We start from the raw sequence: 72089 nt of genomic DNA on the forward strand, positions 1-72089 counted from the left end.
AACAATTGTTTGTTCAGTATGGACAACCGGATCTTTGATGCTTCACCAGAATCGGATATCGAAGCTCAATCTCACGAATTGTCTACAAATTCACAATCAATTATACAAAACCTATTGAACGAAAGACATCAATATATCACATATACTGATGTCGTATCAGAATCATATATCACATATATGATTTTGTTCAATCAATTTTTAATTAATTCTTTATTATTAAATAATAAAATATTAACACTTAATATTCTTATCATTATTACCGGATTTGCATTAAAAATTAATCAAATAAAATTGATATTACGGCAACAATAAATAGGATCCAATCATATCAAATTAATTCCTAATGTAATTGAAACACTTTTCAAAATCAACTAATAACATCACTATCACATAGTAATCCGCAAGAGATGCATATTTGATTTTATATATAAAATTATAATCAAATACATATTGCCTTTTGAGTTAAAACAAAACCCTTTTGAATTAAGTCAAAAACAAAACATGCAATCGGTTGGTACAGTGAAACACATTCATGTGATTGGCTTTGAATCAAAACATAGTGGTTCAAAACAAATGCAAAGTATTTACGAAGGTGATGATAAACACAATTATATATCATATATATACAAATAAATTATCACGCGATCATGAAGAAACGGTGTAGTGCTCACAAACGAAAATACCTTGCTATACGTAAATTAGATTCGAATTAATGATTCAATCACAACCGTGCTCTGATACCACTGAAGGGATTTTAAGAGGGCTTTTCAAAAAAATTATTCCTCTTTGCGGAAGAAATCCCATTGAAACGGATCTTGATTAAATCATTAATCACAAATCAACAAGAACACATACTTAAACACTTTAAGGATTATGTGTTTACCTCTTGAAGCGCATAACCTTTGTAGCAGAATTATTTCTGATCACGAGCAAAGCAACGTAGCCATGCCTCTACTCAGTCCACACGAACAGTGCTCCTCCAAAACTCGGTGCTAGCCAAGGAATCAGAAGTGCAGAGAAAAAGGGTTGCTCCAAAACCTGTGTCCAAAAACTTCAGCACTAGAGTTCTATTTATAGAACTTCTAGTGTGCTCTGCAAGTCAGAAGTCACTATTGGGCTTCAGTAAGCCCAACAACGAGTTTAGTGATTTTGCTAACTAATTAGCGCTATTTACTAAACGCACCCCTTATATAAGTCATACTTATATATTTCTCTTTCGACTGTTCTTTGTGTGTGACCCTATAGGTTCTAGTCACGTTGGCAATAATATTAAATCTAATATTTAATATTATAAACAATGAGCGGTATCTAGCAACACATCATTGCTACCCAAGTGACAAGAATGTCAAGTGATCTGACGAAACCTTTCCATGATAATACTTATGTGTACAATTACTCCTTTGTCTCGATATCTTTATTGATCCCAAGGCATAGATATTGTCACCCTTGTATAGATCAATGTTTATATTTCTTGATTCCGAAATATACTGAATAACGAATAAGTCCAATATCTTATATTGACTTAGTTCGGCATGGCCATGCAGTTTTATAGTCATATTTCATCAAGAGGCCTAAAGATATATCTCCTGTTTATGAGGAGGGACAAATCCCATCTAGGACACTCATGTCCCTCAGCATGCTTCATCAAGTACCCATCAACCAACGTTATGGTTATCCTTTTACAGACAACGTTAGAATGGCAACAAAGCACTTGAGTCCACATCTAGGGATCATAGTGGTTTCAGGTCTAAGAGAGATATACATTATTATCATTGTGAGAATATCTTATGACAATTGCATAACTTACTATGTAGTATTCTCACGGCTGGTCAATCCAATATAAATATTACTCCTAATATTTATATCTATGTGAAGACTTGATAACTCTTTATCCATGATCTGTGAGATGTGATCATCAGTCTACCCACATAATAGTCTCTATGCTTTAATGATATCCCACTTCTCAATAAAGCTTGACTACGGATACTTTTAGAATAGTTTCCTTATGTTTAACGGGGTCTCACAATTAAGTTATACTTAATGTTCCATTAAACGGACTAACTATTCTAGGGACTTTATTATTTTGAAACAAAACAAAATCAATAAAGAAATGCCTTATTATTATATATTCACAATATATACTTATATCAATATCATGATACAAAGCCAAACCCAATCAACATAAATTGGCTATTAGGGCTTACTCCAACAGTAACCTGACTAAAATAATGTTCAAATCGAGTTATCATCATGGAAGACGAAAGGTCACATTCCAGGATAAAAACTCTATTTAAACAATATTTTAGTCAAGTTACTTGTTCATTGGTTATATATTCAAGTAACCTAACTAAAATAATGTTTAATCGAGTTATGATCCTGGAAGACAAAAGGTCACACCTTGTGACCTTTCGTCTTCCAGGATAAAAAATCTATTTAAACAATATTTTAGTCAAGTTACTTGTTCATTGGTTATATAATCAAGTAACCTGACTAAAATAATGTTCAAATCGAGTTATCATCCTGGAAGACGAAAGGTCACGCCTTGTGACCTTTTCTATTCCAGGATAAAATCTCTATTTAAACAATATTTTAGTCAGGTTATTTGTTCATTGGTTATATATTCAAGTAACCTGACTAAAATAATGTTCAAATCGAGTTATCATCATGGAAGACGAAAGGTCACATTCCAGGATAAAAACTCTATTTAAACAATATTTTAGTCAGGTTACTTGTTCATTGGTTATATATTCAAGTAACCTGACTAAAATAATGTTCAAATCGAGTTATCATCATGGAAGACGAAAGGTCACATTCCAGGATAAAAACTCTATTTAAACAATATTTTAGTCATGTTACTTGTTCATTGGTTATATATTCAAGTAACCTGACTAAATGTTCAAATCGAGTTATCATCATGGAAGACGAAAGGTCACATTCCAGGATAAAAACTCTATTTATACAATATTGTAGTCAAGTTACTTGTTCATTGGTTATATATTCAAGTAACCTGACTAAAATAATGTTCAAATCGAGTTATCATCATGGAAGACGAAAGGTCACATTCCAGGATAAAAACTCTATTTAAACAATATTTTAGTCAGGTTACTTGTTCATTGGTTATATATTCAAGTAACCTGACTAAAATAATGTTCAAATCGAGTTATCATCCTGGAAGACGAAAGGTCACGCCTTGTGACCTTTTCTCTTCCAGGATAAAATCTCTATTTAAACAATATTTTAGTCAAGTTATTACTTGTTCATTGGTTATATATTCAAGTAACCCGACTAAAATAATGTTTAAATCGAGTTATCATCCTAGAAGACGAAAGGTCACACCTTGTGACCTTTCCTCCTCTGGGTTAAAATTTCTATTTAAACAATATTTTAGTCACGTTACTTGTTCATTGGTTATATATTCAAGTAACCTGACTAAAATAATGTTTAAATCGAGTTATCATCCTGGAAGACGAAAGGTCACACCTTGTGACCTTTCGTCTTCCAGGATAAAAACTCTATTTAAACAATATTTTAGTCAAGTTACTTGTTCATTGGTTATATATTCAAGTAACCTAACTAAAATAATGTTTAAATCGAGTTATCATCCTGGAAGACGAAAGGTCACACCTTGTGACCTTTCGTCTTCCAGGATAAAAACACTATTTAAACAATATTTTAGTCAAGTTACTTGTTCATTGGTTATATATTCAAGTAACCTAACTAAAATAATGTTTAATCGAGTTATGATCCTGGAAGACAAAAGGTCACACCTTGTGACCTTTCGTCTTCCAGGATAAAAAATCTATTTAAACAATATTTTAGTTAAGTTACTTGTTCATTGGTTATATAATCAAGTAACCTGACTAAAATAATGTTCAAATCGAGTTATCATCCTGGAAGACGAAAGGTCACGCCTTGTGACCTTTTCTCTTCCAGGATAAAATCTCTATTTAAACAATATTTTAGTCAAGTTATTACTTGTTCATTGGTTATATATTCAAGTAACCCGACTAAAATAATGTTTAAATCGAGTTATCATCCTAGAAGACGAAAGGTCACACCTTGTGACCTTTCCTCCTCTGGGTTAAAATTTCTATTTAAACAATATTTTAGTCAAGTTACTTGTTCATTGGTTATATATTCAAGTAACCTGACTAAAATAATGTTTAAATCGAGTTATCATCCTGGAAGACGAAAGGTCACACCTTGTGACCTTTCGTCTTCCTGGATAAAAACTCTATTTAAACAATATTTTAGTCAGGTTACTTGTTCATTGGTTATATATTCAAGTAACCTGACTAAAATAATGTTCAAATCGAGTTATCATCATGGAAGACGAAAGGTCACATTCCAGGATAAAAACTCTATTTAAACAATATTTTAGTCAGGTTACTTGTTCATTGGTTATATATTCAAGTAACCTGACTAAAATAATGTTCAAATCGAGTTATCATCATGGAAGACGAAAGGTCACATTCCAGGATAAAAACTCTATTTAAACAATATTTTAGTCATGTTACTTGTTCATTGGTTATATATTCAAGTAACCTGACTAAAATAATGTTCAAATCGAGTTATCATCATGGAAGACGAAAGGTCACATTCCAGGATAAAAACTCTATTTAAACAATATTTTAGTCAAGTTACTTGTTCATTGGTTATATATTCAAGTAACCTGACTAAAATAATGTTTAAATCGAGTTATCATCCTGGAAGACGAAAGGTCACACCTTGTGACCTTTCGTCTTCCTGGATAAAAACTCTATTTAAACAATATTTTAGTCAGGTTACTTGTTCATTGGTTATATATTCAAGTAACCTGACTAAAATAATGTTCAAATCGAGTTATCATCATGGAAGACGAAAGGTCACATTCCAGGATAAAAACTCTATTTAAACAATATTTTAGTCAGGTTACTTGTTCATTGGTTATATATTCAAGTAACCTGACTAAAATAATGTTCAAATCGAGTTATCATCCTGGAAGACGAAAGGTCACGCCTTGTGACCTTTTCTCTTCCAGGATAAAATCTCTATTTAAACAATATTTTAGTCAAGTTATTACTTGTTCATTGGTTATATATTCAAGTAACCCGACTAAAATAATGTTTAAATCGAGTTATCATCCTAGAAGACGAAAGGTCACACCTTGTGACCTTTCCTCCTCTGGGTTAAAATTTCTATTTAAACAATATTTTAGTCACGTTACTTGTTCATTGGTTATATATTCAAGTAACCTGACTAAAATAATGTTTAAATCGAGTTATCATCCTGGAAGACGAAAGGTCACACCTTGTGACCTTTCGTCTTCCAGGATAAAAACTCTATTTAAACAATATTTTAGTCAAGTTACTTGTTCATTGGTTATATATTCAAGTAACCTAACTAAAATAATGTTTAAATCGAGTTATCATCCTGGAAGACGAAAGGTCACACCTTGTGACCTTTCGTCTTCCAGGATAAAAACTCTATTTAAACAATATTTTAGTCAAGTTACTTGTTCATTGGTTATATATTCAAGTAACCTAACTAAAATAATGTTTAAATCGAGTTATCATCCTGGAAGACGAAAGGTCACACCTTGTGACCTTTCGTCTTCCAGGATAAAAACACTATTTAAACAATATTTTAGTCAAGTTACTTGTTCATTGGTTATATATTCAAGTAACCTAACTAAAATAATGTTTAATCGAGTTATGATCCTGGAAGACAAAAGGTCACACCTTGTGACCTTTCGTCTTCCAGGATAAAAAATCTATTTAAACAATATTTTAGTTAAGTTACTTGTTCATTGGTTATATAATCAAGTAACCTGACTAAAATAATGTTCAAATCGAGTTATCATCCTGGAAGACGAAAGGTCACGCCTTGTGACCTTTTCTCTTCCAGGATAAAATCTCTATTTAAACAATATTTTAGTCAAGTTATTACTTGTTCATTGGTTATATATTCAAGTAACCCGACTAAAATAATGTTTAAATCGAGTTATCATCCTAGAAGACGAAAGGTCACACCTTGTGACCTTTCCTCCTCTGGGTTAAAATTTCTATTTAAACAATATTTTAGTCAAGTTACTTGTTCATTGGTTATATATTCAAGTAACCTGACTAAAATAATGTTTAAATCGAGTTATCATCCTGGAAGACGAAAGGTCACACCTTGTGACCTTTCGTCTTCCTGGATAAAAACTCTATTTAAACAATATTTTAGTCAGGTTACTTGTTCATTGGTTATATATTCAAGTAACCTGACTAAAATAATGTTCAAATCGAGTTATCATCATGGAAGACGAAAGGTCACATTCCAGGATAAAAACTCTATTTAAACAATATTTTAGTCAGGTTACTTGTTCATTGGTTATATATTCAAGTAACCTGACTAAAATAATGTTCAAATCGAGTTATCATCATGGAAGACGAAAGGTCACATTCCAGGATAAAAACTCTATTTAAACAATATTTTAGTCATGTTACTTGTTCATTGGTTATATATTCAAGTAACCTGACTAAAATAATGTTCAAATCGAGTTATCATCATGGAAGACGAAAGGTCACATTCCAGGATAAAAACTCTATTTAAACAATATTTTAGTCAAGTTACTTGTTCATTGGTTATATATTCAAGTAACCTGACTAAAATAATGTTTAAATCGAGTTATCATCCTGGAAGACGAAAGGTCACACCTTGTGACCTTTCGTCTTCCTGGATAAAAACTCTATTTAAACAATATTTTAGTCAGGTTACTTGTTCATTGGTTATATATTCAAGTAACCTGACTAAAATAATGTTCAAATCGAGTTATCATCATGGAAGACGAAAGGTCACATTCCAGGATAAAAACTCTATTTAAACAATATTTTAGTCAGGTTACTTGTTCATTGGTTATATATTCAAGTAACCTGACTAAAATAATGTTCAAATCGAGTTATCATCCTGGAAGACGAAAGGTCACGCCTTGTGACCTTTTCTCTTCCAGGATAAAATCTCTATTTAAACAATATTTTAGTCAAGTTATTACTTGTTCATTGGTTATATATTCAAGTAACCCGACTAAAATAATGTTTAAATCGAGTTATCATCCTAGAAGACGAAAGGTCACACCTTGTGACCTTTCCTCCTCTGGGTTAAAATTTCTATTTAAACAATATTTTAGTCACGTTACTTGTTCATTGGTTATATATTCAAGTAACCTGACTAAAATAATGTTTAAATCGAGTTATCATCCTGGAAGACGAAAGGTCACACCTTGTGACCTTTCGTCTTCCAGGATAAAAACTCTATTTAAACAATATTTTAGTCAAGTTACTTGTTCATTGGTTATATATTCAAGTAACCTAACTAAAATAATGTTTAAATCGAGTTATCATCCTGGAAGACGAAAGGTCACACCTTGTGACCTTTCGTCTTCCAGGATAAAAACTCTATTTAAACAATATTTTAGTCAAGTTACTTGTTCATTGGTTATATATTCAAGTAACCTAACTAAAATAATGTTTAAATCGAGTTATCATCCTGGAAGACGAAAGGTCACACCTTGTGACCTTTCGTCTTCCAGGATAAAAACTCTATTTAAACAATATTTTAGTCAAGTTACTTGTTCATTGGTTATATAATCAAGTAACCTGACTAAAATAATGTTCAAATCGAGTTATCATCCTGGAAGACGAAAGGTCACGCCTTGTGACCTTTCCTCTTCCAGGATAAAATCTCTATTTAAACAATATTTTAGTCAAGTTACTTGTTCATTAGTTATATATTCAAGTAACCCGACTAAAATAATGTTTAAATCGAGTTATCATCCTGGAAGACGAAAGGTCACGCCTTGTGACCTTTAGTCTTCCAGGATCAAATCTCTATTTAAACAATATTTTAGTCAAGTTACTTGTTCATTGGTTATTCAAGTAACCTGACTAAAATAATGATTAAATCGAGTTATCATCCTAGAAGACGAAAGGTCACATTCCAGGATAAAAACTCTATTTAAACAATGTTTTAGTCACGTTACTTGTTCATTGGTTATATATTCAAGTAACCTGACTAAAATAATGTTTAAATCGAGTTATCATCTTGGAAGACGAAAGGTCACACCTTGTGACCTTTCATCTTCCAGGATAAAATCTCTATGTAAACAATATTTTAGTCAAGTTACTTGTTCATTGGTTATATATTCAAGTAACCCAACTAAAATAATGTTTAAATCGAGTTATCATCCTGGAAGACGAAAGGTCACGCCTTGTGACCTTTAGTCTTCCAGGATCAAATCTCTATTTAAACAATATTTTAGTCAAGTTACTTGTTCATTGGTTATTCAAGTAACCTGACTAAAATAATGTTTAAATCGAGTTATCATCCTGGAAGACGAAAGCTCACATTCCAGGATAAAAACTCTATTTAAACAATGTTTTAGTCACGTTACTTGTTCATTGGTTATATAATCAAGTAACCTGACTAAAATAATGTTCAAATCGAGTTATCATCCTGGAAGACGAAAGGTCACGCCTTGTGACCTTTCCTCTTCCAGGATAAAATCTCTATTTAAACAATATTTTAGTCAATTTACTTGTTCATTGGATATATATTCAAGTAACCCGACTAAAATAATGTTTAAATCGAGTTATCATCCTGGAAGACGAAAGGTCACGCCTTGTGACCTTTAGTCTTCCAGGATCAAATCTCTATTTAAACAATATTTTAGTCAAGTTACTTGTTCATTGGTTATTCAAGTAACCTGACTAAAATAATGTTTAAATCGAGTTATCATCCTGGAAGATGAAAGATCACATTCCAGGATAAAAACTTTATTTAAACAATGTTTTAGTCACGTTACTTGTTCATTGGTTATATATTCAAGTAACCTGACTAAAATAATGTTTAAATCGAGTTATCATCCTGGAAGACGAAAGGTCACGCCTTGTGACCTTTAGTCTTCCAGGATCAAATCTCTATTTAAACAATATTTTAGTCAAGTTACTTGTTCATTGGTTATTCAAGTAAGCTGACTAAAATAATGTTTAAATCGAGTTATCATCCTGGAAGATGAAAGATCACATTCCAGGATAAAAACTTTATTTAAACAATGTTTTAGTCACGTTACTTGTTCATTGGTTATATATTCAAGTAACCTGACTAAAATAATGTTTAAATCGAGTTATCATCCTGGAAGACGAAAGGTCACGCCTTGTGACCTTTAGTCTTCCAGGATAAAATCTCTATTTAAACAATATTTTAGTCAAGTTACTTGTTCATTGGTTATATATTCAAGTAACCTGACTAAAATAATGTTTAAATCGAGTTATCATCCTGGAAGACGAAAGGTCACGCCTTGTGACCTTTAGTCTTCCAGGATCAAATCTCTATTTATACAATATTTTAGTCAATTTACTTGTTCATTGGTTATTCAAGTAACCTGACTAAAATAATGTTTAAATCGAGTTATCATCCTGGAAGACGAAAGGTCACATTCCAGGATAAAAACTATATTTAAACAATGTTTTAGTCACGTTACTTGTTCATTGGTTATATAATCAAGTAACCTGACTAAAATAATGTTTAAATCGAGTTATCATCCTGGAAGACGAAAGGTCACACCTTGTGACCTTTCGTCTTCCACGATAAAAACTCTATTTAAACAATATTTTAGTCAAGTTACTTGTTCATTGGTTATATATTCAAGTAACCTAACTAAAATAATGTTTAAATCGAGTTATCATCCTGGAAGACGAAAGGTCACACCTTGTGACCTTTCGTCTTCCAGGATAAAAACTCCATTTAAACAATATTTTAGTCAAGTTACTTGTTCATTGGTTATATAATCAAGTAACCTGACTAAAATAATGTTTAAATCGAGTTATCATCCTGGAAGACGAAAGGTCACGCCTTGTGACCTTTCCTCTTCCAGGATAAAATCTCTATTTAAACAATATTTTAGTCAAGTTACTTGTTCATTGGTTATATATTCAAGTAACCTGACTAAAATAATGTTTAAATCGAGTTATCATCCTGGAAGACGAAAGGTCACGCCTTGTGACCTTTAGTCTTCCAGGATCAAATCTCTATTTATACAATATTTTAGTCAAGTTACTTGTTCATTGGTTATTCAAGTAACCTGACTAAAATAATGTTTAAATCGAGTTATCATCCTGGAAGACGAAAGGTCACATTCCAGGATAAAAACTATATTTAAACAATGTTTTAGTCACGTTACTTGTTCATTGGTTATATAATCAAGTAACCTGACTAAAATAATGTTTAAATCGAGTTATCATCCTGGAAGACGAAAGGTCACACCTTGTGACCTTTCGTCTTCCAGGATAAAATCTCTATTTAAACAATATTTTAGTCAAGTTACTTGTTCATTGGTTATATATTCAAGTAACCTGACTAAAATAATGTTTAAATCGAGTTATCATCCTAGAAGACGAAAGGTCACGCCTTGTGACCTTTAGTCTTCCAGGATCAAATCTCTATTTATACAATATTTTAGTCAAGTTACTTGTTCATTGGTTATTCAAGTAACCTGACTAAAATAATGTTTAAATCGAGTTATCATCCTGGAAGACGAAAGGTCACATTCCAGGATAAAAACTATATTTAAACAATGTTTTAGTCACGTTACTTGTTCATTGGTTATATAATCAAGTAACCTGACTAAAATAATGTTTAAATCGAGTTATCATCCTGGAAGACGAAAGGTCACACCTTGTGACCTTTCGTCTTCCAGGATAAAAACTCTATTTAAACAATATTTTAGTCAAGTTACTTGTTCAATGGTTTTTTTTTTTTGAGAGAACTTGTTCATTGGTTATATATTCAAGTAACCTAACTAAAATAATGTTTAAATCGAGTTATCATCCTGGAAGACGAAAGGTCACACCTTGTGACCTTTCGTCTTCCAGGATAAAAACTCCATTTAAACAATATTTTAGTCAAGTTACTTGTTCATTGGTTATATAATCAAGTAACCTGACTAAAATAATGTTCAAATCGAGTTATCATCCTGGAAGACGAAAGGTCACGCCTTGTGACCTTTCCTCTTCCAGGATAAAATCTCTATTTAAACAATATTTTAGTCAAGTTACTTGTTCATTGGTTATATATTCAAGTAACCCGACTAAAAAAATGTTTAAATCGAGTTATCATCCTGGAAGACGAAAGGTCACGCCTTGTGACCTTTAGTCTTCCAGGATCAAATCTCTATTTAAACAATATTTTAGTCAAGTTACTTGTTCATTGGTTATTCAAGTAACCTGACTAAAATAATGATTAAATCGAGTTATCATCCTAGAAGACGAAAGGTCACATTCCAGGATAAAAACTCTATTTAAACAATGTTTTAGTCACGTTACTTGTTCATTGGTTATATATTCAAGTAACCTGACTAAAATAATGTTTAAATCGAGTTATCATCGTGGAAGACGAAAGGTCACACCTTGTGACCTTTCATCTTCCAGGATAAAATCTCTATTTAAACAATATTTTAGTCAAGTTACTTGTTCATTGGTTATATATTCAAGTAACCCAACTAAAATAATGTTTAAATCGAGTTATCATCCTGGAAGACGAAAGGTCACGCCTTGTGACCTTTAGTCTTCCAGGATCAAATCTCTATTTAAACAATATTTTAGTCAAGTTACTTGTTCATTGGTTATTCAAGTAACCTGACTAAAATAATGTTTAAATCGAGTTATCATCCTGGAAGACGAAAGATCACATTCCAGGATAAAAACTCTATTTAAACAATGTTTTAGTCACGTTACTTGTTCATTGGTTATATAATCAAGTAACCTGACTAAAATAATGTTCAAATCGAGTTATCATCCTGGAAGACGAAAGGTCACGCCTTGTGACCTTTCCTCTTCCAGGATAAAATCTCTATTTAAACAATATTTTAGTCAAGTTACTTGTTCATTGGTTATATATTCAAGTAACCCGACTAAAATAATGTTTAAATCGAGTTATCATCCTGGAAGACGAAAGGTCACGCCTTGTGACCTTTAGTCTTCCAGGATCAAATCTCTATTTATACAATATTTTAGTCAAGTTACTTGTTCATTGGTTATTCAAGTAACCTGACTAAAATAATGTTTAAATCGAGTTATCTTCCTGGAAGACGAAAGGTCACATTCCAGGATAAAAACTATATTTAAACAATGTTTTAGTCACGTTACTTGTTCATTGGTTATATAATCAAGTAACCTGACTAAAATAATGTTTAAATCGAGTTATCATCCTGGAAGACGAAAGGTCACACCTTGTGACCTTTCGTCTTCCAGGATAAAAACTCTATTTAAACAATATTTTAGTCAAGTTACTTGTTCATTGGTTATATATTCAAGTAACCTAACTAAAATAATGTTTAAATCGAGTTATCATCCTGGAAGACGAAAGGTCACACCTTGTGACCTTTCGTCTTCCAGGATAAAAACTCTATTTAAACAATATTTTAGTCAAGTTACTTGTTCATTGGTTATATAATCAAGTAACCTGACTAAAATAATGTTCAAATCGAGTTATCATCCTGGAAGACGAAAGGTCACGCCTTGTGACCTTTCCTCTTCCAGGATAAAATCTCTATTTAAACAATATTTTAGTCAAGTTACTTGTTCATTGGTTATATATTCAAGTAACCCGACCAAAATAATGTTTAAATCGAGTTATCATCCTGGAAGACGAAAGGTCACGCATTGTGACCTTTAGTCTTCTAGGATCAAATCTCTATTTAAACAATATTTTAGTCAAGTTACTTGTTCATTGGTTATTCAAGTAACCTGACTAAAATAATGATTAAATCGAGTTATCATCCTAGAAGACGAAAGGTCACATTCCAGGATAAAAACTCTATTTAAACAATGTTTTAGTCACGTTACTTGTTCATTGGTTATATATTCAAGTAACCTGACTAAAATAATGTTTAAATCTCGTTATCATCTTGGAAGACGAAAGGTCACACCTTGTGACCTTTCATCTTCCAGGATAAAATCTCTATTTAAACAATATTTTAGTCAAGTTACTTGTTCATTGGTTATATATTCAAGTAACCCAACTAAAATAATGTTTAAATCGAGTTATCATCCTGGAAGACGAAAGATCACATTCCAGGATAAAAACTCTATTTAAACAATGTTTTAGTCACGTTACTTGTTCATTGGTTATATAATCAAGTAACCTGACTAAAATAATGTTCAAATCGAGTTATCATCCTGGAAGACGAAAGGTCACGCCTTGTGACCTTTCCTCTTCTAGGATAAAATCTCTATTTAAACAATATTTTAGTCAAGTTACTTGTTCATTGGTTATATATTCAAGTAACCTGACTAAAATAATGTTTAAATCGAGTTATCATCCTGGAAGATGAAAGGTCACGCCTTGTGACCTTTAGTCTTCCAGGATCAAATCTCTATTTATACAATATTTTAGTCAAGTTACTTGTTCATTGGTTATTCAAGTAACCTGACTAAAATAATGTTTAAATCGAGTTATCATCCTGGAAGACGAAAGGTCACATTCCAGGATAAAAACTATATTTAAACAATGTTTTAGTCACGTTACTTGTTCATTGGTTATATAATCAAGTAACCTGACTAAAATAATGTTTAAATCGAGTTATCATCCTGGAAGACGAAAGGTCACACCTTGTGACCTTTCGTCTTCCAGGATAAAAACTCTATTTAAACAATATTTTAGTCACGTTACTTGTTCATTGGTTATATATTCAAGTAACCTAACTAAAATAATGTTTAAATCGAGTTATCATCCTGGAAGACGAAAGGTCACACCTTGTGACCTTTCGTCTTCCAGGATGAAAACTCTATTTAAACAATATTTTAGTCAAGTTACTTGTTCACTGGTTATATAATCAAGTAACCTGACTAAAATAATGTTCAAATCGAGTTATCATCCTGGAAGACGAAAGGTCACTCCTTGTGACCTTTCCTCTTCCAGGATAAAATCTCTATTTAAACAATATTTTAGTCAAGTTACTTGTTCATTGGTTATATATTCAAGTAACCCGACTAAAATAATGTTTAAATCGAGTTATCATTCTGGAAGACGAAAGGTCACGCCTTGTGACCTTTAGTCTTCCAGGATCAAATCTCTATTTAAACAATATTTTAGTCAAGTTACTTGTTCATTGGTTATTCAAGTAACCTGACTAAAATAATGATTAAATCGAGTTATCATCCTAGAAGACGAAAGGTCACATTCCAGGATAAAAACTCTATTTAAACAATGTTTTAGTCACGTTACTTGTTCATTGGTTATATATTCAAGTAACCTGACTAAAATAATGTTTAAATCGAGTTATCATCTTGGAAGACGAAAGGTCACACCTTGTGACCTTTCATCTTCCAGGATAAAATCTCTATGTAAACAATATTTTAGTCAAGTTACTTGTTCATTGGTTATATATTCAAGTAACCCAACTAAAATAATGTTTAAATCGAGTTATCATCCTGGAAGACGAAAGGTCACGCCTTGTGACCTTTAGTCTTCCAGGATCAAATCTCTATTTAAACAATATTTTAGTCAAGTTACTTGTTCATTGGTTATTCAAGTAACCTGACTAAAATAATGTTTAAATCGAGTTATCATCCTGGAAGACGAAAGATCACATTCCAGGATAAAAACTCTATTTAAACAATGTTTTAGTCACGTTACTTGTTCATTGGTTATATAATCAAGTAACCTGACTAAAATAATGTTTAAATCGAGTTATCATCCTGGAAGACGAAAGGTCACACCTTGTGACCTTTAGTCTTCCAGGATCAAATCTCTATTTAAACAATATTTTAGTCAAGTTACTTGTTCATTGGTTATTCAAGTAACCTGACTAAAATAATGATTAAATCGAGTTATCATCCTGGAAGACGAAAGGTCACGCCTTGTGACCTTTCCTCTTCCAGGATAAAATCTCTATTTAAACAATATTTTAGTCAAGTTACTTGTTCATTGGTTATATATTCAAGTAACCCGACTAAAATAATGTTTAAATCGAGTTATCATCCTGGAAGACGAAAGGTCACGCCTTGTGACCTTTAGTCTTCCAGGATCAAATCTCTATTTAAACAATATTTTAGTCAAGTTACTTGTTCATTGGTTATTCAAGTAACCTGACTAAAATAATGTTTAAATCGAGTTATCATCCTGGAAGACGAAAGATCACATTCCAGGATAAAAACTCTATTTAAACAATGTTTTAGTCACGTTACTTGTTCATTGGTTATATAATCAAGTAACCTGACTAAAATAATGTTCAAATCGAGTTATCATCCTGGAAGACGAAAGGTCACGCCTTGTGACCTTTCCTCTTCCAGGATAAAATCTCTATTTAAACAATATTTTAGTCAAGTTACTTGTTCATTGGTTATATATTCAAGTAACCTGACTAAAATAATGTTTAAATCGAGTTATCATCCTGGAAGACGAAAGGTCACGCCTTGTGACCTTTAGTCTTCCAGGATCAAATCTCTATTTATACAATATTTTAGTCAAGTTACTTGTTCATTGGTTATTCAAGTAACCTGACTAAAATAATGTTCAAATCGAGTTATCATCCTGGAAGACGAAAGGTCACTCCTTGTGACCTTTCCTCTTCCAGGATAAAATCTCTATTTAAACAATATTTTAGTCAAGTTACTTGTTCATTGGTTATATATTCAAGTAACCCGACTAAAATAATGTTTAAATCGAGTTATCATTCTGGAAGACGAAAGGTCACGCCTTGTGACCTTTAGTCTTCCAGGATCAAATCTCTATTTAAACAATATTTTAGTCAAGTTACTTGTTCATTGGTTATTCAAGTAACCTGACTAAAATAATGATTAAATCGAGTTATCATCCTAGAAGACGAAAGGTCACATTCCAGGATAAAAACTCTATTTAAACAATGTTTTAGTCACGTTACTTGTTCATTGGTTATATATTCAAGTAACCTGACTAAAATAATGTTTAAATCGAGTTATCATCTTGGAAGACGAAAGGTCACACCTTGTGACCTTTCATCTTCCAGGATAAAATCTCTATGTAAACAATATTTTAGTCAAGTTACTTGTTCATTGGTTATATATTCAAGTAACCCAACTAAAATAATGTTTAAATCGAGTTATCATCCTGGAAGACGAAAGGTCACGCCTTGTGACCTTTAGTCTTCCAGGATCAAATCTCTATTTAAACAATATTTTAGTCAAGTTACTTGTTCATTGGTTATTCAAGTAACCTGACTAAAATAATGTTTAAATCGAGTTATCATCCTGGAAGACGAAAGATCACATTCCAGGATAAAAACTCTATTTAAACAATGTTTTAGTCACGTTACTTGTTCATTGGTTATATAATCAAGTAACCTGACTAAAATAATGTTTAAATCGAGTTATCATCCTGGAAGACGAAAGGTCACACCTTGTGACCTTTAGTCTTCCAGGATCAAATCTCTATTTAAACAATATTTTAGTCAAGTTACTTGTTCATTGGTTATTCAAGTAACCTGACTAAAATAATGATTAAATCGAGTTATCATCCTGGAAGACGAAAGGTCACGCCTTGTGACCTTTCCTCTTCCAGGATAAAATCTCTATTTAAACAATATTTTAGTCAAGTTACTTGTTCATTGGTTATATATTCAAGTAACCCGACTAAAATAATGTTTAAATCGAGTTATCATCCTGGAAGACGAAAGGTCACGCCTTGTGACCTTTAGTCTTCCAGGATCAAATCTCTATTTAAACAATATTTTAGTCAAGTTACTTGTTCATTGGTTATTCAAGTAACCTGACTAAAATAATGTTTAAATCGAGTTATCATCCTGGAAGACGAAAGATCACATTCCAGGATAAAAACTCTATTTAAACAATGTTTTAGTCACGTTACTTGTTCATTGGTTATATAATCAAGTAACCTGACTAAAATAATGTTCAAATCGAGTTATCATCCTGGAAGACGAAAGGTCACGCCTTGTGACCTTTCCTCTTCCAGGATAAAATCTCTATTTAAACAATATTTTAGTCAAGTTACTTGTTCATTGGTTATATATTCAAGTAACCTGACTAAAATAATGTTTAAATCGAGTTATCATCCTGGAAGACGAAAGGTCACGCCTTGTGACCTTTAGTCTTCCAGGATCAAATCTCTATTTATACAATATTTTAGTCAAGTTACTTGTTCATTGGTTATTCAAGTAACCTGACTAAAATAATGTTCAAATCGAGTTATCATCCTGGAAGACGAAAGGTCACATTCCAGGATAAAAACTATATTTAAACAATGTTTTAGTCACGTTACTTGTTCATTGGTTATATGATCAAGTAACCTGACTAAAATAATGTTTAAATCGAGTTATCATCCTGGAAGACGAAAGGTCACACCTTGTGACCTTTAGTCTTCCAGGATCAAATCTCTATTTAAACAATATTTTAGTCAAGTTACTTGTTCATTGGTTATTCAAGTAACCTGACTAAAATAATGATTAAATCGAGTTATCATCCTAGAAGACGAAATGTCACATTCCAGGATAAAAACTCTATTTAAACAATGTTTTAGTCACGTTACTTGTTCATTGGTTATATATTCAAGTAACCTGACTAAAATAATGTTTAAATCGAGTTATCATCTTGGAAGACGAAAGGTCACACCTTGTGACCTTTCATCTTCCAGGATAAAATCTCTATTTAAACAATATTTTAGTCAAGTTACTTGTTCATTGGTTATATATTCAAGTAACCCAACTAAAATAATGTTTAAATCGAGTTATCATCCTGGAAGACGAAAGGTCACGCCTTGTGACCTTTAGTCTTCCAGGATCAAATCTCTATTTAAACAATATTTTAGTCAAGTTACTTGTTCATTGGTTATTCAAGTAACCTGACTAAAATAATGTTTAAATCGAGTTATCATCCTGGAAGACGAAAGATCACATTCCAGGATAAAAACTCTATTTAAACAATGTTTTAGTCACGTTACTTGTTCATTGGTTATATAATCAAGTAACCTGACTAAAATAATGTTTAAATCGAGTTATCATCTTGGAAGACGAAAGGTCACACCTTGTGACCTTTCATCTTCCAGGATAAAATCTTTATTTAAACAATATTTTAGTCAAGTTACTTGTTCATTGTTTATTCAAGTAACCTGACTAAAATAATGTTTAAATCGAGTTATCATCCTGGAAGACGAAAGGTCACGCCTTGTGACCTTTCCTCTTCCAGGATAAAATCTCTATTTAAACAATATTTTAGTCAAGTTACTTGTTCATTGGTTATATATTCAAGTAACCCGACTAAAATAATGTTTAAATCGAGTTATCATCTTGGAAGACGAAAGGTCACGCCTTGTGACCTTTAGTCTTCCAGGATCAAATCTCTACTTAAACAATATTTTAGTCAAGTTACTTGTTCATTGTTTATTCAAGTAACCTGACTAAAATAATGATTAAATCGAGTTATCATCCTAGAAGATGAAAGGTCACATTCCAGGATAAAAACTCTATTTAAACAATGTTTTAGTCACGTTACTTGTTCATTGGTTATATATTCAAGTAACCTGACTAAAATAATGTTTAAATCGAGTTATCATCTTGGAAGACGAAAGGTCACACCTTGTGACCTTTCATCTTCCAGGATAAAATCTCTATTTAAACAATATTTTAGTCAAGTTACTTGTTCATTGGTTATATATTCAAGTAACCCAACTAAAATAATGTTTAAATCGAGTTATCATCCTGGAAGACGAAAGGTCACGCCTTGTGACCTTTAGTCTTCCAGGATCAAATCTCTATTTAAACAATATTTTAGTCAAGTTACTTGTTCATTGGTTATTCAAGTAACCTGACTAAAATAATGTTTAAATCGAGTTATCATCCTGGAAGACGAAAGATCACATTCCAGGATAAAAACTCTATTTAAACAATGTTTTAGTCACGTTACTTGTTCATTGGTTATATAATCAAGTAACCTGACTAAAATAATGTTCAAATCGAGTTATCATCCTGGAAGACGAAAGGTCACGCCTTGTGACCTTTCCTCTTCCAGGATAAAATCTCTATTTAAACAATATTTTAGTCAAGTTACTTGTTCATTGGTTATATATTCAAGTAACCCGACTAAAATAATGTTTAAATCGAGTTATCATCCTGGAAGACGAAAGGTCACGCCTTGTGACCTTTAGTCTTCCAGGATCAAATCTCTATTTAAACAATATTTTAGTCAAGTTACTTGTTCATTGGTTATTCAAGTAACCTGACTAAAATAATGATTAAATCGAGTTATCATCCTAGAAGACGAAATGTCACATTCCAGGATAAAAACTCTATTTAAACAATGTTTTAGTCACGTTACTTGTTCATTGGTTATATATTCAAGTAACCTGACTAAAATAATGTTTAAATCGAGTTATCATCTTGGAAGACGAAAGGTCACACCTTGTGACCTTTCATCTTCCAGGATAAAATCTCTATTTAAACAATATTTTAGTCAAGTTACTTGTTCATTGGTTATATATTCAAGTAACCCAACTAAAATAATGTTTAAATCGAGTTATCATCCTGGAAGACGAAAGGTCACGCCTTGTGACCTTTAGTCTTCCAGGATCAAATCTCTATTTAAACAATATTTTAGTCAAGTTACTTGTTCATTGGTTATTCAAGTAACCTGACTAAAATAATGTTTAAATCGAGTTATCATCCTGGAAGACGAAAGATCACATTCCAGGATAAAAACTCTATTTAAACAATGTTTTAGTCACGTTACTTGTTCATTGGTTATATAATCAAGTAACCTGACTTAAATAATGTTTAAATCGAGTTATCATCTTGGAAGACGAAAGGTCACACCTTGTGACCTTTCATCTTCCAGGATAAAATCTCTATTTAAACAATATTTTAGTCAAGTTACTTGTTCATTGTTTATTCAAGTAACCTGACTAAAATAATGTTTAAATCGAGTTATCATCCTGGAAGACGAAAGGTCACACCTTGTGACCTTTAGTCTTCCAGGATCAAATCTCTATTTAAACAATATTTTAGTCAAGTTACTTGTTCATTGGTTATTCAAGTAACCTGACTAAAATAATGTTTAAATCGAGTTATCATCCTGGAAGACGAAAGGTCACGCCTTGTGACCTTTCCTCTTCCAGGATAAAATCTCTATTTAAACAATATTTTAGTCAAGTTACTTGTTCATTGGTTATATATTCAAGTAACCCGACTAAAATAATGTTTAAATCGAGTTATCATCCTGGAAGACGAAAGGTCACGCCTTGTGACCTTTAGTCTTCCAGGATCAAATCTCTATTTAAACAATATTTTAGTCAAGTTACTTGTTCATTGGTTATTCAAGTAACCTGACTAAAATAATGTTTAAATCGAGTTATCATCCTGGAAGACGAAAGATCACATTCCAGGATAAAAACTCTATTTAAACAATGTTTTAGTCACGTTACTTGTTCATTGGTTATATAATCAAGTAACCTGACTAAAATAATGTTCAAATCGAGTTATCATCCTGGAAGACGAAAGGTCACGCCTTGTGACCTTTCCTCTTCCAGGATAAAATCTCTATTTAAACAATATTTTAGTCAAGTTACTTGTTCATTGGTTATATATTCAAGTAACCTGACTAAAATAATGTTTAAATCGAGTTATCATCCTGGAAGACGAAAGGTCACGCCTTGTGACCTTTAGTCTTCCAGGATCAAATCTCTATTTATACAATATTTTAGTCAAGTTACTTGTTCATTGGTTATTCAAGTAACCTGACTAAAATAATATTTAAATCGAGTTATCATCCTGGAAGACGAAAGGTCACATTCCAGGATAAAAACTATATTTAAACAATGTTTTAGTCACGTTACTTGTTCATTGGTTATATGATCAAGTAACCTGACTAAAATAATGTTTAAATCGAGTTATCATCCTGGAAGACGAAAGGTCACACCTTGTGACCTTTCGTCTTCCAGGATAAAAACTCTATTTAAACAATATTTTAGTCAAGTTACTTGTTCATTGGTTATATATTCAAGTAACCTAACTAAAATAATGTTTAAATCGAGTTATCATCCTGGAAGACGAAAGGTCACACCTTGTGACCTTTCGTCTTCCAGGATAAAAACTCTATTTAAACAATATTTTAGTCAAGTTACTTGTTCATTGGTTATATAATCAAGTAACCTGACTAAAATAATGTTCAAATCGAGTTATCATCCTGGAAGACGAAAGGTCACGCCTTGTGACCTTTCCTCTTCCAGGATAAAATCTCTATTTAAACAATATTTTAGTCAAGTTACTTGTTCATTGGTTATATATTCAAGTAACCCGACTAAAATAATGTTTAAATCGAGTTATCATCCTGGAAGACGAAAGGTCACGCCTTGTGACCTTTAGTCTTCCAGGATCAAATCTCTATTTAAACAATATTTTAGTCAAGTTACTTGTTCATTGGTTATTCAAGTAACCTGACTAAAATAATGATTAAATCGAGTTATCATCCTAGAAGACGAAATGTCACATTCCAGGATAAAAACTCTATTTAAACAATGTTTTAGTCACGTTACTTGTTCATTGGTTATATATTCAAGTAACCTGACTAAAATAATGTTTAAATCGAGTTATCATCTTGGAAGACGAAAGGTCACACCTTGTGACCTTTCATCTTCCAGGATAAAATCTCTATTTAAACAATATTTTAGTCAAGTTACTTGTTCATTGGTTATATATTCAAGTAACCCAACTAAAATAATGTTTAAATCGAGTTATCATCCTGGAAGACGAAAGGTCACGCCTTGTGACCTTTAGTCTTCCAGGATCAAATCTCTATTTAAACAATATTTTAGTCAAGTTACTTGTTCATTGGTTATTCAAGTAACCTGACTAAAATAATGTTTAAATCGAGTTATCATCCTGGAAGACGAAAGATCACATTCCAGGATAAAAACTCTATTTAAACAATGTTTTAGTCACGTTACTTGTTCATTGGTTATATAATCAAGTAACCTGACTAAAATAATGTTTAAATCGAGTTATCATCTTGGAAGACGAAAGGTCACACCTTGTGACCTTTCATCTTCCAGGATAAAATCTCTATTTAAACAATATTTTAGTCAAGTTACTTGTTCATTGTTTATTCAAGTAACCTGACTAAAATAATGTTTAAATCGAGTTATCATCCTGGAAGACGAAAGGTCACGCCTTGTGACCTTTCCTCTTCCAGGATAAAATCTCTATTTAAACAATATTTTAGTCAAGTTACTTGTTCATTGGTTATATATTCAAGTAACCCGACTAAAATAATGTTTAAATCGAGTTATCATCTTGGAAGACGAAAGGTCACGCCTTGTGACCTTTAGTCTTCCAGGATCAAATCTCTATTTAAACAATATTTTAGTCAAGTTACTTGTTCATTGTTTATTCAAGTAACCTGACTAAAATAATGATTAAATCGAGTTATCATCCTAGAAGATGAAAGGTCACATTCCAGGATAAAAACTCTATTTAAACAATGTTTTAGTCACGTTACTTGTTCATTGGTTATATATTCAAGTAACCTGACTAAAATAATGTTTAAATCGAGTTATCATCTTGGAAGACGAAAGGTCACACCTTGTGACCTTTCATCTTCCAGGATAAAATCTCTATTTAAACAATATTTTAGTCAAGTTACTTGTTCATTGGTTATATATTCAAGTAACCCAACTAAAATAATGTTTAAATCGAGTTATCATCCTGGAAGACGAAAGGTCACGCCTTGTGACCTTTAGTCTTCCAGGATCAAATCTCTATTTAAACAATATTTTAGTCAAGTTACTTGTTCATTGGTTATTCAAGTAACCTGACTAAAATAATGTTTAAATCGAGTTATCATCCTGGAAGACGAAAGATCACATTCCAGGATAAAAACTCTATTTAAACAATGTTTTAGTCACGTTACTTGTTCATTGGTTATATAATCAAGTAACCTGACTAAAATAATGTTCAAATCGAGTTATCATCCTGGAAGACGAAAGGTCACGCCTTGTGACCTTTCCTCTTCCAGGATAAAATCTCTATTTAAACAATATTTTAGTCAAGTTACTTGTTCATTGGTTATATATTCAAGTAACCCGACTAAAATAATGTTTAAATCGAGTTATCATCCTGGAAGACGAAAGGTCACGCCTTGTGACCTTTAGTCTTCCAGGATCAAATCTCTATTTAAACAATATTTTAGTCAAGTTACTTGTTCATTGGTTATTCAAGTAACCTGACTAAAATAATGATTAAATCGTGTTATCATCCTAGAAGACGAAATGTCACATTCCAGGATAAAAACTCTATTTAAACAATGTTTTAGTCACGTTACTTGTTCATTGGTTATATATTCAAGTAACCTGACTAAAATAATGTTTAAATCGAGTTATCATCTTGGAAGACGAAAGGTCACACCTTGTGACCTTTCATCTTCCAGGATAAAATCTCTATTTAAACAATATTTTAGTCAAGTTACTTGTTCATTGGTTATATATTCAAGTAACCCAACTAAAATAATGTTTAAATCGAGTTATCATCCTGGAAGACGAAAGGTCACGCCTTGTGACCTTTAGTCTTCCAGGATCAAATCTCTATTTAAACAATATTTTAGTCAAGTTACTTGTTCATTGGTTATTCAAGTAACCTGACTAAAATAATGTTTAAATCGAGTTATCATCCTGGAAGACGAAAGATCACATTCCAGGATAAAAACTCTATTTAAACAATGTTTTAGTCACGTTACTTGTTCATTGGTTATATAATCAAGTAACCTGACTAAAATAATGTTTAAATCGAGTTATCATCTTGGAAGACGAAAGGTCACACCTTGTGACCTTTCATCTTCCAGGATAAAATCTCTATTTAAACAATATTTTAGTCAAGTTACTTGTTCATTGTTTATTCAAGTAACCTGACTAAAATAATGTTTAAATCGAGTTATCATCCTGGAAGACGAAAGGTCACGCCTTGTGACCTTTCCTCTTCCAGGATAAAATCTCTATTTAAACAATATTTTAGTCAAGTTACTTGTTCATTGGTTATATATTCAAGTAACCCGACTAAAATAATGTTTAAATCGAGTTATCATCTTGGAAGACGAAAGGTCACGCCTTGTGACCTTTAGTCTTCCAGGATCAAATCTCTATTTAAACAATATTTTAGTCAAGTTACTTGTTCATTGTTTATTCAAGTAACCTGACTAAAATAATGATTAAATCGAGTTATCATCCTAGAAGATGAAAGGTCACATTCCAGGATAAAAACTCTATTTAAACAATGTTTTAGTCACGTTACTTGTTCATTGGTTATATATTCAAGTAACCTGACTAAAATAATGTTTGAATCGAGTTATCATCTTGGAAGACGAAAGGTCACACCTTGTGACCTTTCATCTTCCAGGATAAAATCTCTATTTAAACAATATTTTAGTCAAGTTACTTGTTCATTGGTTATATATTCAAGTAACCCAACTAAAATAATGTTTAAATCGAGTTATCATCCTGGAAGACGAAAGGTCACGCCTTGTGACCTTTAGTCTTCCAGGATCAAATCTCTATTTAAACAATATTTTAGTCAAGTTACTTGTTCATTGGTTATTCAAGTAACCTGACTAAAATAATGTTTAAATCGAGTTATCATCCTGGAAGACGAAAGATCACATTCCAGGATAAAAACTCTATTTAAACAATGTTTTAGTCACGTTACTTGTTCATTGGTTATATAATCAAGTAACCTGACTAAAATAATGTTCAAATCGAGCTATCATCCTGGAAGACGAAAGGTCACGCCTTGTGACCTTTCCTCTTCCAGGATAAAATCTCTATTTAAACAATATTTTAGTCAAGTTACTTGTTCATTGGTTATATATTCAAGTAACCCGACTAAAATAATGTTTAAATCGAGTTATCATCCTGGAAGACGAAAGGTCACGCCTTGTGACCTTTAGTCTTCCAGGATCAAATCTCTATTTAAACAATATTTTAGTCAAGTTACTTGTTCATTGGTTATTCAAGTAACCTGACTAAAATAATGATTAAATCGAGTTATCATCCTAGAAGACGAAATGTCACATTCCAGGATAAAAACTCTATTTAAACAATGTTTTAGTCACGTTACTTGTTCATTGGTTATATATTCAAGTAACCTGACTAAAATAATGTTTAAATCGAGTTATCATCTTGGAAGACGAAAGGTCACACCTTGTGACCTTTCATCTTCCAGGATAAAATCTCTATTTAAACAATATTTTAGTCAAGTTACTTGTTCATTGGTTATATATTCAAGTAACCCAACTAAAATAATGTTTAAATCGAGTTATCATCCTGGAAGACGAAAGGTCACGCCTTGTGACCTTTAGTCTTCCAGGATCAAATCTCTATTTAAACAATATTTTAGTCAAGTTACTTGTTCATTGGTTATTCAAGTAACCTGACTAAAATAATGTTTAAATCGAGTTATCATCCTGGAAGACGAAAGATCACATTCCAGGATAAAAACTCTATTTAAACAATGTTTTAGTCACGTTACTTGTTCATTGGTTATATAATCAAGTAACCTGACTAAAATAATGTTTAAATCGAGTTATCATCTTGGAAGACGAAAGGTCACACCTTGTGACCTTTCATCTTCCAGGATAAAATCTCTATTTAAACAATATTTTAGTCAAGTTACTTGTTCATTGTTTATTCAAGTAACCTGACTAAAATAATGTTTAAATCGAGTTATCATCCTGGAAGACGAAAGGTCACGCCTTGTGACCTTTCCTCTTCCAGGATAAAATCTCTATTTAAACAATATTTTAGTCAAGTTACTTGTTCATTGGTTATATATTCAAGTAACCCGACTAAAATAATGTTTAAATCGAGTTATCATCTTGGAAGACGAAAGGTCACGCCTTGTGACCTTTAGTCTTCCAGGATCAAATCTCTACTTAAACAATATTTTAGTCAAGTTACTTGTTCATTGTTTATTCAAGTAACCTGACTAAAATAATGATTAAATCGAGTTATCATCCTAGAAGATGAAAGGTCACATTCCAGGATAAAAACTCTATTTAAACAATGTTTTAGTCACGTTACTTGTTCATTGGTTATATATTCAAGTAACCTGACTAAAATAATGTTTAAATCGAGTTATCATCTTGGAAGACGAAAGGTCACACCTTGTGACCTTTCATCTTCCAGGATAAAATCTCTATTTAAACAATATTTTAGTCAAGTTACTTGTTCATTGGTTATATATTCAAGTAACCCAACTAAAATAATGTTTAAATCGAGTTATCATCCTGGAAGACGAAAGGTCACGCCTTGTGACCTTTAGTCTTCCAGGATCAAATCTCTATTTAAACAATATTTTAGTCAAGTTACTTGTTCATTGGTTATTCAAGTAACCTGACTAAAATAATGTTTAAATCGAGTTATCATCCTGGAAGACGAAAGATCACATTCCAGGATAAAAACTCTATTTAAACAATGTTTTAGTCACGTTACTTGTTCATTGGTTATATAATCAAGTAACCTGACTAAAATAATGTTCAAATCGAGTTATCATCCTGGAAGACGAAAGGTCACGCCTTGTGACCTTTCCTCTTCCAGGATAAAATCTCTATTTAAACAATATTTTAGTCAAGTTACTTGTTCATTGGTTATATATTCAAGTAACCCGACTAAAATAATGTTTAAATCGAGTTATCATCCTGGAAGACGAAAGGTCACGCCTTGTGACCTTTAGTCTTCCAGGATCAAATCTCTATTTAAACAATATTTTAGTCAAGTTACTTGTTCATTGGTTATTCAAGTAACCTGACTAAAATAATGATTAAATCGAGTTATCATCCTAGAAGACGAAATGTCACATTCCAGGATAAAAACTCTATTTAAACAATGTTTTAGTCACGTTACTTGTTCATTGGTTATATATTCAAGTAACCTGACTAAAATAATGTTTAAATCGAGTTATCATCTTGGAAGACGAAAGGTCACACCTTGTGACCTTTCATCTTCCAGGATAAAATCTCTATTTAAACAATATTTTAGTCAAGTTACTTGTTCATTGGTTATATATTCAAGTAACCCAACTAAAATAATGTTTAAATCGAGTTATCATCCTGGAAGACGAAAGGTCACGCCTTGTGACCTTTAGTCTTCCAGGATCAAATCTCTATTTAAACAATATTTTAGTCAAGTTACTTGTTCATTGGTTATTCAAGTAACCTGACTAAAATAATGTTTAAATCGAGTTATCATCCTGGAAGACGAAAGATCACATTCCAGGATAAAAACTCTATTTAAACAATGTTTTAGTCACGTTACTTGTTCATTGGTTATATAATCAAGTAACCTGACTAAAATAATGTTTAAATCGAGTTATCATCTTGGAAGACGAAAGGTCACACCTTGTGACCTTTCATCTTCCAGGATAAAATCTCTATTTAAACAATATTTTCGTCAAGTTACTTGTTCATTGTTTATTCAAGTAACCTGACTAAAATAATGTTTAAATCGAGTTATCATCCTGGAAGACGAAAGGTCACACCTTGTGACCTTTAGTCTTCCAGGATCAAATCTCTATTTAAACAATATTTTAGTCAAGTTACTTGTTCATTGGTTATTCAAGTAACCTGACTAAAATAATGTTTAAATCGAGTTATCATCCTGGAAGACGAAAGGTCACGCCTTGTGACCTTTCCTCTTCCAGGATAAAATCTCTATTTAAACAATATTTTAGTCAAGTTACTTGTTCATTGGTTATATATTCAAGTAACCCGACTAAAATAATGTTTAAATCGAGTTATCATCCTGGAAGACGAAAGGTCACGCCTTGTGACCTTTAGTCTTCCAGGATCAAATCTCTATTTAAACAATATTTTAGTCAAGTTACTTGTTCATTGGTTATTCAAGTAACCTGACTAAAATAATGTTTAAATCGAGTTATCATCCTGGAAGATGAAAGATCACATTCCAGGATAAAAACTCTATTTAAACAATGTTTTAGTCACGTTACTTGTTCATTGGTTATATAATCAAGTAACCTGACTAAAATAATGTTCAAATCGAGTTATCATCCTGGAAGACGAAAGGTCACGCCTTGTGACCTTTCCTCTTCCAGGATAAAATCTCTATTTAAACAATATTTTAGTCAAGTTACTTGTTCATTGGTTATATATTCAAGTAACCTGACTAAAATAATGTTTAAATCGAGTTATCATCCTGGAAGACGAAAGGTCACGCCTTGTGACCTTTAGTCTTCCAGGATCAAATCTCTATTTATACAATATTTTAGTCAAGTTACTTGTTCATTGGTTATTCAAGTAACCTGACTAAAATAATATTTAAATCGAGTTATCATCCTGGAAGACGAAAGGTCACATTCCAGGATAAAAACTATATTTAAACAATGTTTTAGTCACGTTACTTGTTCATTGGTTATATGATCAAGTAACCTGACTAAAATAATGTTTAAATCGAGTTATCATCCTGGAAGACGAAAGGTCACACCTTGTGACCTTTCGTCTTCCAGGATAAAAACTCTATTTAAACAATATTTTAGTCAAGTTACTTGTTCATTGGTTATATATTCAAGTAACCTAACTAAAATAATGTTTAAATCGAGTTATCATCCTGGAAGACGAAAGGTCACACCTTGTGACCTTTCGTCTTCCAGGATAAAAACTCTATTTAAACAATATTTTAGTCAAGTTACTTGTTCATTGGTTATATAATCAAGTAACCTGACTAAAATAATGTTCAAATCGAGTTATCATCCTGGAAGACGAAAGGTCACGCCTTGTGACCTTTCCTCTTCCAGGATAAAATCTCTATTTAAACAATATTTTAGTCAAGTTACTTGTTCATTGGTTATATATTCAAGTAACCCGACTAAAATAATGTTTAAATCGAGTTATCATCCTGGAAGACGAAAGGTCACGCCTTGTGACCTTTAGTCTTCCAGGATCAAATCTCTATTTAAACAATATTTTAGTCAAGTTACTTGTTCATTGGTTATTCAAGTAACCTGACTAAAATAATGATTAAATCGAGTTATCATCCTAGAAGACGAAATGTCACATTCCAGGATAAAAACTCTATTTAAACAATGTTTTAGTCACGTTACTTGTTCATTGGTTATATATTCAAGTAACCTGACTAAAATAATGTTTAAATCGAGTTATCATCTTGGAAGACGAAAGGTCACACCTTGTGACCTTTCATCTTCCAGGATAAAATCTCTATTTAAACAATATTTTAGTCAAGTTACTTGTTCATTGGTTATATATTCAAGTAACCCAACTAAAATAATGTTTAAATCGAGTTATCATCCTGGAAGACGAAAGGTCACGCCTTGTGACCTTTAGTCTTCCAGGATCAAATCTCTATTTAAACAATATTTTAGTCAAGTTACTTGTTCATTGGTTATTCAAGTAACCTGACTAAAATAATGTTTAAATCGAGTTATCATCCTGGAAGACGAAAGATCACATTCCAGGATAAAAACTCTATTTAAACAATGTTTTAGTCACGTTACTTGTTCATTGGTTATATAATCAAGTAACCTGACTAAAATAATGTTTAAATCGAGTTATCATCTTGGAAGACGAAAGGTCACACCTTGTGACCTTTCATCTTCCAGGATAAAATCTCTATTTAAACAATATTTTAGTCAAGTTACTTGTTCATTGTTTATTCAAGTAACCTGAATAAAATAATGTTTAAATCGAGTTATCATCCTGGAAGACGAAAGGTCACGCCTTGTGACCTTTCCTCTTCCAGGATAAAATCTCTATTTAAACAATATTTTAGTCAAGTTACTTGTTCATTGGTTATATATTCAAGTAACCCGACTAAAATAATGTTTAAATCGAGTTATCATCTTGGAAGACGAAAGGTCACACCTTGTGACCTTTCATCTTCCAGGATAAAATCTCTATTTAAACAATATTTTAGTCAAGTTACTTGTTCATTGTTTATTCAAGTAACCTGACTAAAATAATGTTTAAATCGAGTTATCATCCTGGAAGACGAAAGGTCACGCCTTGTGACCTTTCCTCTTCCAGGATAAAATCTCTATTTAAACAATATTTTAGTCAAGTTACTTGTTCATTGGTTATATATTCAAGTAACCCGACTAAAATAATGTTTAAATCGAGTTATCATCTTGGAAGACGAAAGGTCACGCCTTGTGACCTTTAGTCTTCCAGGATCAAATCTCTATTTAAACAATATTTTAGTCAAGTTACTTGTTCATTGTTTATTCAAGTAACCTGACTAAAATAATGATTAAATCGAGTTATCATCCTAGAAGATGAAAGGTCACATTCCAGGATAAAAACTCTATTTAAACAATGTTTTAGTCACGTTACTTGTTCATTGGTTATATATTCAAGTAACCTGACTAAAATAATGTTTAAATCGAGTTATCATCTTGGAAGACGAAAGGTCACACCTTGTGACCTTTCATCTTCCAGGATAAAATCTCTATTTAAACAATATTTTAGTCAAGTTACTTGTTCATTGGTTATATATTCAAGTAACCCAACTAAAATAATGTTTAAATCGAGTTATCATCCTGGAAGACGAAAGGTCACGCCTTGTGACCTTTAGTCTTCCAGGATCAAATCTCTATTTAAACAATATTTTAGTCAAGTTACTTGTTCATTGGTTATTCAAGTAACCTGACTAAAATAATGTTTAAATCGAGTTATCATCCTGGAAGACGAAAGATCACATTCCAGGATAAAAACTCTATTTAAACAATGTTTTAGTCACGTTACTTGTTCATTGGTTATATAATCAAGTAACCTGACTAAAATAATGTTCAAATCGAGTTATCATCCTGGAAGACGAAAGGTCACGCCTTGTGACCTTTCCTCTTCCAGGATAAAATCTCTATTTAAACAATATTTTAGTCAAGTTACTTGTTCATTGGTTATGTAACATCCCGCTCATCAGCTTAAGGAACTTTATCTGTTAAATGTATCAGAGGACTTAGGTTCATGGAAAGTAAGTTAATGGAAATATTTATTATGCTATGTCAGCTTAATACGAGTTAAGTATCAGAGACGGATGTAGCATGTTTGAGGCAAGGGCAATTTGGTAATTGCGCGGGAAAAGGATATTTATTTGGAAAGGCACCAAAATATCTCACAATTTCTATCCTTTTATCTCTCTAAGTTTGGGAAAACAATTTTCTCTCCCTCCTCTCTCCATTCTCACGCTCTCTTCCTCTCTTTTCTTCACCAATCCATTCCAAAACTTCTTCCTCTTCATGATCAAGCTTATGTTATGGTACTTCCAAGATCAAGGAACAAATAGAAGCTCTATTTGAGCTTGTTCTTCCACTCTATCCTCATAAGGGAAGAAATCATGAGATTAGGGTTTTGGTTGAAGGAAGCTTGGGTTGGATTAGAGATAAGCTAGCAAGATCATGATGCTTTGGATTGCATGAAAACAGCAAGTTTGAGATGGGTTGAATAAAGGAAGCAAGTGAATCAAGGGCTAGAGTTTTGGATTGTTTGAGCTTGGGACATGATGATGCTTCAAGAATCTTGTTAGGTGAGTTCTTAGATAGTTTCTCCTACCTTTGGGTTGTGCAATTCTTGTGAGAAAACATGATTTGTATTAGTATGTAAGTTAGGGTTTTAGTACCCCTTTTGCCATTAATCATTGAAATTATGTTGTTGTTGTCATGTAAATGTTCTAAGCTGTTTTCTATGTATTCTGGGTGTCTTGTGTGCATTGGAAACTCAATTTTGAGGTTTAGAGGTCAAAATTACGAATTCTGCAGGTCTGGTACTGAAGAACCTCGCTTAAGCGAGATGAATCTCGCTCAAGCGAGATTTTGGCAGAACTAAATTAAAATCTCGCTTGGAATCTCGCGCAAGCAAGAAATCTCGCTTGCAATCTCGCTCAAGCGAGATGAATCTCGCTCAAGCGAGATTTGACAGCACAGCACTTTTTACAAGAAAATTCATGAAATGTAGTGGTTTTGACCCAGCTTTTCCCTGCAGTCTCTTATAACTTTAAAAACCCCTCAAAGTCAAGTTATCATTGCACAATACACCTAAGGATATTGGTAAAGAAATGCATGAACAACATCAAGAATTTCAATGACGAATAGCACATGAGATGTTATGATATGCAATATGTCCGGGTAGTGATGAACTAAGAAAGGGAATGAACGTAGAGCCTCGACATAGCTTGTCGAGAACTAGAAGTTAAGCACGAACCTTATGTAGGTTAAGACGCGAAGTGTAATCTCTTCGCACATGAGCTAGAATAACTTAGCTAGTACGTAAGTTGTGGATTGATAAGTTATTTCGCTCCACCATGTTAAGTATGAATAAGTATAGGTTACCGATAATCGGATCGATCAAGGTTCCGAGGTAAACATGTATGTATGATTATGTTTAACTTATATGCACGACAAGACCATGATTAATATGTGTAGGTGACATGTCTCTTGCTATCCACATCAGGGGGATACAAGGGGTTCTCATAATGAGAACGATTTAAGCCGTAAGGGACCCGCATGTCACTGAGTAAACAAGACGTAGGTGCTCGTGTCTCTTGTTATCCACGCCAGGGGGATACGGGAGGTTCTCGACCTAAGGGGAACGGTTTAAGCCGCAAGGGACCCGCACGACACCGAGGGAGTCCGATGTACGTACATCGGTCATGTATGGGATTGTACTCGGGGTTACTCCACCCGGGACTTTCTGTAAAATGAACTCAGATAATAATTGTTTGTTCAACGCTAACTTAATGAATGAACTTAGATACGTTTATGTACGATATGATTATGTTATGTTTATGCAAGAATGATTACATATGTGATCAAGTTAAGAGCATCAGATGCTAAGACAAGAGCAAGTTATGCATAGATTAAGTAAAGATCATGATACCGATGACGATCTTAGGTTCCCCTGACCGTCCAGTTTAGAATCGTGCCATGATTATGTTATGTTAGGGCCTCGATACGTAGAGCGTATTCTTGGCAATGCGGTCCTAGACTCCCCCTCAACCGCCATGACACGTATAGGAAGTGAAGCCTATAACAAGTTAAGATAAAACTATGACGGCTCTAGTATGCACTACCGTCTAAGTATGCAAGTCCCCACACACGTATAATCAACCGTCAGGTTGTAATGTAGACACGTGGTGACCGTAGGTTTCCCCTCGAGGTTGCCTATAGCCTAGGATTTAGGGGAACTCACTGAGACATTATGTCTCATCCCAATCCTTATTTGTTTCAGATAAGCAGGATGTTTATGCATGTTCGGAGCCGGATGGATACTACTTCAAGGGTTCGTTCGTGAAGCTGCAGGATGTTATGGACTTCAAGGATGTATTTTTACGTATGGATGAGTTGCATTGTACTATTATTTATACGAACGGAACTTGATGTAAATATTATTCATTCGAAGTTTTTAATTGTTGTATATTTTAATGTATCCAGTACTAATATTAACGCACGTGCCAGACTTTCTAGATACGTCTGGTATGGGTGTTACAATTGGTATCAGAGCAGGTCGATTCAGACTGTGCCTTGGGTCATTAAATTACAACAAAGGAAGTGGGACCATTGGGTTCCAGGTAAATGTTCTAGTTGTTGATGTTAGTTGAGCCTGATCAACTCAATTTAACATTCGATGATTGGAATGGATGCCTGAGAGCTGAATAGGACCCAGGAGGAACGAAGTATGTGATGAAGAAGTTTTATCGTGCCAAAAGGTGGCCGGTGAACTAATCAGGTACAAGTGTGAATCCTCTGGGAATGTAAGGCATGTTAAGAAGGGACGTTCCGACAATGTCGGGTAAGACATTGATTTCCGACGTGCCAAGAATTGTATCGAAAAAGGTTGATGCTGCCATGCATATGTTATAGAATATTTTACGACGATAGGAATGAATGATGTGCATTTTGTACTTGAGAATAAGAGTTTTATGCAACAAATGTTTTCTGAAAAATACTGTTGGAGAAGCTCACCAATAGTAAGCCTGGGACGAAATTTTTCCGTTTTTTGTGAAACCTACTAGTTCGATCCTATGGTTTGCAATGACTATTGGGGAGATGTCTTCACAATAAATTTCACGTGACGAAAATCTTTTAAGACATCAAGTAATGAATGCATATCACCTCCTGCAATTTCTAAGGAAAAGGACGTGGACAACCATCAACGAAAACGATACGGTTTAAGGTATTTTTGGAAGTTAATGTGTTGATGTGTCAAGAACAAGCCAAGATCAAGAGTATAGAAGTTCCTGCATTTAGAAGGAAAGTCACCAATGTTTATGCATGAGGTATGATGTAAGAATTAAAGCGGTGCAGAGTTATGAGAAAATCACAAGATTCATCGATTATGTGGAATTATGACGTATCGCTCGAACCTATGTTTTGCTTAATATACTTGCTAGGCTCGATATGATGTTGAAACATAAAGTAAATAATTTAGAAATATTTACGCGTATGGGTCGTTGAAGTTGATATTTTGAAAATTCACGAGATTTTCTAGGGACCGGTTTGCTATGATACTCGTAGAGCGAGCTGGACTTATTATAATCTAGAATTGATGACACGTATGTGCTATCAACTCGTTCTATGAATTTAGAGCAACGATCGGGGCCAAAACTCAATATATTTATAAAGTAGAAAATTATCAACGTCAATGACTTGTGCGCTAGTTTACGAAGTTTTCTTTAAAAAAAAAAATTAATGAGCAAGCATTGGTATGATTAAGCAAAATATAGTCCGCGAGAATGCGAAGGTACAAAGATTAAATGTTCAAGAAAGTTATGTTCAAGTGCTAGATGGGTTGTTAATGGAAATTGAGTTTGCCCGAAAATAAGTTCAGATATGATATGTATGGTAAGTGCAACCAGCAAGAAAGTAAGGTTACCCCCGAGTCAAGTATTATAAGAATAAGATAAACCATCATGAGTTTTGGATTCACAAGACAAGTGTAAGGTTGTGATGTTGGTTACAACATGGAAGATCTTGAGAACAGTTCAAGAAGTTAGTATTCAAGTGGTAATTAGGAATATGAAGTCTCAGTCTCTCTAACGGATTAGAGTAATGGTTTAAACCAACCGGTGGGAATCAGAGTAGCGCCATGGAAGCTAATCGTTAATTATGAAACATGGAAATTTTAGTATGTATGAATTTTAGTGAAGAATGTTCGGTTGGTAATGCAAGTTTAGCAGAAGCATCATAAGATAAGTGAGGAGTTCTTGATGTGATAAGTAAGTATGAATGTTTATATAGATAGCATTGGCCAAGGTAAAAGTTTTAAGTATGTGCCATCACTTAAGTAAGATGAAAATGACAAGAATTGCCTTGTATGAATTGGTCAGGATGCGCGAAAGATGATAATGGGAAGTATGTAAGGTTCAGAAGGTTACGTTTCGTGACTCAAGTAAAGAATCAAGGCATCAAGAATGGTGACCGGTTTCGGAAAAGGTAGTAACGCTCAAGCGATAACCGAATGAGTTAATGTGGAGAATCAAGTTAGTGTTCCGAAGAAGAGGAATAAGTTTATGTTAAGAGGTTCAAGGATTGTTTACGGATATGTAAGCGGTATGGCAAGTATGTATAACGGTTGAATAAGGGAAGAATTTATCTTCGAAGTTAAGTATGTCATCATGAAAGGAGATGCAACTCTCGAGTTGTGCAATGAGAATCATACTCTCGTATGCAATACTTGTTGAGTGAAAACGATACTTGTTAAGACATGTTAAGTCATGATTTTAGAACTTTTAAAAGTTAAGATTGGTATTATGGAACTTGGGAACGATGCTTATTTTAAACTCATGGAATTATACATTTTCGAAACTGATGAGATACGTCGTAAGTGAACTCACTTAAGACGTACCAACTTCAGGACCAACTTGTCGTGGACAAGTTTAGGGCGAGTTGTTAAATCTTTTTCAAATATAGAAACTCGTCCGATGGTTCTGTGGTGCTATTACAAATTCAGTTTTGGGAATGATAAAATATTTTAGTCATGTATATATATATATTCGTTCCAAGAACCTGAATACCAGAGCTTAAGGAAATTTCTTCAAGAAAGATTCTAGAACACGTATCGTTATCATTTAGCAAGAGATGGCACTTGAAAGTATGTACATGTTATGAAACGACAATGTTCGTATGAAGCCAATATCATGTGGGATACACGGAATTGTGTTAAGAGTGTACGATGTAAGTGCAAGTGGAATTACTAGTAAGTTTCACGAGTATGTGAACCATAATATTGGTTAATGGATTGTCAGATGAAGTGGTGAGTTGATTTCACTTTTTCATGTCAAGCTATATGAGTTACCCATTAATTCGGGTGTGATAAGATGCAATGGAATTGTGATGAAATCAGAAGATTTCCTAAGGCTCTGAAAAGAGATAAGAGATTCATGGAATCATTTACATGAGTAATACAAGTAAGAACCATGTGCCTCAAGGTATAGTAAGATTATGTATTCATGATAAGATGTATGTATGAAATATGTTTTAAAGTTACAAGTAAGCACTGCAGGGCAAACCTGGTTTCCGTATGATCCCAGTTAAAAGGCAAATCCTGAGTGTTCATGTTTATAAAAAGATACCTATATGAATGGTTTATGTTAAGTGGGTAAGATACGAGTCCGAGACAATAAGTCTGTGTGTAGTAAGGTAAGTTCTGAATCATGATATGATAAGAAAACTCTAAGTTTGGGTAATATTAAAATCAAGAAGGTTATGTTCAGTTGCATATGGGTTAAGAAACAAGATGAGGACATAATACGACGAACTCTATGAGTAAGTCTGAATAGAGTATGTATGGCTCAGACCAAAGATGGTAAGTTTCTGTCATGATGATTGGTAGTCGATCTCTAAAATTTCGAGGACGAAATTTCTTTAAGGGGGGTAGAATGTAACATCCCGCTCATCAGCTTAAGGAACTTTATCTGTTAAATGTATCAGAGGACTTAGGTTCATGGAAAGTAAGTTAATGGAAATATTTATTATGCTATGTCAGCTTAATACGAGTTAAGTATCAGAGACGGATGTAGCATGTTTGAGGCAAGGGCAATTTGGTAATTGCGCGGGAAAAGGATATTTATTTGGAAAGGCACCAAAATATCTCACAATTTCTATCCTTTTATCTCTCTAAGTTTGGGAAAACAATTTTCTCTCCCTCCTCTCTCCATTCTCACGCTCTCTTCCTCTCTTTTCTTCACCAATCCATTCCAAAACTTCTTCCTCTTCATGATCAAGCTTATGTTATGGTACTTCCAAGATCAAGGAACAAATAGAAGCTCTATTTGAGCTTGTTCTTCCACTCTATCCTCATAAGGGAAGAAATCATGAGATTAGGGTTTTGGTTGAAGGAAGCTTGGGTTGGATTAGAGATAAGCTAGCAAGATCATGATGCTTTGGATTGCATGAAAACAGCAAGTTTGAGATGGGTTGAATAAAGGAAGCAAGTGAATCAAGGGCTAGAGTTTTGGATTGTTTGAGCTTGGGACATGATGATGCTTCAAGAATCTTGTTAGGTGAGTTCTTAGATAGTTTCTCCTACCTTTGGGTTGTGCAATTCTTGTGAGAAAACATGATTTGTATTAGTATGTAAGTTAGGGTTTTAGTACCCCTTTTGCCATTAATCATTGAAATTATGTTGTTGTTGTCATGTAAATGTTCTAAGCTGTTTTCTATGTATTCTGGGTGTCTTGTGTGCATTGGAAACTCAATTTTGAGGTTTAGAGGTCAAAATTACGAATTCTGCAGGTCTGGTACTGAAGAACCTCGCTTAAGCGAGATGAATCTCGCTCAAGCGAGATTTTGGCAGAACTAAATTAAAATCTCGCTTGGAATCTCGCGCAAGCAAGAAATCTCGCTTGCAATCTCGCTCAAGCGAGATGAATCTCGCTCAAGCGAGATTTGACAGCACAGCACTTTTTACAAGAAAATTCATGAAATGTAGTGGTTTTGACCCAGCTTTTCCCTGCAGTCTCTTATAACTTTAAAAACCCCTCAAAGTCAAGTTATCATTGCACAATACACCTAAGGATATTGGTAAAGAAATGCATGAACAACATCAAGAATTTCAATGACGAATAGCACATGAGATGTTATGATATGCAATATGTCCGGGTAGTGATGAACTAAGAAAGGGAATGAACGTAGAGCCTCGACATAGCTTGTCGAGAACTAGAAGTTAAGCACGAACCTTATGTAGGTTAAGACGCGAAGTGTAATCTCTTCGCACATGAGCTAGAATAACTTAGCTAGTACGTAAGTTGTGGATTGATAAGTTATTTCGCTCCACCATGTTAAGTATGAATAAGTATAGGTTACCGATAATCGGATCGATCAAGGTTCCGAGGTAAACATGTATGTATGATTATGTTTAACTTATATGCACGACAAGACCATGATTAATATGTGTAGGTGACATGTCTCTTGCTATCCACATCAGGGGGATACAAGGGGTTCTCATAATGAGAACGATTTAAGCCGTAAGGGACCCGCATGTCACTGAGTAAACAAGACGTAGGTGCTCGTGTCTCTTGTTATCCACGCCAGGGGGATACGGGAGGTTCTCGACCTAAGGGGAACGGTTTAAGCCGCAAGGGACCCGCACGACACCGAGGGAGTCCGATGTACGTACATCGGTCATGTATGGGATTGTACTCGGGGTTACTCCACCCGGGACTTTCTGTAAAATGAACTCAGATAATAATTGTTTGTTCAACGCTAACTTAATGAATGAACTTAGATACGTTTATGTACGATATGATTATGTTATGTTTATGCAAGAATGATTACATATGTGATCAAGTTAAGAGCATCAGATGCTAAGACAAGAGCAAGTTATGCATAGATTAAGTAAAGATCATGATACCGATGACGATCTTAGGTTCCCCTGACCGTCCAGTTTAGAATCGTGCCATGATTATGTTATGTTAGGGCCTCGATACGTAGAGCGTATTCTTGGCAATGCGGTCCTAGACTCCCCCTCAACCGCCATGACACGTATAGGAAGTGAAGCCTATAACAAGTTAAGATAAAACTATGACGGCTCTAGTATGCACTACCGTCTAAGTATGCAAGTCCCCACACACGTATAATCAACCGTCAGGTTGTAATGTAGACACGTGGTGACCGTAGGTTTCCCCTCGAGGTTGCCTATAGCCTAGGATTTAGGGGAACTCACTGAGACATTATGTCTCATCCCAATCCTTATTTGTTTCAGATAAGCAGGATGTTTATGCATGTTCGGAGCCGGATGGATACTACTTCAAGGGTTCGTTCGTGAAGCTGCAGGATGTTATGGACTTCAAGGATGTATTTTTACGTATGGATGAGTTGCATTGTACTATTATTTATACGAACGGAACTTGATGTAAATATTATTCATTCGAAGTTTTTAATTGTTGTATATTTTAATGTATCCAGTACTAATATTAACGCACGTGCCAGACTTTCTAGATACGTCTGGTATGGGTGTTACAGGTTATATATTCAAGTAACCCGACTAAAATAATGTTTAAATCGAGTTATCATCCTGGAAGACGAAAGGTCACGCCTTGTGACCTTTAGTCTTCCAGGATCAAATCTCTATTTAAACAATATTTTAGTCAAGTTACTTGTTCATTGGTTATTCAAGTAACCTGACTAAAATAATGATTAAATCGTGTTATCATCCTAGAAGACGAAATGTCACATTCCAGGATAAAAACTCTATTTAAACAATGTTTTAGTCACGTTACTTGTTCATTGGTTATATATTCAAGTAACCTGACTAAAATAATGTTTAAATCGAGTTATCATCTTGGAAGACGAAAGGTCACACCTTGTGACCTTTCATCTTCCAGGATAAAATCTCTATTTAAACAATATTTTAGTCAAGTTACTTGTTCATTGGTTATATATTCAAGTAACCCAACTAAAATAATGTTTAAATCGAGTTATCATCCTGGAAGACGAAAGGTCACGCCTTGTGACCTTTAGTCTTCCAGGATCAAATCTCTATTTAAACAATATTTTAGTCAAGTTACTTGTTCATTGGTTATTCAAGTAACCTGACTAAAATAATGTTTAAATCGAGTTATCATCCTGGAAGACGAAAGATCACATTCTAGGATAAAAACTCTATTTAAACAATGTTTTAGTCACGTTACTTGTTCATTGGTTATATAATCAAGTAACCTGACTAAAATAATGTTTAAATCGAGTTATCATCTTGGAAGACGAAAGGTCACACCTTGTGACCTTTCATCTTCCAGGATAAAATCTCTATTTAAACAATATTTTAGTCAAGTTACTTGTTCATTGTTTATTCAAGTAACCTGACTAAAATAATGTTTAAATCGAGTTATCATCCTGGAAGACGAAAGGTCACGCCTTGTGACCTTTCCTCTTCCAGGATAAAATCTCTATTTAAACAATATTTTAGTCAAGTTACTTGTTCATTGGTTATATATTCAAGTAACCCGACTAAAATAATGTTTAAATCGAGTTATCATCTTGGAAGACGAAAGGTCACGCCTTGTGACCTTTAGTCTTCCAGGATCAAATCTCTATTTAAACAATATTTTAGTCAAGTTACTTGTTCATTGTTTATTCAAGTAACCTGACTAAAATAATGATTAAATCGAGTTATCATCCTAGAAGATGAAAGGTCACATTCCAGGATAAAAACTCTATTTAAACAATGTTTTAGTCACGTTACTTGTTCATTGGTTATATATTCAAGTAACCTGACTAAAATAATGTTTGAATCGAGTTATCATCTTGGAAGACGAAAGGTCACACCTTGTGACCTTTCATCTTCCAGGATAAAATCTCTATTTAAACAATATTTTAGTCAAGTTACTTGTTCATTGGTTATATATTCAAGTAACCCAACTAAAATAATGTTTAAATCGAGTTATCATCCTGGAAGACGAAAGGTCACGCCTTGTGACCTTTAGTCTTCCAGGATCAAATCTCTATTTAAACAATATTTTAGTCAAGTTACTTGTTCATTGGTTATTCAAGTAACCTGACTAAAATAATGTTTAAATCGAGTTATCATCCTGGAAGACGAAAGATCACATTCCAGGATAAAAACTCTATTTAAACAATGTTTTAGTCACGTTACTTGTTCATTGGTTATATAATCAAGTAACCTGACTAAAATAATGTTCAAATCGAGTTATCATCCTGGAAGACGAAAGGTCACGCCTTGTGACCTTTCCTCTTCCAGGATAAAATCTCTATTTAAACAATATTTTAGTCAAGTTACTTGTTCATTGGTTATATATTCAAGTAACCCGACTAAAATAATGTTTAAATCGAGTTATCATCTTGGAAGACGAAAGGTCACGCCTTGTGACCTTTAGTCTTCCAGGATCAAATCTCTATTTAAACAATATTTTAGTCAAGTTACTTGTTCATTGTTTATTCAAGTAACCTGACTAAAATAATGATTAAATCGAGTTATCATCCTAGAAGATGAAAGGTCACATTCCAGGATAAAAACTCTATTTAAACAATGTTTTAGTCACGTTACTTGTTCATTGGTTATATATTCAAGTAACCTGACTAAAATAATGTTTAAATCGAGTTATCATCTTGGAAGACGAAAGGTCACACCTTGTGACCTTTCATCTTCCAGGATAAAATCTCTATTTAAACAATATTTTAGTCAAGTTACTTGTTCATTGGTTATATATTCAAGTAACCCAACTAAAATAATGTTTAAATCGAGTTATCATCCTGGAAGACGAAAGGTCACGCCTTGTGACCTTTAGTCTTCCAGGATCAAATCTCTATTTAAACAATATTTTAGTCAAGTTACTTGTTCATTGGTTATTCAAGTAACCTGACTAAAATAATGTTTAAATCGAGTTATCATCCTGGAAGACGAAAGATCACATTCCAGGATAAAAACTCTATTTAAACAATGTTTTAGTCACGTTACTTGTTCATTGGTTATATAATCAAGTAACCTGACTAAAATAATGTTCAAATCGAGTTATCATCCTGGAAGACGAAAGGTCACGCCTTGTGACCTTTCCTCTTCCAGGATAAAATCTCTATTTAAACAATATTTTAGTCAAGTTACTTGTTCATTGGTTATATATTCAAGTAACCCGACTAAAATAATGTTTAAATCGAGTTATCATCCTGGAAGACGAAAGGTCACGCCTTGTGACCTTTAGTCTTCCAGGATCAAATCTCTATTTAAACAATATTTTAGTCAAGTTACTTGTTCATTGGTTATTCAAGTAACCTGACTAAAATAATGATTAAATCGAGTTATCATCCTAGAAGACGAAATGTCACATTCCAGGATAAAAACTCTATTTAAACAATGTTTTAGTCACGTTACTTGTTCATTGGTTATATATTCAAGTAACCTGACTAAAATAATGTTTAAATCGAGTTATCATCTTGGAAGACGAAAGGTCACACCTTGTGACCTTTCATCTTCCAGGATAAAATCTCTATTTAAACAATATTTTAGTCAAGTTACTTGTTCATTGGTTATATATTCAAGTAACCCAACTAAAATAATGTTTAAATCGAGTTATCATCCTGGAAGACGAAAGGTCACGCCTTGTGACCTTTAGTCTTCCAGGATCAAATCTCTATTTAAACAATATTTTAGTCAAGTTACTTGTTCATTGGTTATTCAAGTAACCTGACTAAAATAATGTTTAAATCGAGTTATCATCCTGGAAGACGAAAGATCACATTCCAGGATAAAAACTCTATTTAAACAATGTTTTAGTCACGTTACTTGTTCATTGGTTATATAATCAAGTAACCTGACTAAAATAATGTTTAAATCGAGTTATCATCTTGGAAGACGAAAGGTCACGCCTTGTGACCTTTCCTCTTCCAGGATAAAATCTCTATTTAAACAATATTTTAGTCAAGTTACTTGTTCATTGGTTATATATTCAAGTAACCCAACTAAAATAATGTTTAAATCGAGTTATCATCCTGGAAGACGAAAGGTCACGCCTTGTGACCTTTAGTCTTCCAGGATCAAATCTCTATTTAAACAATATTTTAGTCAAGTTACTTGTTCATTGGTTATTCAAGTAACCTGACTAAAATAATGTTTAAATCGAGTTATCATCCTGGAAGACGAAAGATCACATTCCAGGATAAAAACTCTATTTAAACAATGTTTTAGTCACGTTACTTGTTCATTGGTTATATAATCAAGTAACCTGACTAAAATAATGTTTAAATCGAGTTATCATCTTGGAAGACGAAAGGTCACACCTTGTGACCTTTCATCTTCCAGGATAAAATCTCTATTTAAACAATATTTTAGTCAAGTTACTTGTTCATTGGTTATATATTCAAGTAACCCAACTAAAATAATGTTTAAATCGAGTTATCATCCTGGAAGACGAAAGGTCACGCCTTGTGACCTTTAGTCTTCCAGGATCAAATCTCTATTTAAACAATATTTTAGTCAAGTTACTTGTTCATTGGTTATTCAAGTAACCTGACTAAAATAATGTTTAAATCGAGTTATCATCCTGGAAGACGAAAGATCACATTCCAGGATAAAAACTCTATTTAAACAATGTTTTAGTCACGTTACTTGTTCATTGGTTATATAATCAAGTAACCTGACTAAAATAATGTTTAAATCGAGTTATCATCTTGGAAGACGAAAGGTCACGCCTTGTGACCTTTCCTCTTCCAGGATAAAATCTCTATTTAAACAATATTTTAGTCAAGTTACTTGTTCATTGGTTATATATTCAAGTAACCCAACTAAAATAATGTTTAAATCGAGTTATCATCCTGGAAGACGAAAGGTCACGCCTTGTGACCTTTAGTCTTCCAGGATCAAATCTCTATTTAAACAATATTTTAGTCAAGTTACTTGTTCATTGGTTATTCAAGTAACCTGACTAAAATAATGTTTAAATCGAGTTATCATCCTGGAAGACGAAAGATCACATTCCAGGATAAAAACTCTATTTAAACAATGTTTTAGTCACGTTACTTGTTCATTGGTTATATAATCAAGTAACCTGACTAAAATAATGTTTAAATCGAGTTATCATCTTGGAAGACGAAAGGTCACACCTTGTGACCTTTCATCTTCCAGGATAAAATCTCTATTTAAACAATATTTTAGTCAAGTTACTTGTTCATTGGTTATATATTCAAGTAACCCAACTAAAATAATGTTTAAATCGAGTTATCATCCTGGAAGACGAAAGGTCACGCCTTGTGACCTTTAGTCTTCCAGGATCAAATCTCTATTTAAACAATATTTTAGTCAAGTTACTTGTTCATTGGTTATTCAAGTAACCTGACTAAAATAATGTTTAAATCAAGTTATCATCCTGGAAGACGAAAGATCACATTCCAGGATAAAAACTCTATTTAAACAATGTTTTAGTCACGTTACTTGTTCATTGGTTATATAATCAAGTAACCTGACTAAAATAATGTTCAAATCGAGTTATCATCCTGGAAGACGAAAGGTCACGCCTTGTGACCTTTCCTCTTCCAGGATAAAATCTCTATTTAAACAATATTTTAGTCAAGTTACTTGTTCATTGGTTATATATTCAAGTAACCCGACTAAAATAATGTTTAAATCGAGTTATCATCCTGGAAGACGAAAGGTCACGCCTTGTGACCTTTAGTCTTCCAGGATCAAATCTCTATTTAAACAATATTTTAGTCAAGTTACTTGTTCATTGGTTATTCAAGTAACCTGACTAAAATAATGATTAAATCGAGTTATCATCCTAGAAGACGAAATGTCACATTCCAGGATAAAAACTCTATTTAAACAATGTTTTAGTCACGTTACTTGTTCATTGGTTATATATTCAAGTAACCTGACTAAAATAATGTTTAAATCGAGTTATCATCTTGGAAGACGAAAGGTCACACCTTGTGACCTTTCATCTTCCAGGATAAAATCTCTATTTAAACATTATTTTAGTCAAGTTACTTGTTCATTGGTTATATATTCAAGTAACCCAACTAAAATAATGTTTAAATCGAGTTATCATCCTGGAAGACGAAAGGTCACGCCTTGTGACCTTTAGTCTTCCAGGATCAAATCTCTATTTAAACAATATTTTAGTCAAGTTACTTGTTCATTGGTTATTCAAGTAACCTGACTAAAATAATGTTTAAATCGAGTTATCATCCTGGAAGACGAAAGATCACATTCCAGGATAAAAACTCTATTTAAACAATGTTTTAGTCACGTTACTTGTTCATTGGTTATATAATCAAGTAACCTGACTAAAATAATGTTTAAATCGAGTTATCATCTTGGAAGACGAAAGGTCACGCCTTGTGACCTTTCCTCTTCCAGGATAAAATCTCTATTTAAACAATATTTTAGTCAAGTTACTTGTTCATTGGTTATATATTCAAGTAACCCAACTAAAATAATGTTTAAATCGAGTTATCATCCTGGAAGACGAAAGGTCACGCCTTGTGACCTTTAGTCTTCCAGGATCAAATCTCTATTTAAACAATATTTTAGTCAAGTTACTTGTTCATTGGTTATTCAAGTAACCTGACTAAAATAATGTTTAAATCGAGTTATCATCCTGGAAGACGAAAGATCACATTCCAGGATAAAAACTCTATTTAAACAATGTTTTAGTCACGTTACTTGTTCATTGGTTATATAATCAAGTAACCTGACTAAAATAATGTTTAAATCGAGTTATCATCTTGGAAGACGAAAGGTCACACCTTGTGACCTTTCATCTTCCAGGATAAAATCTCTATTTAAACAATATTTTAGTCAAGTTACTTGTTCATTGTTTATTCAAGTAACCTGACTAAAATAATGTTTAAATCGAGTTATCATCCTGGAAGACGAAAGGTCACGCCTTGTGACCTTTCCTCTTCCAGGATAAAATCTCTATTTAAACAATATTTTAGTCAAGTTACTTGTTCATTGGTTATATATTCAAGTAACCCGACTAAAATAATGTTTAAATCGAGTTATCATCTTGGAAGACGAAAGGTCACGCCTTGTGACCTTTAGTCTTCCAGGATCAAATCTCTATTTAAACAATATTTTAGTCAAGTTACTTGTTCATTGTTTATTCAAGTAACCTGACTAAAATAATGATTAAATCGAGTTATCATCCTAGAAGATGAAAGGTCACATTCCAGGATAAAAACTCTATTTAAACAATGTTTTAGTCACGTTACTTGTTCATTGGTTATATATTCAAGTAACCTGACTAAAATAATGTTTAAATCGAGTTATCATCTTGGAAGACGAAAGGTCACACCTTGTGACCTTTCATCTTCCAGGATAAAATCTCTATTTAAACAATATTTTAGTCAAGTTACTTGTTCATTGGTTATATATTCAAGTAACCCAACTAAAATAATGTTTAAATCGAGTTATCATCCTGGAAGACGAAAGGTCACGCCTTGTGACCTTTAGTCTTCCAGGATCAAATCTCTATTTAAACAATATTTTAGTCAAGTTACTTGTTCATTGGTTATTCAAGTAACCTGACTAAAATAATGTTTAAATCGAGTTATCATCCTGGAAGACGAAAGATCACATTCCAGGATAAAAACTCTATTTAAACAATGTTTTAGTCACGTTACTTGTTCATTGGTTATATAATCAAGTAACCTGACTAAAATAATGTTCAAATCGAGTTATCATCCTGGAAGACGAAAGGTCACGCCTTGTGACCTTTCCTCTTCCAGGATAAAATCTCTATTTAAACAATATTTTAGTCAAGTTACTTGTTCATTGGTTATATATTCAAGTAACCCGACTAAAATAATGTTTAAATCGAGTTATCATCCTGGAAGACGAAAGGTCACGCCTTGTGACCTTTAGTCTTCCAGGATCAAATCTCTATTTAAACAATATTTTAGTCAAGTTACTTGTTCATTGGTTATTCAAGTAACCTGACTAAAATAATGATTAAATCGAGTTATCATCCTAGAAGACGAAATGTAACATTCCAGGATAAAAACTCTATTTAAACAATGTTTTAGTCACGTTACTTGTTCATTGGTTATATATTCAAGTAACCTGACTAAAATAATGTTTAAATCGAGTTATCATCTTGGAAGACGAAAGGTCACACCTTGTGACCTTTCATCTTCCAGGATAAAATCTCTATTTAAACAATATTTTAGTCAAGTTACTTGTTCATTGGTTATATATTCAAGTAACCCAACTAAAATAATGTTTAAATCGAGTTATCATCCTGGAAGACGAAAGGTCACGCCTTGTGACCTTTAGTCTTCCAGGATCAAATCTCTATTTAAACAATATTTTAGTCAAGTTACTTGTTCATTGGTTATTCAAGTAACCTGACTAAAATAATGTTTAAATCGAGTTATCATCCTGGAAGACGAAAGATCACATTCCAGGATAAAAACTCTATTTAAACAATGTTTTAGTCACGTTACTTGTTCATTGGTTATATAATCAAGTAACCTGACTAAAATAATGTTTAAATCGAGTTATCATCTTGGAAGACGAAAGGTCACACCTTGTGACCTTTCATCTTCCAGGATAAAATCTCTATTTAAACAATATTTTAGTCAAGTTACTTGTTCATTGTTTATTCAAGTAACCTGACTAAAATAATGTTTAAATCGAGTTATCATCCTGGAAGACGAAAGGTCACACCTTGTGACCTTTCATCTTCCAGGATAAAATCTCTATTTAAACAATATTTTAGTCAAGTTACTTGTTCATTGGTTATATATTCAAGTAACCCAACTAAAATAATGTTTAAATCGAGTTATCATCCTGGAAGACGAAAGGTCACGCCTTGTGACCTTTAGTCTTCCAGGATCAAATCTCTATTTATACAATATTTTAGTCAAGTTACTTGTTCATTGGTTATTCAAGTAACCTGACTAAAATAATGTTTAAATCGAGTTATCATCCTGGAAGACGAAAGGTCACATTCCAGGATAAAAACTATATTTAAACAATGTTTTAGTCACGTTACCTGTTCATTGGTTATATAATCAAGTAACCTGACTAAAATAATGTTTAAATCGAGTTATCATCCTGGAAGACGAAAGGTCACACCTTGTGACCTTTCGTCTTCCAGGATAAAAACTCTATTTAAACAATATTTTAGTCAAGTTACTTGTTCATTGGTTATATATTCAAGTAACCTAACTAAAATAATGTTTAAATCGAGTTATCATCCTGGAAGACGAAAGGTCACACCTTGTGACCTTTCGTCTTCCAGGATAAAAACTCTATTTAAACAATATTTTAGTCAAGTTACTTGTTCATTGGTTATATAATCAAGTAACCTGACTAAAATAATGTTCAAATCGAGTTATCATCCTGGAAGACGAAAGGTCACGCCTTGTGACCTTTCCTCTTCCAGGATAAAATCTCTATTTAAACAATATTTTAGTCAAGTTACTTGTTCATTGGTTATATATTCAAGTAACCCGACTAAAATAATGTTTAAATCGAGTTATCATCCTGGAAGACGAAAGGTCACGCATTGTGACCTTTAGTCTTCCAGGATCAAATCTCTATTTAAACAATATTTTAGTCAAGTTACTTGTTCATTGGTTATTCAAGTAACCTGACTAAAATAATGATTAAATCGAGTTATCATCCTAGAAGACGAAAGGTCACATTCCAGGACAAAAACTCTATTTAAACAATGTTTTAGTCACGTTACTTGTTCATTGGTTATATATTCAAGTAACCTGACTAAAATAATGTTTAAATCGAGTTATCATCTTGGAAGACGAAAGGTCACACCTTGTGACCTTTCATCTTCCAGGATAAAATCTCTATTTAAACAATATTTTAGTCAAGTTACTTGTTCATTGGTTATATATTCAAGTAACCCAACTAAAATAATGTTTAAATCGAGTTATCATCCTGGAAGACGAAAGGTCACGCCTTGTGACCTTTGGTCTTCCAGGATCAAATCTCTATTTAAACAATATTTTAGTCAAGTTACTTGTTCATTGGTTATTCAAGTAACCTGACTAAAATAATGTTTAAATCGAGTTATCATCCTGGAAGACGAAAGATCACATTCCAGGATAAAAACTCTATTTAAACAATGTTTTAGTCACGTTACTTGTTCATTGGTTATATAATCAAGTAACCTGACTAAAATAATGTTCAAATCGAGTTATCATCCTGGAAGACGAAAGGTCACGCCTTGTGACCTTTCCTCTTCCAGGATAAAATCTCTATTTAAACAATATTTTAGTCAAGTTACTTGTTCATTGGTTATATATTCAAGTAACCTGACTAAAATAATGTTTAAATCGAGTTATCATCCTGGAAGACGAAAGGTCACGCCTTGTGACCTTTAGTCTTCCAGGATCAAATCTCTATTTATACAATATTTTAGTCAAGTTACTTGTTCATTGGTTATTCAAGTAACCTGACTAAAATAATGTTTAAATCGAGTTATCATCCTGGAAGACGAAAGGTCACATTCCAGGATAAAAACTATATTTAAACAATGTTTTAGTCACGTTACTTGTTCATTGGTTATATAATCAAGTAACCTGACTAAAATAATGTTTAAATCGAGTTATCATCCTGGAAGACGAAAGGTCACACCTTGTGACCTTTCGTCTTCCAGGATAAAAACTCTATTTAAACAATATTTTAGTCAAGTTACTTGTTCATTGGTTATATATTCAAGTAACCTAACTAAAATAATGTTTAAATCGAGTTATCATCCTGGAAGACGAAAGGTCACACCTTGTGACCTTTCGTCTTCCAGGATAAAAACTCTATTTAAACAATATTTTAGTCAAGTTACTTGTTCATTGGTTATATAATCAAGTAACCTGACTAAAATAATGTTCAAATCGAGTTATCATCCTGGAAGACGAAAGGTCACGCCTTGTGACCTTTCCTCTTCCAGGATAAAATCTCTATTTAAACAATATTTTAGTCAAGTTACTTGTTCATTGGTTATATATTCAAGTAACCCGACTAAAATAATGTTTAAATCGAGTTATCATCCTGGAAGACGAAAGGTCACGCCTTGTGACCTTTAGTCTTCCAGGATCAAATCTCTATTTAAACAATATTTTAGTCAAGTTACTTGTTCATTGGTTATTCAAGTAACCTGACTAAAATAATGATTAAATCGAGTTATCATCCTAGAAGACGAAAGGTCACATTCCAGGATAAAAACTCTATTTAAACAATGTTTTAGTCACGTTACTTGTTCATTGGTTATATATTCAAGTAACCTGACTAAAATAATGTTTAAATCGAGTTATCATCTTGGAAGACGAAAGGTCACACCTTGTGACCTTTCATCTTCCAGGATAAAATCTCTATTTAAACAATATTTTAGTCAAGTTACTTGTTCATTGGTTATATATTCAAGTAACCCAACTAAAATAATGTTTAAATCGAGTTATCATCCTGGAAGACGAAAGGTCACGCCTTGTGACCTTTAGTCTTCCAGGATCAAATCTCTATTTAAACAATATTTTATTCAAGTTACTTGTTCATTGGTTATTCAAGTAACCTGACTAAAATAATGTTTAAATCGAGTTATCATCCTGGAAGACGAAAGATCACATTCCAGGATAAAAACTCTATTTAAACAATGTTTTAGTCACATTACTTGTTCATTGGTTATATAATCAAGTAACCTGACTAAAATAATGTTCAAATCGAGTTATCATCCTGGAAGACGAAAGGTCACGCCTTGTGACCTTTCCTCTTCCAGGATAAAATCTCTATTTAAACAATATTTTAGTCAAGTTACTTGTTCATTGGTTATATATTCAAGTAACCTGACTAAAATAATGTTTAAATCGAGTTATCATCCTGGAAGACGAAAGGTCACGTCTTGTGACCTTTAGTCTTCCAGGATCAAATCTCTATTTATACAATATTTTAGTCAAGTTACTTGTTCATTGGTTATTCAAGTAACCTGACTAAAATAATGTTTAAATCGAGTTATCATCCTGGAAGACGAAAGGTCACATTCCAGGATAAAAACTATATTTAAACAATGTTTTAGTCACGTTACTTGTTCATTGGTTATATAATCAAGTAACCTGACTAAAATAATGTTTAAATCGAGTTATCATCCTGGAAGACGAAAGGTCACGCATTGTGACCTTTAGTCTTCCAGGATCAAATCTCTATTTAAACAATATTTTAGTCAAGTTACTTGTTCATTGGTTATTCAAGTAACCTGACTAAAATAATGATTAAATCGAGTTATCATCCTAGAAGACGAAAGGTCACATTCCAGGATAAAAACTCTATTTAAACAATGTTTTAGTCACGTTACTTGTTCATTGGTTATATATTCAAGTAACCTGACTAAAATAATGTTTAAATCGAGTTATCATCTTGGAAGACGAAAGGTCACACCTTGTGACCTTTCATCTTCCAGGATAAAATCTCTATTTAAACAATATTTTAGTCAAGTTACTTGTTCATTGGTTATATATTCAAGTAACCCAACTAAAATAATGTTTAAATCGAGTTATCATCCTGGAAGACGAAAGGTCACGCCTTGTGACCTTTGGTCTTCCAGGATCAAATCTCTATTTAAACAATATTTTAGTCAAGTTACTTGTTCATTGGTTATTCAAGTAACCTGACTAAAATAATGTTTAAATCGAGTTATCATCCTGGAAGACGAAAGATCACATTCCAGGATAAAAACTCTATTTAAACAATGTTTTAGTCACGTTACTTGTTCATTGGTTATATAATCAAGTAACCTGACTAAAATAATGTTCAAATCGAGTTATCATCCTGGAAGACGAAAGGTCACGCCTTGTGACCTTTCCTCTTCCAGGATAAAATCTCTATTTAAACAATATTTTAGTCAAGTTACTTGTTCATTGGTTATATAATCAAGTAACCTGACTAAAATAATGTTTAAATCGAGTTATCATCCTGGAAGACAAAAGGTCACGCCTTGTGACCTTTAGTCTTCCAGGATCAAATCTCTATTTAAACAATATTTTATTCAAGTTACTTGTTCATTGGTTATTCAAGTAACCTGACTAAAATAATGTTTAAATCGAGTTATCATCCTGGAAGACGAAAGATCACATTCCAGGATAAAAACTCTATTTAAACAATGTTTTAGTCACATTACTTGTTCATTGGTTATATAATCAAGTAACCTGACTAAAATAATGTTCAAATCGAGTTATCATCCTGGAAGACGAAAGGTCACGCCTTGTGACCTTTCCTCTTCCAGGATAAAATCTCTATTTAAACAATATTTTAGTCAAGTTACTTGTTCATTGGTTATATATTCAAGTAACCTGACTAAAATAATGTTTAAATCGAGTTATCATCCTGGAAGACGAAAGGTCACGTCTTGTGACCTTTAGTCTTCCAGGATCAAATCTCTATTTATACAATATTTTAGTCAAGTTACTTGTTCATTGGTTATTCAAGTAACCTGACTAAAATAATGTTTAAATCGAGTTATCATCCTGGAAGACGAAAGGTCACATTCCAGGATAAAAACTATATTTAAACAATGTTTTAGTCACGTTACTTGTTCATTGGTTATATAATCAAGTAACCTGACTAAAATAATGTTTAAATCGAGTTATCATCCTGGAAGACGAAAGGTCACGCATTGTGACCTTTAGTCTTCCAGGATCAAATCTCTATTTAAACAATATTTTAGTCAAGTTACTTGTTCATTGGTTATTCAAGTAACCTGACTAAAATAATGATTAAATCGAGTTATCATCCTAGAAGACGAAAGGTCACATTCCAGGATAAAAACTCTATTTAAACAATGTTTTAGTCACGTTACTTGTTCATTGGTTATATATTCAAGTAACCTGACTAAAATAATGTTTAAATCGAGTTATCATCTTGGAAGACGAAAGGTCACACCTTGTGACCTTTCATCTTCCAGGATAAAATCTCTATTTAAACAATATTTTAGTCAAGTTACTTGTTCATTGGTTATATATTCAAGTAACCCAACTAAAATAATGTTTAAATCGAGTTATCATCCTGGAAGACGAAAGGTCACGCCTTGTGACCTTTGGTCTTCCAGGATCAAATCTCTATTTAAACAATATTTTAGTCAAGTTACTTGTTCATTGGTTATTCAAGTAACCTGACTAAAATAATGTTTAAATCGAGTTATCATCCTGGAAGACGAAAGATCACATTCCAGGATAAAAACTCTATTTAAACAATGTTTTAGTCACGTTACTTGTTCATTGGTTATATAATCAAGTAACCTGACTAAAATAATGTTCAAATCGAGTTATCATCCTGGAAGACGAAAGGTCACGCCTTGTGACCTTTCCTCTTCCAGGATAAAATCTCTATTTAAACAATATTTTAGTCAAGTTACTTGTTCATTGGTTATATAATCAAGTAACCTGACTAAAATAATGTTTAAATCGAGTTATCATCCTGGAAGACAAAAGGTCACGCCTTGTGACCTTTAGTCTTCCAGGATCAAATCTCTATTTATACAATATTTTAGTCAAGTTACTTGTTCATTGGTTATTCAAGTAACCTGACTAAAATAATGTTTAAATCGAGTTATCATCCTGGAAGACGAAAGGTCACATTCCAGGATAAAAACTATATTTAAACAATGTTTTAGTCACGTTACTTGTTCATTGGTTATATAATCAAGTAACCTGACTAAAATAATGTTTAAATCGAGTTATCATCCTGGAAGACGAAAGGTCACACCTTGTGACCTTTCGTCTTCCAGGATAAAAACTCTATTTAATCAATATTTTAGTCAAGTTACTTGTTCATTGGTTATATATTCAAGTAACCTAACTAAAATAATGTTTAAATCGAGTTATCATCCTGGAAGACGAAAGGTCACACCTTGTGACCTTTCGTCTTCCAGGATAAAAACTCTATTTAAACAATATTTTAGTCACGTTACTTGTTCATTGGTTATATAATCAAGTAACCTGACTAAAATAATGTTCAAATCGAGTTATCATCCTGGAAGACGAAAGGTCACGCCTTGTGACCTTTCCTCTTCCAGGATAAAATCTCTATTTAAACAATATTTTAGTCAAGTTACTTGTTCATTGGTTATATATTCAAGTAACCCGACTAAAATAATGTTTAAATCGAGTTATCATCCTGGAAGACGAAAGGTCACGCCTTGTGACCTTTAGTCTTCCAGGATCAAATCTCTATTTAAACAATATTTTAGTCAAGTTACTTGTTCATTGGTTATTCAAGTAACCTGACTAAAATAATGATTAAATCGAGTTATCATCCTAGAAGACGAAAGGTCACATTCCAGGATAAAAACTCTATTTAAACAATGTTTTAGTCACGTTACTTGTTCATTGGTTATATATTCAAGTAACCTGACTAAAATAATGTTTAAATCGAGTTATCATCTTGGAAGACGAAAGGTCACACCTTGTGACCTTTCATCTTCCAGGATAAAATCTCTATTTAAACAATATTTTAGTCAAGTTACTTGTTCATTGGTTATATATTCAAGTAACCCAACTAAAATAATGTTTAAATCGAGTTATCATCCTGGAAGACGAAAGGTCACGCCTTGTGACCTTTAGTCTTCCAGGATCAAATCTCTATTTAAACAATATTTTACTCAAGTTACTTGTTCATTGGTTATTCAAGTAACCTGACTAAAATAATGTTTAAATCGAGTTATCATCCTAGAAGACGAAAGATCACATTCCAGGATAAAAACTCTATTTAAACAATGTTTTAGTCACATTACTTGTTCATTGGTTATATAATCAAGTAACCTGACTAAAATAATGTTCAAATCGAGTTATCATCCTGGAAGACGAAAGGTCACGCCTTGTGACCTTTCCTCTTCCAGGATAAAATCTCTATTTAAACAATATTTTAGTCAAGTTACTTGTTCATTGGTTATATATTCAAGTAACCTGACTAAAATAATGTTTAAATCGAGTTATCATCCTGGAAGACGAAAGGTCACGTCTTGTGACCTTTAGTCTTCCAGGATCAAATCTCTATTTATACAATATTTTAGTCAAGTTACTTGTTCATTGGTTATTTAAGTAACCTGACTAAAATAATGTTTAAATCGAGTTATCATCCTGGAAGACGAAAGGTCACATTCCAGGATAAAAACTATATTTAAACAATGTTTTAGTCACGTTACTTGTTCATTGGTTATATAATCAAGTAACCTGACTAAAATAATGTTTAAATCGAGTTATCATCCTGGAAGACGAAAGGTCACACCTTGTGACCTTTCGTCTTCCAGGATAAAAACTCTATTTAAACAATATTTTAGTCAAGTTACTTGTTCATTGGTTATATATTCAAGTAACCTAACTAAAACAATGTTTAAATCGAGTTATCATCCTGGAAGACGAAAGGTCACACCTTGTGACCTTTCGTCTTCCAGGATAAAAACTCTATTTAAACAATATTTTAGTCAAGTTACTTGTTCATTGGTTATATAATCAAGTAACCTGACTAAAATAATGTTCAAATCGAGTTATCATCCTGGAAGACGAAAGGTCACGCCTTGTGACCTTTCCTCTTCCAGGATAAAATCTCTATTTGAACAATATTTTAGTCAAGTTACTTGTTCATTGGTTATATATTCAAGTAACCCGACTAAAATAATGTTTAAATCGAGTTATCATCCTGGAAGACGAAAGGTCACGCCTTGTGACCTTTAGTCTTCCAGGATCAAATCTCTATTTAAACAATATTTTAGTCAAGTTACTTGTTCATTGGTTATTCAAGTAACCTGACTAAAATAATGATTAAATCGAGTTATCATCCTAGAAGACGAAAGGTCACATTCCAGGATAAAAACTCTATTTAAACAATGTTTTAGTCACGTTACTTGTTCATTGGTTATATATTCAAGTAACCTGACTAAAATAATGTTTAAATCGAGTTATCATCTTGGAAGACGAAAGGTCACACCTTGTGACCTTTCATCTTCCAGGATAAAATCTCTATTTAAACAATATTTTAGTCACGTTACTTGTTCATTGGTTATATATTCAAGTAACCCAACTAAAATAATGTTTAAATCGAGTTATCATCCTGGAAGACGAAAGGTCACGCCTTGTGACCTTTAGTCTTCCAGGATCAAATCTCTATTTAAACAATATTTTAGTCAAGTTACTTGTTCATTGGTTATTCAAGTAACCTGACTAAAATAATGTTTAAATCGAGTTATCATCCTGGAAGACGAAAGATCACATTCCAGGATAAAAACTCTATTTAAACAATGTTTTAGTCACATTACTTGTTCATTGGTTATATAATCAAGTAACCTGACTAAAATAATGTTCAAATCGAGTTATCATCCTGGAAGACGAAAGGTCACGCCTTGTGACCTTTCCTCTTCCAGGATAAAATCTCTATTTAAACAATATTTTAGTCAAGTTACTTGTTCATTGGTTATATATTCAAGTAACCTGACTAAAATAATGTTTAAATCGAGTTATCATCCTGGAAGACGAAAGGTCACGTCTTGTGACCTTTAGTCTTCCAGGATCAAATCTCTATTTATACAATATTTTAGTCAAGTTACTTGTTCATTGGTTATTCAAGTAACCTGACTAAAATAATGTTTAAATCGAGTTATCATCCTGGAAGACGAAAGGTCACATTCCAGGATAAAACTATATTTAAACAATGTTTTAGTCACGTTACTTGTTCATTGGTTATATAATCAAGTAACCTGACTAAAATAATGTTTAAATCGAGTTATCATCCTGGAAGACGAAAGGTCACACCTTGTGACCTTTCGTCTTCCAGGATAAAAACTCTATTTAAACAATATTTTAGTCAAGTTACTTGTTCATTGGTTATATATTCAAGTAACCTAACTAAAACAATGTTTAAATCGAGTTATCATCCTGGAAGACGAAAGGTCACACCTTGTGACCTTTCGTCTTCCAGGATAAAAACTCTATTTAAACAATATTTTAGTCAAGTTACTTGTTCATTGGTTATATAATCAAGTAACCTGACTAAAATAATGTTCAAATCGAGTTATCATCCTGGAAGACGAAAGGTCACGCCTTGTGACCTTTCCTCTTCCAGGATAAAATCTCTATTTAAACAATATTTTAGTCAAGTTACTTGTTCATTGGTTATATATTCAAGTAACCCGACTAAAATAATGTTTAAATCGAGTTATCATCCTGGAAGACGAAAGGTCACGCCTTGTGACCTTTAGTCTTCCAGGATCAAATCTCTATTTAAACAATATTTTAGTCAAGTTACTTGTTCATTGGTTATTCAAGTAACCTGACTAAAATAATGATTAAATCGAGTTATCATCCTAGAAGACGAAAGGTCACATTCCAGGATAAAAACTCTATTTAAACAATGTTTTAGTCACGTTACTTGTTCATTGGTTATATATTCAAGTAACCTGACTAAAATAATGTTTAAATCGAGTTATCATCTTGGAAGACGAAAGGTCACACCTTGTGACCTTTCATCTTCCAGGATAAAATCTCTATTTAAACAATATTTTAGTCACGTTACTTGTTCATTGGTTATATATTCAAGTAACCCAACTAAAATAATGTTTAAATCGAGTTATCATCCTGGAAGACGAAAGGTCACGCCTTGTGACCTTTAGTCTTCCAGGATCAAATCTCTATTTAAACAATATTTTAGTCAAGTTACTTGTTCATTGGTTATTCAAGTAACCTGACTAAAATAATGTTTAAATCGAGTTATCATCCTGGAAGACGAAAGATCACATTCCAGGATAAAAACTCTATTTAAACAATGTTTTAGTCACGTTACTTGTTCATTGGTTATATAATCAAGTAACCTGACTAAAATAATGTTCAAATCGAGTTATCATCCTGGAAGACGAAAGGTCACGCCTTGTGACCTTTCCTCTTCCAGGATAAAATCTCTATTTAAACAATATTTTAGTCAAGTTACTTGTTCATTGGTTATATATTCAAGTAACCCGACTAAAATAATGTTTAAATCGAGTTATCATCCTGGAAGACGAAAGGTCACGCCTTGTGACCTTTAGTCTTCCAGGATCAAATCTCTATTTAAACAATATTTTAGTCAAGTTACTTGTTCATTGGTTATTCAAGTAACCTGACTAAAATAATGTTTAAATCGAGTTATCATCCTGGAAGACGAAAGATCATATTCCAGGATAAAAACTCTATTTAAACAATGTTTTAGTCACGTTACTTGTTCATTGGTTATATAATCAAGTAACCTGACTAAAATAATGTTCAAATCGAGTTATCATCCTGGAAGACGAAAGGTCACGCCTTGTGACCTTTCCTCTTCCAGGATAAAATCTCTATTTAAACAATATTTTAGTCAAGTTACTTGTTCATTGGTTATATATTCAAGTAACCTGACTAAAATAATGTTTAAATCGAGTTATCATCCTGGAAGACGAAAGGTCACGCCTTGTGACCTTTAGTCTTCCAGGATCAAATCTCTATTTATACAATATTTTAGTCAAGTTACTTGTTCATTGGTTATTCAAGTAACCTGACTAAAATAATGTTTAAATCGAGTTATCATCCTGGAAGACGAAAGGTCACATTCCAGGATAAAAACTATATTTAAACAATGTTTTAGTCACGTTACTTGTTCATTGGTTATATAATCAAGTAACCTGACTAAAATAATGTTTAAATCGAGTTATCATCCTGGAAGACGAAAGGTCACACCTTGTGACCTTTCGTCTTCCAGGATAAAAACTCTATTTAAACAATATTTTAGTCAAGTTACTTGTTCATGGGTTATATAATCAAGTAACCTGACTAAAATAATGTTCAAATCGAGTTATCATCCTGGAAGACGAAAGGTCACGCCTTGTGACCTTTCCTCTTCCAGGATAAAATCTCTATTTCAACAATATTTTAGTCAAGTTACTTGTTCATTGGTTATATATTCAAGTAACCCGACTAAAATAATGTTTAAATCGAGTTATCATCCTGGAAGACGAAAGGTCACGCCTTGTGACCTTTAGTCTTCCAGGATCAAATCTCTATTTAAACAATATTTTAGTCAAGTTACTTGTTCATTGGTTATTCAAGTAACCTGACTAAAATAATGATTAAATCGAGTTATCATCCTAGAAGACGAAAGGTCACATTCCAGGATAAAAACTCTATTTAAACAATGTTTTAGTCACGTTACTTGTTCATTGGTTATATATTCAAGTAACCTGACTAAAATAATGTTTAAATCGAGTTATCATCTTGGAAGACGAAAGGTCACACCTTGTGACCTTTCATCTTCCAGGATAAAATCTCTATTTAAACAATATTTTAGTCAAGTTACTTGTTCATTGGTTATATATTCAAGTAACCCAACTAAAATAATGTTTAAATCGAGTTATCATCCTGGAAGACGAAAGGTCACGCCTTGTGACCTTTAGTCTTCCAGGATCAAATCTCTATTTAAACAATATTTTAGTCAAGTTACTTTTTCATTGGTTATTCAAGTAACCTGACTAAAATAATGTTTAAATCGAGTTATCATCCTGGAAGACGAAAGATCACATTCCAGGATAAAAACTCTATTTAAACAATGTTTTAGTCACGTTACTTGTTCATTGGTTATATAATCAAGTAACCTGACTAAAATAATGTTCAAATCGAGTTATCATCCTGGAAGACGAAAGGTCACGCCTTGTGACCTTTCCTCTTCCAGGATAAAATCTCTATTTAAACAATATTTTAGTCAAGTTACTTGTTCATTGGTTATATATTCAAGTAACCCGACTAAAATAATGTTTAAATCGAGTTATCATCCTGGAAGACGAAAGGTCACGCCTTGTGACCTTTAGTCTTCCAGGATCAAATCTCTATTTAAACAATATTTTAGTCAAGTTACTTGTTCATTGGTTATTCAAGTAACCTGACTAAAATAATGTTTAAATCGAGTTATCATCCTGGAAGACGAAAGATCACATTCCAGGATAAAAACTCTATTTAAACAATGTTTTAGTCACGTTACTTGTTCATTGGTTATATAATCAAGTAACCTGACTAAAATAATGTTCAAATCGAGTTATCATCCTGGAAGACGAAAGGTCACGCCTTGTGACCTTTCCTCTTCCAGGATAAAATCTCTATTTAAACAATATTTTAGTCAAGTTACTTGTTCATTGGTTATATATTCAAGTAACCTGACTAAAATAATGTTTAAATCGAGTTATCATCCTGGAAGACGAAAGGTCACGCCTTGTGACCTTTAGTCTTCCAGGATCAAATCTCTATTTATACAATATTTTAGTCAAGTTACTTGTTCATTGGTTATTCAAGTAACCTGACTAAAATAATGTTTAAATCGAGTTATCATCCTGGAAGACGAAAGGTCACATTCCAGGATAAAAACTATATTTAAACAATGTTTTAGTCACGTTACTTGTTCATTGGTTATATAATCAAGTAACCTGACTAAAATAATGTTTAAATCGAGTTATCATCCTGGAAGACGAAAGGTCACACCTTGTGACCTTTCGTCTTCCAGGATAAAAACTCTATTTAAACAATATTTTAGTCAAGTTACTTGTTCATGGGTTATATAATCAAGTAACCTGACTAAAATAATGTTCAAATCGAGTTATCATCCTGGAAGACGAAAGGTCACACCTTGTGACCTTTCCTCTTCCAGGATAAAATCTCTATTTCAACAATATTTTAGTCAAGTTACTTGTTCATTGGTTATATATTCAAGTAACCCGCCTAAAATAATGTTTAAATCGAGTTATCATCCTGGAAGACGAAAGGTCACGCCTTGTGACCTTTAGTCTTCCAGGATCAAATCTCTATTTAAACAATATTTTAGTCAAGTTACTTGTTCATTGGTTATTCAAGTAACCTGACTAAAATAATGATTAAATCGAGTTATCATCCTAGAAGACGAAAGGTCACATTCCAGGATAAAAACTCTATTTAAACAATGTTTTAGTCACGTTACTTGTTCATTGGTTATATATTCAAGTAACCTGACTAAAATAATGTTTAAATCGAGTTATCATCTTGGAAGACGAAAGGTCACACCTTGTGACCTTTCATCTTCCAGGATAAAATCTCTATTTAAACAATATTTTAGTCAAGTTACTTGTTCATTGGTTATATATTCAAGTAACCCAACTAAAATAATGTTTAAATCGAGTTATCATCCTGGAAGACGAAAGGTCACGCCTTGTGACCTTTAGTCTTCCAGGATCAAATCTCTATTTAAGCAATATTTTAGTCAAGTTACTTTTTCATTGGTTATTCAAGTAACCTGACTAAAATAATGTTTAAATCGAGTTATCATCCTGGAAGACGAAAGATCACATTCCAGGATAAAAACTCTATTTAAACAATGTTTTAGTCACGTTACTTGTTCATTGGTTATATAATCAAGTAACCTGACTAAAATAATGTTCAAATCGAGTTATCATCCTGGAAGACGAAAGGTCACGCCTTGTGACCTTACCTCTTCCAGGATAAAATCTCTATTTAAACAATATTTTAGTCAAGTTACTTGTTCATTGGTTATTCAAGTAACCTGACTAAAATAATGATTAAATCGAGTTATCATCCTAGAAGACGAAAGGTCACATTCCAGGATAAAAACTCTATTTAAACAATGTTTTAGTCACGTTACTTGTTCATTGGTTATATATTCAAGTAACCTGACTAAAATAATGTTTAAATCGAGTTATCATCTTGGAAGACGAAAGGTCACACCTTGTGACCTTTCATCTTCCAGGATAAAATCTCTATTAAAACAATATTTTAGTCAAGTTACTTGTTCATTGGTTATATATTCAAGTAACCCAACTAAAATAATGTTTAAATCGAGTTATCATCCTGGAAGATGAAAGGTCACGCCTTGTGACCTTTAGTCTTCCAGGATCAAATCTCTATTTAAACAATATTTTAGTCAAGTTACTTGTTCATTGGTTATTCAAGTAACCTGACTAAAATAATGTTTAAATCGAGTTATCATCCTGGAAGACGAAAGATCACATTCCAGGATAAAAACTCTATTTAAACAATGTTTTAGTCACGTTACTTGTTCATTTGTTATATAATCAAGTAACCTGACTAAAATAATGTTCAAATCGAGTTATCATCCTGGAAGACGAAAGGTCACGCCTTGTGACCTTTCCTCTTCCAGGATTAAATCTCTATTTAAACAATATTTTAGTCAAGTTACTTGTTCATTGGTTATATACTCAAGTAACCCGACTAAAATAATGTTTAAATCGAGTTATCATCCTGGAAGACGAAAGGTCACGCCTTGTGACCTTTAGTCTTCCAGGATCAAATCTCTATTTAAACAATATTTTAGTCAAGTTACTTGTTCATTGGTTATTCAAGTAACCTGACTAAAATAATGTTTAAATCGAGTTATCATCCTGGAAGACGAAAGGTCACATTCCAGGATAAAAACTCTATTTAAACAATGTTTTAGTCACGTTACTTGTTCATTGGTTATATATTCAAGTAACCTGACTAAAATAATGTTTAAATCGAGTTATCATCTTGGAAGACGAAAGGTCACACCTTGTGACCTTTCATCTTCCAGGATAAAATCTCTATTTAAACAATATTTTAGTCAAGTTACTTGTTCATTGGTTATATATTCAAGTAACCCAACTAAAATAATGTTTAAATCGAGTTATCATCCTGGAAGACGAAAGGTCACGCCTTGTGACCTTTTGTCTTCCAGGATCAAATCTCTATTTAAACAATATTTTAGTCAAGTTACTTGTTCATTGGTTATTCAAGTAACCTGACTAAAATAATGTTTAAATCGAGTTATCATCCTGGAAGACGAAAGATCACATTCCAGGATAAAAACTCTATTTAAACAATGTTTTAGTCACGTTACTTGTTCATTGGTTATATAATCAAGTAACCTGACTAAAATAATGTTCAAATCGAGTTATCATCCTGGAAGACGAAAGGTCACGCCTTGTGACCTTTCCTCTTCCAGGATTAAATCTCTATTTGAACAATATTTTAGTCAAGTTACTTGTTCATTGGTTATATATTCAAGTAACCCGGCTAAAATAATGTTTAAATCGAGTTATCATCCTGGAAGACGAAAGGTCACGCCTTGTGACCTTTAGTCTTCCAGGATCAAATCTCTATTTAAACAATATTTTAGTCAAGTTACTTGTTCATTGGTTATTCAAGTAACCTGACTAAAATAATGTTTAAATCGAGTTATCATCCTGGAAGACGAAAGGTCACATTCCAGGATAAAAACTCTATTTAAACAATGTTTTAGTCACGTTACTTGTTCATTGGTTATATAATCAAGTAACCTGACTAAAATAATGTTCAAATCGAGTTATCATCCTGGAAGACGAAAGGTCACGCCTTGTGACCTTTCCTCTTCCAGGATAAAATCTCTATTTAAACAATATTTTAGTCAAGTTACTTGTTCATTGGTTATATATTCAAGTAACCCGACTAAAATAATGTTTAAATCGAGTTATCATCCTGGAAGACGAAAGGTCACGCCTTGTGACCTTTAGTCTTCCAGGATCAAATCTCTATTTAAACAATATTTTAGTCAAGTTACTTGTTCATTGGTTATTCAAGTAACCTGACTAAAATAATGATTAAATCGAGTTATCATCCTAGAAGACGAAAGGTCACATTCCAGGATAAAAACTCTATTTAAACAATGTTTTAGTCACGTTACTTGTTCATTGGTTATATATTCAAGTAACCTGACTAAAATAATGTTTATATCGAGTTATCATCTTGGAAGACGAAAGGTCACACCTTGTGACCTTTCATCTTCCAGGATAAAATCTTTATTTAAACAATATTTTAGTCAAGTTACTTGTTCATTGGTTATATATTCAAGTAACCCAACTAAAATAATGTTTAAATCGAGTTATCATCCTGGAAGACGAAAGGTCACGCCTTGTGACCTTTAGTCTTCCAGGATCAAATCTCTATTTAAACAATATTTTAGTCAAGTTACTTGTTCATTGGTTATTCAAGTAACCTGACTAAAATAATGTTTAAATCGAGTTATCATCCTGGAAGACGAAAGATCACATTCCAGGATAAAAACTCTATTTAAACAATGTTTTAGTCACGTTACTTGTTCATTTGTTATATAATCAAGTAACCTGACTAAAATAATGTTCAAATCGAGTTATCATCCTGGAAGACGAAAGGTCACGCCTTGTGACCTTTCCTCTTCCAGGATTAAATCTCTATTTAAACAATATTTTAGTCAAGTTACTTGTTCATTGGTTATATACTCAAGTAACCCGACTAAAATAATGTTTAAATCGAGTTATCATCCTGGAAGACGAAAGGTCACGCCTTGTGACCTTTAGTCTTCCAGGATCAAATCTCTATTTAAACAATATTTTAGTCAAGTTACTTGTTCATTGGTTATTCAAGTAACCTGACTAAAATAATGTTTAAATCGAGTTATCATCCTGGAAGACGAAAGGTCACATTCCAGGATAAAAACTCTATTTAAACAATGTTTTAGTCACGTTACTTGTTCATTGGTTATATATTCAAGTAACCTGACTAAAATAATGTTTAAATCGAGTTATCATCTTGGAAGACGAAAGGTCACACCTTGTGACCTTTCATCTTCCAGGATAAAATCTCTATTTAAACAATATTTTAGTCAAGTTACTTGTTCATTGGTTATATATTCAAGTAACCCAACTAAAATAATGTTTAAATCGAGTTATCATCCTGGAAGACGAAAGGTCACGCCTTGTGACCTTTAGTCTTCCAGGATCAAATCTCTATTTAAACAATATTTTAGTCAAGTTACTTGTTCATTGGTTATTCAAGTAACCTGACTAAAATAATGTTTAAATCGAGTTATCATCCTGGAAGACGAAAGATCACATTCCAGGATAAAAACTCTATTTAAACAATGTTTTAGTCACGTTACTTGTTCATTTGTTATATAATCAAGTAACCTGACTAAAATAATGTTCAAATCGAGTTATCATCCTGGAAGACGAAAGGTCACGCCTTGTGACCTTTCCTCTTCCAGGATTAAATCTCTATTTAAACAATATTTTAGTCAAGTTACTTGTTCATTGGTTATATACTCAAGTAACCCGACTAAAATAATGTTTAAATCGAGTTATCATCCTGGAAGACGAAAGGTCACGCCTTGTGACCTTTAGTCTTCCAGGATCAAATCTCTATTTAAACAATATTTTAGTCAAGTTACTTGTTCATTGGTTATTCAAGTAACCTGACTAAAATAATGTTTAAATCGAGTTATCATCCTGGAAGACGAAAGATCACATTCCAGGATAAAAACTCTATTTAAACAATGTTTTAGTCACGTTACTTGTTCATTTGTTATATAATCAAGTAACCTGACTAAAATAATGTTCAAATCGAGTTATCATCCTGGAAGACGAAAGGTCACGCCTTGTGACCTTTCCTCTTCCAGGATTAAATCTCTATTTAAACAATATTTTAGTCAAGTTACTTGTTCATTGGTTATATACTCAAGTAACCCGACTAAAATAATGTTTAAATCGAGTTATCATCCTGGAAGACGAAAGGTCACGCCTTGTGACCTTTAGTCTTCCAGGATCAAATCTCTATTTAAACAATATTTTAGTCAAGTTACTTGTTCATTGGTTATTCAAGTAACCTGACTAAAATAATGTTTAAATCGAGTTATCATCCTGGAAGACGAAAGGTCACATTCCAGGATAAAAACTCTATTTAAACAATGTTTTAGTCACGTTACTTGTTCATTGGTTATATATTCAAGTAACCTGACTAAAATAATGTTTAAATCGAGTTATCATCTTGGAAGACGAAAGGTCACACCTTGTGACCTTTCATCTTCCAGGATAAAATCTCTATTTAAACAATATTTTAGTCAAGTTACTTGTTCATTGGTTATATATTCAAGTAACCCAACTAAAATAATGTTTAAATCGAGTTATCATCCTGGAAGACGAAAGGTCACGCCTTGTGACCTTTTGTCTTCCAGGATCAAATCTCTATTTAAACAATATTTTAGTCAAGTTACTTGTTCATTGGTTATTCAAGTAACCTGACTAAAATAATGTTTAAATCGAGTTATCATCCTGGAAGACGAAAGATCACATTCCAGGATAAAAACTCTATTTAAACAATGTTTTAGTCACGTTACTTGTTCATTGGTTATATAATCAAGTAACCTGACTAAAATAATGTTCAAATCGAGTTATCATCCTGGAAGACGAAAGGTCACGCCTTGTGACCTTTCCTCTTCCAGGATTAAATCTCTATTTAAACAATATTTTAGTCAAGTTACTTGTTCATTGGTTATATATTCAAGTAACCCGGCTAAAATAATGTTTAAATCGAGTTATCATCCTGGAAGACGAAAGGTCACGCCTTGTGACCTTTAGTCTTCCAGGATCAAATCTCTATTTAAACAATATTTTAGTCAAGTTACTTGTTCATTGGTTATTCAAGTAACCTGACTAAAATAATGTTTAAATCGAGTTATCATCCTGGAAGACGAAAGGTCACATTCCAGGATAAAAACTCTATTTAAACAATGTTTTAGTCACGTTACTTGTTCATTGGTTATATATTCAAGTAACCTGACTAAAATAATGTTTAAATCGAGTTATCATCTTGGAAGACGAAAGGTCACACCTTGTGACCTTTCATCTTGCAGGATAAAATCTCTATTTAAACAATATTTTAGTCAAGTTACTTGTTCATTGGTTATATATTCAAGTAACCCAACTAAAATAATGTTTAAATCGAGTTACCATCCTGGAAGACGAAAGGTCACGCCTTGTGACCTTTTGTCTTCCAGGATCAAATCTCTATTTAAACAATATTTTAGTCAAGTTACTTGTTCATTGGTTATTCAAGTAACCTGACTAAAATAATGTTCAAATCGAGTTATCATCCTGGAAGACGAAAGGTCACGCCTTGTGACCTTTCCTCTTCCAGGATAAAATCTCTATTTAAACAATATTTTAGTCAAGTTACTTGTTCATTGGTTATATATTCAAGTAACCCGACTAAAATAATGTTTAAATCGAGTTATCATCCTGGAAGACGAAAGGTCACGCCTTGTGACCTTTAGTCTTCCAGGATCAAATCTCTATTTAAACAATATTTTAGTCAAGTTACTTGTTCATTGGTTATTCAAGTAACCTGACTAAAATAATGATTAAATCGAGTTATCATCCTAGAAGACGAAAGGTCACATTCCAGGATAAAAACTCTATTTAAACAATGTTTTAGTCACGTTACTTGTTCATTGGTTATATATTCAAGTAACCTGACTAAAATAATGTTTATATCGAGTTATCATCTTGGAAGACGAAAGGTCACACCTTGTGACCTTTCATCTTCCAGGATAAAATCTTTATTTAAACAATATTTTAGTCAAGTTACTTGTTCATTGGTTATATATTCAAGTAACCCAACTAAAATAATGTTTAAATCGAGTTATCATCCTGGAAGACGAAAGGTCACGCCTTGTGACCTTTAGTCTTCCAGGATCAAATCTCTATTTAAACAATATTTTAGTCAAGTTACTTGTTCATTGGTTATTCAAGTAACCTGACTAAAATAATGTTTAAATCGAGTTATCATCCTGGAAGACGAAAGATCACATTCCAGGATAAAAACTCTATTTAAACAATGTTTTAGTCACGTTACTTGTTCATTTGTTATATAATCAAGTAACCTGACTAAAATAATGTTCAAATCGAGTTATCATCCTGGAAGACGAAAGGTCACGCCTTGTGACCTTTCCTCTTCCAGGATTAAATCTCTATTTAAACAATATTTTAGTCAAGTTACTTGTTCATTGGTTATATACTCAAGTAACCCGACTAAAATAATGTTTAAATCGAGTTATCATCCTGGAAGACGAAAGGTCACGCCTTGTGACCTTTAGTCTTCCAGGATCAAATCTCTATTTAAACAATATTTTAGTCAAGTTACTTGTTCATTGGTTATTCAAGTAACCTGACTAAAATAATGTTTAAATCGAGTTATCATCCTGGAAGACGAAAGGTCACATTCCAGGATAAAAACTCTATTTAAACAATGTTTTAGTCACGTTACTTGTTCATTGGTTATATATTCAAGTAACCTGACTAAAATAATGTTTAAATCGAGTTATCATCTTGGAAGACGAAAGGTCACACCTTGTGACCTTTCATCTTCCAGGATAAAATCTCTATTTAAACAATATTTTAGTCAAGTTACTTGTTCATTGGTTATATATTCAAGTAACCCAACTAAAATAATGTTTAAATCGAGTTATCATCCTGGAAGACGAAAGGTCACGCCTTGTGACCTTTTGTCTTCCAGGATCAAATCTCTATTTAAACAATATTTTAGTCAAGTTACTTGTTCATTGGTTATTCAAGTAACCTGACTAAAATAATGTTTAAATCGAGTTATCATCCTGGAAGACGAAAGATCACATTCCAGGATAAAAACTCTATTTAAACAATGTTTTAGTCACGTTACTTGTTCATTGGTTATATAATCAAGTAACCTGACTAAAATAATGTTCAAATCGAGTTATCATCCTGGAAGACGAAAGGTCACGCCTTGTGACCTTTCCTCTTCCAGGATTAAATCTCTATTTAAACAATATTTTAGTCAAGTTACTTGTTCATTGGTTATATATTCAAGTAACCCGGCTAAAATAATGTTTAAATCGAGTTATCATCCTGGAAGACGAAAGGTCACGCCTTGTGACCTTTAGTCTTCCAGGATCAAATCTCTATTTAAACAATATTTTAGTCAAGTTACTTGTTCATTGGTTATTCAAGTAACCTGACTAAAATAATGTTTAAATCGAGTTATCATCCTGGAAGACGAAAGGTCACATTCCAGGATAAAAACTCTATTTAAACAATGTTTTAGTCACGTTACTTGTTCATTGGTTATATATTCAAGTAACCTGACTAAAATAATGTTTAAATCGAGTTATCATCTTGGAAGACGAAAGGTCACACCTTGTGACCTTTCATCTTGCAGGATAAAATCTCTATTTAAACAATATTTTAGTCAAGTTACTTGTTCATTGGTTATATATTCAAGTAACCCAACTAAAATAATGTTTAAATCGAGTTACCATCCTGGAAGACGAAAGGTCACGCCTTGTGACCTTTTGTCTTCCAGGATCAAATCTCTATTTAAACAATATTTTAGTCAAGTTACTTGTTCATTGGTTATTCAAGTAACCTGACTAAAATAATGTTTAAATCGAGTTATCATCCTGGAAGACGAAAGATCACATTCCAGGATAAAAACTCTATTTAAACAATGTTTTAGTCACGTTACTTGTTCATTGGTTATATAATCAAGTAACCTGACTAAAATAATGTTCAAATCGAGTTATCATCCTGGAAGACGAAAGGTCACGCCTTGTGACCTTTCCTCTTCCAGGATTAAATCTCTATTTAAACAATATTTTAGTCAAGTTACTTGTTCATTGGTTATATATTCAAGTAACCCGGCTAAAATAATGTTTAAATCGAGTTATCATGCTGGAAGACGAAAGGTCACGCCTTGTGACCTTTAGTCTTCCAGGATCAAATCTCTATTTAAACAATATTTTAGTCAAGTTACTTGTTCATTGGTTATTCAAGTAACCTGACTAAAATAATGTTTAAATCGAGTTATCATCCTGGAAGACGAAAGGTCACATTCCAGGATAAAAACTCTATTTAAACAATGTTTTAGTCACGTTACTTGTTCATTGGTTATATATTCAAGTAACCTGACTAAAATAATGTTTAAATCGAGTTATCATCTTGGAAGACGAAAGGTCACACCTTGTGACCTTTCATCTTGCAGGATAAAATCTCTATTTAAACAATATTTTAGTCAAGTTACTTGTTCATTGGTTATATATTCAAGTAACCCAACTAAAATAATGTTTAAATCGAGTTATCATCCTGGAAGACGAAAGGTCACGCCTTGTGACCTTTTGTCTTCCAGGATCAAATCTCTATTTAAACAATATTTTAGTCAAGTTACTTGTTCATTGGTTATTCAAGTAACCTGACTAAAATAATGTTTAAATCGAGTTATCATCCTGGAAGACGAAAGATCACATTCCAGGATAAAAACTCTATTTAAACAATGTTTTAGTCACGTTACTTGTTCATTGGTTATATAATCAAGTAACCTGACTAAAATAATGTTCAAATCGAGTTATCATACTGGAAGACGAAAGGTCACGCCTTGTGACCTTTCCTCTTCCAGGATAAAATCTCTATTTAAACAATATTTTAGTCAAGTTACTTGTTCATTGGTTATATATGCAAGTAACGTGACTAAAATAATGTTTAAATCGAGCTATCATCCTGGAAGACGAAAGGTCACCCCTTGTGACCTTTCTTCTTCCAGGATAAAAACTCTATTTATACAATATTTTAGTCAGGTTACCTGTTCATTGGTTATATATTCAAGTAACCTGACTAAAATAATGTTTAATCGAGTTATAATCCTGGAAGACGAAAGGTCACACCTTGTGACCTTTCGTCTTCCAGGATAAAAACTCTATTTAAACAATATTTTAGTCATGTTACTTGTTCATTGGTTATATATTCAAGTAACCTGACTAAAATAATGTTTAAATCGAGTTATCATCATGGAAGACGAAAGGTCACGCCTTGTGACCTTTAGTCTTCCAGGATCAAATCTCTATTTAAACAATATTTTAGTCAAGTTACTTGTTCATTGGTTATTCAAGTAACCTGACTAAAATAATGTTTAAATCGAGTTATCATCCTGGAAGACGAAAGGTCACGCCTTGTGACCTTTCGTCTTCCAGGATAAAAACTCTATTTAAACAATATTTTAGTCAAGTTACTTATTCACTGGTTATATATTCAAGTAACCTGACTAAAATAATGTTCAAATTGAGTTATCATCATGGAAGACGAAAGGTCACATTCCAGGATAAAAACTCTATTTAAACAATGTTTTAGTCACGTTACTTGTTCATTGATTATATATTCAAGTAACCTGACTAAAATAATGTTGAAATCGAGTTATCATCCTGGAAGACGAAAGGTCACATTCCAGGATAAAAACTCTATTTAAACAATGTTTTAGTCACGTTACTTGTTCATTGGTTATATATTCAAGTAACCTGACTAAAATAATGTTTAAATCGAGTTATCATCTTGGAAGACGAAAGGTCACACCTTGTGACCTTTCATCTTGCAGGATAAAATCTCTATTTAAACAATATTTTAGTCAAGTTACTTGTTCATTGGTTATATATTCAAGTAACCCAACTAAAATAATGTTTAAATCGAGTTATCATCCTGGAAGACGAAAGGTCACGCCTTGTGACCTTTTGTCTTCCAGGATCAAATCTCTATTTAAACAATATTTTAGTCAAGTTACTTGTTCATTGGTTATTCAAGTAACCTGACTAAAATAATGTTTAAATCGAGTTATCATCCTGGAAGACGAAAGATCACATTCCAGGATAAAAACTCTATTTAAACAATGTTTTAGTCACGTTACTTGTTCATTGGTTATATAATCAAGTAACCTGACTAAAATAATGTTCAAATCGAGTTATCATACTGGAAGACGAAAGGTCACGCCTTGTGACCTTTCCTCTTCCAGGATAAAATCTCTATTTAAACAATATTTTAGTCAAGTTACTTGTTCATTGGTTATATATGCAAGTAACGTGACTAAAATAATGTTTAAATCGAGCTATCATCCTGGAAGACGAAAGGTCACCCCTTGTGACCTTTCTTCTTCCAGGATAAAAACTCTATTTATACAATATTTTAGTCAGGTTACTTGTTCATTGGTTATATATTCAAGTAACCTGACTAAAATAATGTTTAATCGAGTTATAATCCTGGAAGACGAAAGGTCACACCTTGTGACCTTTCGTCTTCCAGGATAAAAACTCTATTTAAACAATATTTTAGTCATGTTACTTGTTCATTGGTTATATATTCAAGTAACCTGACTAAAATAATGTTTAAATCGAGTTATCATCATGGAAGACGAAAGGTCACGCCTTGTGACCTTTAGTCTTCCAGGATCAAATCTCTATTTAAACAATATTTTAGTCAAGTTACTTGTTCATTGGTTATTCAAGTAACCTGACTAAAATAATGTTTAAATC

At 32.7% G+C, this 72089-nt stretch overlaps 2 long non-coding RNA genes across 2 annotated transcripts; both read left to right on the forward strand.

The window, feature by feature from the left end:
- Nucleotides 1-30917: 30917 nt before the first annotated feature.
- LOC146929365 (uncharacterized) lies at nt 30918-33433 on the forward strand. Its single transcript, XR_015008259.1, has 2 exons — nt 30918-31539; nt 33240-33433. It is a non-coding gene; the product is annotated as an uncharacterized LOC146929365 (long non-coding RNA).
- A 3527-nt stretch (nt 33434-36960) lies between these two features.
- LOC146929366 (uncharacterized) lies at nt 36961-39406 on the forward strand. Its single transcript, XR_015008260.1, has 2 exons — nt 36961-37512; nt 39213-39406. It is a non-coding gene; the product is annotated as an uncharacterized LOC146929366 (long non-coding RNA).
- Nucleotides 39407-72089: the final 32683 nt, after the last annotated feature.

This window comes from Medicago sativa, chromosome 4 (genome assembly GCF_051527215.1).
Source record: "Medicago sativa cultivar Bolivia chromosome 4, Bolivia_mono, whole genome shotgun sequence".
NCBI lineage: Eukaryota > Viridiplantae > Streptophyta > Magnoliopsida > Fabales > Fabaceae > Medicago > Medicago sativa.